The 72089-nt window shown below is 39.5% G+C and overlaps 2 protein-coding genes and 1 long non-coding RNA gene across 5 annotated transcripts; 1 reads left to right on the plus strand and 2 right to left on the minus strand.

Moving 5' to 3' along the window:
- Window positions 1-9303: 9303 nt before the first annotated feature.
- LOC111885590 (uncharacterized) lies at window positions 9304-10458 on the minus strand. The gene is made up of 3 exons (XR_002848151.2): window positions 9824-10458; window positions 9612-9682; window positions 9304-9534 (listed from the first exon to the last, which is right to left on the minus strand). It is a non-coding gene; the product is annotated as an uncharacterized LOC111885590 (long non-coding RNA).
- A 26387-nt stretch (window positions 10459-36845) lies between these two features.
- Window positions 36846-40250, minus strand: LOC111885508 (uncharacterized). The gene is made up of 4 exons (XM_023881751.3): window positions 38519-40250; window positions 37979-38448; window positions 37377-37900; window positions 36846-37309 (listed from the first exon to the last, which is right to left on the minus strand). The coding sequence occupies exons 1-4, from the start codon at window positions 39965-39967 to the stop codon at window positions 36846-36848; spliced, it is 2907 nt and encodes a 968-aa protein (XP_023737519.2). The 5' UTR covers window positions 39968-40250.
- Window positions 40251-65695: 25445 nt separating this feature from the next.
- Window positions 65696-68665, plus strand: LOC111885526 (RPM1-interacting protein 4). Of its 3 annotated transcripts, none has more exons than XM_023881777.3 (4): window positions 65696-65880; window positions 66509-67021; window positions 67521-67706; window positions 68413-68665. In XM_023881777.3, exons 1-4 carry the CDS (start codon window positions 65875-65877, stop codon window positions 68440-68442), a joined length of 735 nt encoding a protein of 244 aa, XP_023737545.1. In that variant the 5' UTR covers window positions 65696-65874; the 3' UTR covers window positions 68443-68665. The 3 variants fall into 3 exon arrangements, with proteins under 3 accessions (XP_023737545.1, XP_023737547.1, XP_023737546.1); XM_023881779.3 differs by having other exon boundaries at window positions 68416-68665; XM_023881778.3 differs by having other exon boundaries at window positions 65697-65880; window positions 66512-67021.
- The last annotated feature ends 3424 nt before the right edge of the window (window positions 68666-72089 follow it).

The following is a 72089-nucleotide window of genomic DNA, read 5'->3' on the forward strand; positions in this document are numbered from 1 at the left end:
CACGAATGGCACCCAGATCCGACCCTGAAATGTCAGAAGTCCCCGCCCATCCGTAACGAACTCTGAAATTAACCCGACGACCCGCTCCTGTTTCTGCATCCCAGACTTCACAACCTCGGCCTGTGCCCCACGTATAGTATCTAATACCGGAGTCACCACCGTCAATCTCAAACATACGTCCCGCAATGGAGTACCCTCCGCCCTACGACTCAATGCATCGGCTACCACATTAGCCTTGCCTGGGTGGTATAGGATCTCACAGTCATAATCCTTAACCACGTCTAACCATCTCCTCTGGCGCATGTTTAGGTTGGGTTGATCCATCAAATACTTCAAACTCTTATGGTCCGTGTATATGGTACAACGAACCCCGTACAGGTAGTGACGCCAAATTTTGAGGGCGAACATTACTGCCCCCAACTCTAAGTCATGCGTGGGATATCTCGCTTCGTGAGGCTTCAGCTGCCTCGATGCATAGGCTATCACATGGCCCCTCTGCATCAACACTGCACCCAGACCTGAAATCGATGCGTCGCAATATACGACGAAGTCCTCCATCCCTTCCGGAAGAGCTAATACTGGTGCTTCGCACAGTCTCTGACGAAGTGTCTCGAAGGAAGTCTGCTGCTCGGGTCCCCAGGAGAATGTAACACCCTTTCGGGTCAATTTGGTAAGTGGCACTGCGATCTTGGAGAAGTCCCTAATGAACCTTCGATAGTACCCTGCCAACCCAAGGAAACTCCTGATCTCCGAAGGTGACTTTGGTGCCTCCCATCTCATCACCGCTTCCACCTTGGCCGGATCGACCAATATCCCTGCCTGATTTACAACGTGCCCCAGAAATTGAACCTCCCGTAACCAGAAGTCACATTTGGAGAATTTTGCATATAGCTTCTCCGACCTCAGTACCTCAAGGACCTCCCTCAAATGTCCCTCATGCTGCTCCCTAGACCGCGAATACACCAGAATGTCGTCGATGAATACAATCACAGACCGATCCAGCATCGGCCTGCATACCCTGTTCATGAGATCCATGAACACTGCTGGGGCATTGGTGAGCCCAAAAGGCATCACCACGAACTCGTAATGCCCATACCGCGTCCTAAAGGCTGTCTTCTGGACGTCCTCATCCCGCACCCTTACCTGATGGTACCTTGATCTCAAATCAATCTTGGAAAACCAAGATGCCCCTTGCAACTGATCGAATAGATCATCGATTCTTGGTAACGGATAGCGGTTCTTAACTGTCACCTTGTTCAGTTCCCGGTAATCGATACACATCCGGTGTGAACCATCCTTCTTCTTGACGAACAGTATCGGTGCTCCCCACGGCGAGCTACTCGGCCGAATAAATCCCTTCCCCAACAACTCTTGAAGTTGCGAGGACAATTCTTGCATCTCTGGAGGTGCAAGACGATAAGGCACCTTCGCAATAGGCGCCGCCCCTGGAACTAGATCAATACCAAACTCCACTTGCCTCGCAGGAGGTATTCCCGGCAAATCCTCGGGAAAAACATCTGGAAACTCGCGCACCACTGGGACCTCCTTCAATGTCTTCGGTCTCTCGGAACTCTCCCGCGTATCCATCACATACGCCACAAAACCGTTACATCCCTGCTGTAGACATTGCCTCGCCCTAGCGGCCGAACAAAAAGCTGATCCCGAACGGGTACCCTCGCCGTATACCGTAAGAACTCCCCCACTAGGGTCTCGTATAGTCACCAACTGACGCTCGCAGTCGATGACAGCGCTGAATCGGCTCAACCAGTCCATGCCTACAATGACACAGACATCACCCATCGCAATAGGAATTAGGTCAATCGGAAATGCGACCCCGAAGATCTCTAGCACACATCCCCGAAAAACCTCCGTAGCACAAATCACCCTCTCAGCCGCAATGGAAACGCTCAAAGGCCGACTTAACGGCTCACGACTAATGCCGATGTGCTGACTAAAAGCTAACGATACAAACGATCTACTCGCACCCGAATCAAATAATACTAGAGCAGGCATAGAGTTCACAAGGAAAGTACCTACACATATATTAACATAAGCATAACATTTCGACCTTTAATTAAATACATGAAAGATAACATACCTGCCACAACATCGGGCGCAGCGCGGACCTCCTCCGCAGTCAGCTGAAAGGCTCTCCCGCGAGCCCTCGGGGCCTCGACCTTCACCGGTCGGGTCTCAGTAGTCCGGGTAGTAGGTGTAGCTCCCTGACGAAGTTGCGGGCACTCGGCCTTCCGATGGCCTGTCTGGTTGCAGTGAAAGCAAACCATAAACCCCTTAGGGCAATCCCTGGCAATATGTCCGTCCTTGCCACACTTGTAGCAACCACCAGTTCGACACGCCCCCTCGTGACTCTTGCCGCACTTCGCGCAAGTGCGACCCTTCGAACCTCCCATCCTCGAATCAACGAACTTAGTCCGCTTGGCTGCCGGCTGAGACTGGGCCGGCCGTCGATCCACCTGCCGAGACTCAGCCTCCTCCCTCGCTTGAGTCTCCAACTCAATCTCGCGCTTCCTGGCGTTCGCCTGAAGCTCAGTGAAAGTACGATAGGTGGAGTTTGACACAAACTCCCGGATCTCCCTCTTCAAAACACCCAAATAGCGGCTCATTCGCGACTGCTCCGTAGATACCAGCTCGGGGCAGAACATTGCCCTCTCATGAAACTTCCGTGTGATCACTGCCACGGAATCAGTACCCTGCTTAAGGGTCAAGAACTCCTGAATCAATCGCTCCCTCTCTACCGGGGGAACGTACTCATCCCTGAACATCTCTGTAAACCTCTCCCATGTCACCGCCGAAATCTCTGCCTGAGTGAAGTTCGCTGTCACGAACTTCCACCAATCCTTCGCTCCCAGACGGAGCTGGTTCAAGGCGAACCGTACCCTCAAGTGCTCCGGGCATGAGCAAGTATAGAAACACCCCTCGATGTCGGCGATCCACCTCATAGCTGCAATCGGATCCTGCGTCCCATCAAATTCAGGGGGTTTCGTGTTGCTGAATTCCCTGAATAGTAATGAATCACCCCCTTGCGGCCTGGCAGCAGCCACCGCTGCGGTAGCGGCAGCAACTGCAGCTTCAGTAAGTGCGGCGCACCGCTCCTCAAACTCCTCCATCAACGTGGTCTTAATAGACCCAAACACCTCCGGGATCTCAGCCCGGACCGCCGCAGCTACCTCTTCCTGAATAATCTGACGAATCTCCTCGTCACTCGCACCGCTCGAACTCGCCCCATTGCGTGTGATAACCATGATGTCTCTGAAATACAACATAAAATCATCAGAGACTCCACCAAGTACAATTGTACTCGATACGCGCCCTACCCAGTCTCCGATTTCCAGGGATTCTTATTTGAGTCTTCCACTGATCCGGTGCCTTCGATAGTACGGGCCCAATACTACCGACCACACCGTATCAGTATTCGTCCCAAATCTTCCTCCCCAAATCCCGAATAACGAGTACTCTACTTCTAGTATGCACTATTTACTTGCACGCTACCAAATATCTCATATAAGCAATCTCCCTAGACTAAGGCATCACAAAACAGGCAATTCCATTCCTATCATGTATACCTAGTCTTCTAGCATGCATAACAATTCATAATTCAGTGCATAACATAACATCGTAAGGTATTCTGGGGATCTTTACCGTTCGGACGCTGGCTGCTCGTACACACTGTTCCACCCTTGTTTTTACCGCCTTGCCCTTTATAAAATGTTACGTCCTTATCATTTTTAAGAAAAAGTTTTTCCTCAAATCCCCGGTCTGAGTTCAGTTGCACCCAAAAGTACCCCCGAATCCCTCAAACCAAGGCTCTGATACCAATTGTAACAGCTCTAGTTTTCAAATAAATTTTTCGTTAAAAACAAAACATCATTATTCGACAAAAGGGTTTATTTCAAGTTTGTTTCAAAATATAAATAATAAATCTCCAGGATCTTCAACAGTGGCAGTGTGTACGTGTCACGCCGGCGCCTTTCCACGGTCATCACTAGTACCTGAAAAACATAAACACAACTAGTAAGCATAAATGCTTAGTGAGTTCCCCAGTATACGACTTACCCACATACGCCTTCCGGCCCGGACCTTTCGGTCCACATAACATTGCCTTCCGGCCCGGACCTTTCGGTCCACATAACATTGCCTTCCGGCCCGGACCTTTCGGTCCACATAACATTGCCTTCCGGCCCATGATAGTATAAAACATAACACATGTAACATAATACTCATAGCACATAAATCATACATCATACCGTTCTTCCTATCACATAAAGTCTCGCCTTCCGGCCCGTATAAGCATACATCACATATAAGCACACATCACATATAAAGAATCTACCTCTCTAGACATAGCATGAATATAACACACACGACCTTCCGGTCTAACAGTCAAACCCTTCCGGGTGAAGTATAGTGAGAAGACTCACCTCGTAGTACGCAGGCTATAACCTCTTCGAGCTACTCGCACACAATCCGCTAGTCCGCAGGTTCCCTATAATACCACAGCCTTAGTTAATGATCTTATCAAACAAGACAACTGACCCCTCTAGGATATATACAGGTCAACGGTCAATCTTGACCGGACTCGTCGAGTGCAAAGGGTAACTCGACGAGTATAGACATCCTGACACCACTCGCCGAGTCTGAAGAACGACTCGACGAGTTCCAGTAGATCTTCAAGCTACTCGCCGAGTCTGAAGAACAACTCGACGAGTCCTAGTGAACCTTCAAGCTACTCGCCGAGTCTGAAGAACAACTCGGCGAGTTCTAGTAAATCTTCAAGCTACTCGCCGAGTCTGAAGAACAACTCGACGAGTCCTCGCCATGCAGTCAATCCGCTGCCTCCTGTATTTCGCATGATTTCGAAGTATATAGTTATAGGACTTCCCGGACTTTCACATATACTATTACAGGGGTTTTAACACTTATAACAACAATATAATCTAACCAACCCTTAATTGGGTTTCCTAAACCCTAAACTCGCATACAACGTAAAAGTTACAGATTTCGATCCGAAGATTACCTGGAAACGTGTTCCTTGCGTCTCCAAACCTCCAGTACTCGATTCCTTTGATCACCACCTTGCTCCTCCTTGTCTAACAATCTCTTCAAGCCTTCTCAAGTCCTCTCTCTTGCTTCAGATGCTCACACACTCCCAGGGGATCTTCAACCGGCCAAAAGACGCGACATGACGGCCATAAGATCGTTATATACGATCAGAAATGAAACGGCTAGGGTTCAGCTGAACGGCGTCGACTCGCCGAGTCCCTTATTGGACTCGTCGAGTCTAGTCGCGCGTCTGCGACCAAGACCATGGCCCTACTCGGCGAGTCGTGCACCAACTCGCCGAGTCCCCTCCTAAATGTGCCCCAAAATAATTTAAAAGAATACCTGAAATTCCGGGCTGTTACAAAGGGGAAGTAGATCAAGAGGAAGGAAAGGAATCCAGGCATCTTTGCACTCTTTCAGCAGTTCCTTTGAGGTATAATCCGTTTTCCCCTGTTTCTATGCTTATTACTTCATGTAAGTCATTATTGAGCCAAACCCCAAGTTTGTATGTGCAAATTACTTCGTAATAGGCTAATTGGCCCTTAGATCTAGGCAAGATTGAGCTCCAGGAGCTCAGATCTGTTAGCTTTATGGCCCCATGTTGCTTGTTCACCCTAGATCTACCCTTTTGAGGCATTTTGAGCCCTAAAATCCATATTGGTGAATATCCACACGTAAAGTTGGAAACTTTACGTGTGATTCGTATCCTAGAAGTCCAAATCTGTGAATGGCATGGAATGGAATCGAGCAAATCTGTGTATTTAGTGGGTGCATGGCAACGACTCGGCGAGTCGTTCATATGACTCGACGAGTCTGTTCGCGAGTTTCCGAGTTTGTCCCCTTTTCGTAGTGTCGAGTGAGCAGTGAGTCACGGGGTGTGACTCAGTGAGTCGGAAGCCTAACTCATCTATGGAGGTACTCGGCGAGTCAATGCCCTGACTCGGCGAGTTCAAGGCAATCTCCTTAGATCAAGAACAGACTCGGCGAGTTGTTCATACAACTCGGCGAGTCGCAGCATAAGTGTTCATCGGATGAAGATGAACTCGACGAGTTGTTCATACAACTCGGCGAGTAGAATGAAGGCCTTGAATATTGGTTAAAAAGGTGAACCCGTCGAGTCGTCGCCTAACTCGACGGGTAGGATCGGGATTCAGGGCAGTCGTTTGCGTAGGGACTCGGCGAGTTGGAAAGCCAACTCGGCGAGTCGGGTCAACTGAAAGTTGACTCTGACTTTGACTTAGGGCAAGGTCAGGGTAAAATGGTCATTTTACCCAAAGGTCAGTGAGCAGTGTTTGATTGAGTACATTGTGGGAATTGCAGCCGGAGGGTTTCCGGAGCAGCAGCAGCAGTAGTAGGTGATCAATTCCCACACAGCCCAACAGCTATTTCGAGGTGAGTTTCCTTTCTAGGAGGAACAGGTCTAAGGCACCAAGGCCGACCCGTGTAGGCGAGATGCTAGTACTAGAGTGTGGGCCGAGCCTGTATCTCTGGGTTTAGTCAAGTATGATATATGTGTCAATATGATAGAGTTGATTATACTTGTTGTCTGCGTGATACTTGTATGTATGGGTTAGCGGTTGAGTGTGGGCAGGGCCCGTATCTCTCCGAGGTTGGAGTGTGGGCTAGGCCCGTATCTCCCAGATAGCGAAGTGTGGGCAGGGCCCGTATCTTCTCAAGTGTGGGCGAGGCCCGTATCTCCCGGCTAGCGAAGTGTGGGCAGGGCCCGTATCTTCCCGAGTGTGGGCAAGGCCCGTAACTCCTAGTTGAACATTGGTTGTTATATGTTTGCATGGTATGGGGTATTATGGGGGAACTCACTAAGCTTTGTGCTTACAGTTTCAGTTTTGGTTTCAGGTACCTCCTCGGCTAGGGGAAAGGAGCCGGCGCGGTAGCAGCATGTCACACACACATTCCCTTGTTTCCGTAGTTACGAGCTTCACTGGGGTTGATACTCTGATACTTTGATTAGTTGTATGTTTTGGTTTTCAGACATGGTTCACTTTATGTTGTGGTTGATCAAACGATGTTTTTAGTTATTAATATTTTCTAAAGTAATGTTTTTTTTAAAACAAAATTTTTGGTCGTGAAAATTGGGTCGTTACACATGTGTTGGACAAAACTTCATATCCTAACATTTGTTTGTCTTGATGTTTGACCAATTATTTGTTTTAATTTCAAGTGGTCGCTAACCAATGGTGGTAGGCGGAGAAGATAAAGAATGGGAAAAGTCTGGTAAGGTTGGGGTAGGGGAGAGGTGGGTTGCAAGTCCCTTTCTCTTTGTGTTAATAATAAAATATTAATAAAAGTTAACCATTAAACATATATATTGAGGTAAAACAATCTTTTTAATTTTGAAGAAGATGAAAACTACAACAAAACTCAGCTAAAAAGACCATATCGTAATGTTTAAACTCTTTGGACGGTACCCAAAAAACAACAAACCACAAGGACCAATTTTGCAAATTTGTCTTATAATAAATTAAAACAAATTACAAAAAATGATTCATGTGTTACATGTGGTTATGTACTTATCTTACTCAAGTCCAAAGTTCATAATTTAGATATAAATTTCTCTTAATGTTTGTTTTTTCACGAGAATGCTCCCTAAAAGATATGAAATGACTAAATTACTCTTATTAGGTTTATTTGTTTATATTTTTTCATGTTATTTAAAAAAAATCCCCTGCCACCCAATCCTTGCCCCACACCCTCTCCATATTATCCCTAACACTTCATATTTTTCTGTTGTTTGTTTATGAACAACCTCCATTGGTGCCACTTTCTTTCTCTAAGTATCCCCCTTCGGCAGTAAACTAAACCCCTCCACACACCTTGTCCACAACAATAGGTAACCCCCTCCCCTGCCTCCTTGAAGCTCCTTAAAATTATAGAAAAGTTGAGATTATAAGCTCTAATCGATGCTCCATAGTCCCATTCATTCGTTCTGGTGAAGCTCCTTTTTTAGTATTATAATGAGTAATGATGGAAACGTTTGACAACATCTATTTTCTCCCTTACAACTTACAAGCTTATAAGTTAAATGACGATAGCTGATAGTGGACTTCATATTAGGGGTGTTGGATCAAATCAAGTGAAACCAAATTGATTTCGGTTTTCAAAACATGGATCCGAATAGTCCAAACTAAATTCAAATCCAATCCGATCCAATTACAATTCGGTTGGATCAGTTTTTATACTTCGGTTTTTAAAAACTAAAACATTTTTAAACGACATATGATTATATTATTAACAAATTTTACACAAGAAGCAAAAACAAATTATTTAGTTACGATTTGAGATTTATAAACAACTATTAAGCAGATATATTATATTTTAATATTTTATAGATAATTTTTTTTAAAGAAAATACATATTAATATTTTTTATTAGGTGAAACTTTTTGAACCTAAAAGAATAAATTATAAAATTAATAAATAATTATAGATATATAGTAAAAATAAATAAACAATAAACTGTTATTCGATTTTTTTGGACTATTCGGTTCTTATTTTATAAACCATAATCAATCCGAAATCCAAAATAATAATTCGGTTTTTTCGAAAACCAATCCAAATATCCAAACCAAATAGTTCAATTCAAATTGTCTGATTGGACAATTCAATTTATCCAAACACTGAATAGCCCTACTCCACATAGGATGGGATTCATCTCTGAAGGTAACATATGATTTCATTAGATTTGTGTTTCTTGTGTTCATGATAAGCAACTGTGTCAATCTGCAAGATTACATTAAGAGGTATTGATGTTGATTCGCATTGGAATTTCGGGAAAAGGGGTTAAGCATATTCAGTCCATGGCTGTATAACAATCACATGACACAATGTATAACTTGTTATCGACTCATGTTGCCCAACGATGCGAACGGTGAATGAAATAATGGAGTAAAGAACTATTCAGATGAAAAAGAAAATATGGTTGTGGAGACCAGTGATTAATCGGTCCAAGAAAGTGATAATGGGCCTAGAAAAACAAAAGGAGTCCGATAAAAAAGAATAATGTTAATGATGGGCCTTAAGTTGCATCACAAATACCTAATGTTAAGTTGTCTTTACAAGGAGATTTTGATTCCTAGTTTATACCAGAGGGAGTTTAGGATTGAAAATTGATATTTTGCCACAAGTAAACGTTTTTAGGTTATTTTTGCTTCTTTTTTTTTTTTGAGAAATTTGACTACCGTGAGTAATTGAGAAACAAAATCTTAATAAATATCATCTCATCATATGTACTTACATTTCATGAGCAATATATGATAGATATTTTTGTAAAAATACAATAAAATCATAGCATAACAATCCATAATTGTCATCATCGGACATAAATAAAGAGACTGATATATGATTGATGTCTTTTTCATACTAACCATAAACCTACATAAGACCATGCATGATATTTTACAAACTACTACCCTCAATCACTCTTCAATATACTCAACCTCACTTGTCAAGGAATTCCCTGCAAACATCCAAAATACATTTACAACACTAAACTCATAGATTTAATTATAAAAACAAAACAAAATAAATGGATACCTCTTGCAGAACTCACAAACATGTGCACGTCCAGAACAAGCCGGACTTGCACCTTCCACCTTTCCTTCTTCCTGTCAATAAATAAATTCACATTATATAATCATATAAACATTTGATGTTTTAACATATACAAATATAATCCAAGGTAAAACTAAAATATCACAAAAAATCTATTCATAACTTTTTCTCAATTAAAAAATGTCAAAACTAACCTTCTCCGGCGTCTTTTTGTCTTCATCATCATCACTTGTATCACTTTTACATACAGTGATCACAGAGCACACATGCAGATTGGTCAAGGGGTCAACAACACCAAACTTCAATAATAAAACAATATAAACCTAGTGATTCTAAGTTCGGAAAATATCACTATTATGTTTGAGAAAAGGATATGGATATGGATAAAAACTTGTTTGTTGAGATGTGATTGCATAAAGGTGTGAGAGAATTGGAAGTCTTTGTCAAAGATGATATCCAATGCTTTGTGGGGCCAGCTAGGAAGGTTCAGCCTTGCAGCTACAAGCTGTGTGACACCACCATGACTTTCAGAAAAACAGTCTCGTCTGTCTCAGTTCCAAGTTTAGCCTTTTTAAGCGTCACAAGTTTGCCTTCATCAACATTTACCTTTAATGTTTCACCACTAGCTTTTAACCTCATAAACTAAATTAAAAGTTCAAAACAATATGAGTTTTCCCAAAAATAAAATAAAATTATACAAACTTAGAAAAAGATAACACACAGTCCAAGCCCAAAGGAGCAACATTCGAGTTAATTTCCACGACATTAAACCATCACAGATCATAAAATTGAAAATAACATACATACGAAGAAGCATCTAATATCCAGATGAAGCATAAAATAAAAATAAATCATAGCATGTGAACAAAAACCAGGAGACGAGAACAAAAGAAAATCAAGGTAAATGAAGGGAAGATTTGTGTTATCAAAGCTAAAAGAAGGACCAAATTTCATCGAAAAAAAAAACGACATAAATGAAAAAGAAGACAGAAACAGAGGGCCTAGATACACACTGAAATAGAAATGAATAGAGATGATTCGTTACCCATTCGCGACATTGTTGCAGAGAGAGAGAGAGAGAGAGAGAGAGAGAGAGAGGGAAAATGGTGTGGAAGCTGCCGGAGATGGAGATTTAGGGGCTGAGAGCTTTTGGTGAGAGAGGAGAGTAAATGATCAGTAATAAATAAAAGCTCAGTAAAGACACGTAACCCCGATCAAATGTGTTATGTGTGTGTTGTCTCTTTCAAATCTGGATTGCAGGATTGTATTTCCATTTTAAGGTTGATCTTCTTCACTGATTTCCAAATGCATGCTTTTAACTCATGCTATAAATGTGTAACTTTCCCTCTCTCTTTATCGTATGACTGTATGTTTTCAGGTTTGCAGAAATTGATGATTCTCTAATATGTTACAGTAATTGCTTTCAAAATGCATGTCCAAACGTCGCCTCAATATAAAAGAACTCGTTTATTAGGCTAAATTACAGCCCATTCTAGTGATTACTTACAAACAATTAACCTTTATAAAAAGTTACCACTTTATAACATTTATCTTTTTATTTTTTTGACATTAGATTAAATAAAAAAATATAATTTAAAAAATAAATATTTTACATTCTTAAAACCCTATTACATAACTTAAATTTAAAACCTAAATTATTAAAAAAATATAGAAATTTAAACCTAAATTACGAAAAATAACATAGAAAATAATAATAATAATAATAATATTAATAATAGGACTAGGGTGGAATTTGCAAATTTTAAAAACCTATTTTGAGAAGGAAATTTGCAGGAAATTAGTTTTGCTTTTGACCCAAACTTACTGGACCATAGTTGACAATTGTTGAAAAATGGGCCTCTAGCTTTCACATCTTCACAATTGTTGAAAAATGTGTCTCAAGCTTTCATCTTTCTCGTTTGAATACCTGCAAATTTCACGTCTTCAAAGTTTGAATGTGAAAGTTTCTTTTATTGCTTCAACGGCTCCAAACGGTTAAAAAATAAGTCAGCCAAATAGCAAGCCCCGTCCTCGTAGAGACTTCAGCCAAATAGCAAGCTGACTTGGGCTGCCAAGTAAGCTTTTACACGTGAGTTTATACTCCACTCCGAATAGCCTTTGCACTTATTATACACTTAGTGTTTTTTTTTTTTTTTTTACATGCGATTATAATGCAAAAGATATAGTGATTAATATCAAAATTAAATAGTAGTTGATAAGCATACAACATTTTGCCAAAAAAAAAAAAATCGAACGCGAATTATGTTTATTTCAGTTTTGTAATAATTCACAGACAATATTAGTAAAAGTTCGTAGATATATGTCGAGTTTTGAAAAAAAAAAAAAAAAAAAAAGGACATCGATGATTGTTAAACAAGTTTCTTTACTCACTAAGTCCCGTTGAAACATTAACAAGATAAGCAATAACACAATACCTAAAAAGTAAGATATGTAATTTGAGCGTGTAGTTTATAAAGAAAAAAGGTTTGTTTAGGTTACTTTGTGTTGAACAATTATCTAAAATGAAAAATGATATAACCAAATTGGGTCCTCTACTAATTGGGGGTTTCCACTTTTACCAACTCAAAAACTATTTCTACGTACATTTGTTTACAAATAGTTAATTATGGCACCGGAGAAAAACTTAAATTATGATTCTTTTAGGCCATGTTTGGTACGGTGGAATAAAGGGTGGAATGGAACGAACCATTCAATTACTATTTAAAATGTGTTGTTTGGTTATCAAAAGCAAAGGAATTTTTCATTACAAAGAGAATGAGATTCCTTTGGAACATGCCTTTTTCATTCCTTTAAGGTAGGGGTGTAAGTGAGTCGAGCTACTCGTGATCAGCTCGTTAAAAGCTCGACTCGAGATCGAATTAAACGAGCCTGAGCCGAGCTCGAGCCTAAATACGAGGCTCGTTTATTAAACGAGTTCGAGCCGAGCTTCAATTCATGGGCTCGCGAGCCTAGACGAGCTTAAACGAGACTATATATATATATATATATATATATATATATATATATATATATATATATATATATATATATATATATATATATATATATATATATAAGTTCAAATAAAAACAGTAAATAGTGTGAGAACGTAAAAACACTATGTTTATGTTATTATTCTGTAATGAATTTTGTATATATGTATTGTTAAAGTAATTTTAATATAAATATTAACTTTCGATTAGTCATATATTCATTACAATGTTATTATTCTATTATAAACTTATGAATGTGCATTTTTGTAGTAAATTCTAATTTTAATTTTAACCTTTGACTATTCATTTATTCTTTGCTGAATAATGACATAAAGTTATCGATACAAAATTCATTGCAGAATAATAACATAAAAAAGTGTTCTTACGTTCTCACACACACACACACTACATATATATACACACACACACACATAGAGGCTCGCGAGCCCACTAAATTGTTAACGAGCCGAACTCGAGCTTGGTCAGGCTCGGGCTCGGCTCGGCTTGTTTACACCCCTACTTGGGGGTACCTTATTTTTCTTCCATTCCTTTCCTGCCTGTGAAAGAAAATGACAAATATATGCAGCCTACCTCAATCGTAGCTTTCTAATTAGTTCTTGCGATAATTGATTTTTGGCAAATCAAAGAAAACCCCATTGAAACTAGAATTATTATCTACTTTTCAAGAATTGCTCTTGACAATCTAAAGAGCTTTTGCTTCATCGCTTAAGTTACATTTATATATTGCTTACTTCTTCATTTTTATATGTCGTTAAACATGCACATGAACTTTCTGATGAAATGTCTCAATAATTTTTTTCATTGAAATGCTTATGATGTTGCTTATAAATATATAGAGAAATTAAATTGTCTTAATTTTTAATTGGTTCTAACTAAAGACATCCACGATTGGATGATACATGCATACTTCTTTTTTTGGGTTTTGCATTTTTCATGTTTTGATAAACGATTGTTATTTTGATTATATAGAATGTTACTTAAACTATAAATCATATGTATTGTGATTTATGAGGGCACTTTTGTAATTATCAATTAATTTCATTCTATTCATTTGTTCCTTTGTATCTACCAAACAACATGTATGAATAATGCACATTCCATTCAAGGAGACTGACCAAACATGACCATGGAATGATAATGATCCATTCTATTACATTGTCCATTCCATTACATCATTCATTCCATTCCATCCAACCAAACTTACCCTTAGGAAATGAAGTGTATCACAACCCATAAGCCCAACCCTACCAAACCCAATTACTAATAGCATCACCATATTACCCCTTAATACACTATAGGGGAAGGATAAGGATACAATTCATAATTCATACTCTTTTCTTTTATCACTTTCTTATACCTTTGATTGATGAAATTACTACATTATCACTCATGGCATTTCGGGGGAGGCATTGGGTATGTAATGCCCCGTTCCTGGTACGTAATTATTTTGATTAAATGTTCTTTTGGGAAGTGCTACTCGGCGAGTTGTAGCCCTAACTCGCCGAGTAGATGTCGAGTGGATGCGGGCTTTAAGTGATTTACTCGGCGAGTCCACGCCTGGACTCGGCGAGTAGGCCAATCAGGAGGAGACCCTAATCCTTAGGGTTTGCACTCTATTTAAATGTCCTTAAAGCCCCATCTCAGCCCCCATCACCCACAGAGCATTCCTTATCGAAAACCCTAGCCTCCATTGATAAGTTTGAGTGATTGTTGCCTTGTGAAGGGACTTTTGGTGCACCTTGGAGCAAGTGGAAGAAGGGAGAAGTTGAAGAGGTCAAGGAGGGGGACTTAGATCCATAACACATTCATTTGTGGTCATCCATTCTGGTAATAAAGTTTCCATCTTGGTTATTGATCTATTAGATCTTGTTTGTCCCTAAATTGTTGCTTTTAAGCCCTAAAACCCCAAATCCTTGAAGAGAAACCTTAGGGTCGGGTTATACTACAGATATGGACTCTCATTACCTTCTTGAAGTGTTACGTTTCAGTCATATTAGTGATTAAGGTCCCTCTTGAGCTTAGAACCCCATTAAGAGCTTAGTTTGGACATTTGAAGCCCCTAAAGCTATGCATGCACGTAAAGTTTGCAACTTTACGTGATAAGCATGCCCTAGAAGCCTAGATCTGTGGTTTGGAGCCACTGCATGGCTCAAATCAGGTTTGTATAGAAAAAGGACTGAATGAACTCGGCGAGTCCTATGAAGTTAGCCGTGGACTCGGCGAGTTGGATGAGCGACTTGGCGAGTCCGATGAAGATTGCCTTAGACTCGACGAGTTGTTCTTCAACTCGACGAGTTAGATGAACTTGGACTTAGTATGTATGCATCGAGGAAGAACGGGTCGAGTGTTCGCTAAGCTCGACGAGTAGAAATGGGTGTAGATCTAGAACAGATGGAAGGGACTCGGCGAGTCCGGTCAACCAGGAAGTTGACTTTGACCGGGGGTAAAATAGTCATTTTACCCTAAGATTAGTTATCAATATCTGACTTAGTGATTTTGGAAATTTTAGCTGGGGAGCTCCGGTTCAGCAGTCAGGCGCTCAGCAAGCAGACTTTCAGCAGCTATTTCGAGGTGAGTTACCTTCCAGTAGCGGTGGGTCTAAGGCCACAATGCCGACCCACCAGTAGGAGACGTATGATAGATGATTGTCTTTGTGATATCATCTAGGTTTGCTACTACCTGATATGTTAAATGCTAGCATAATATGTTATATGTGACAGTAGTAAAGTTCGGTTGTTAGGACCGGAGGGTAGTCAGACACCCCAGATACGTCTGACAGTATGTGATGTTATGTTTATATGCTAGCATGATCTGTTATATGAGTTAGAGGTAGGAGGAGGGGAGCAGTCCCCGAGTTCGGTTGTTAGGACCGAAGGGTAGTTCAAACACCCCAGATATGTCTGATAATATGTTATGTTATGATATGTGATAGTAGTAGTAGTAGGGGTGAAATAGTCCCCGAGGTTCGGTCGTTAGGACCGAAGGGTAGTCAGCACCCCAGAACGGCTTGACATGGGTAGTCAGCACCCCAGAATGGCTTGACACGGGTAGACGGCACCCCAGAATGGCCGCACGGGTAGTCGGCACCCCAGAATGGCCGTACTGGGTAGTCAGGCACCCTAGAATAGCCTGGCAGTATGTATGATATGTGTTGTATGGTATGTGGTACGATGGGGGAACTCATTAAGCTTTGTGCTTACGTTTTTCAGTTGTTGTTTCAGGTACCTCTTCAACTAAGGGAAAGGAGCCGGCGCGGTAGCCGCATATCACACACACTCTTGTTTCCGCAGTTATGAGTTTATTCTGGGATTGACGCTCTGATATTTTGGTTGTTGACATGTTGTGGATTTCAAATTTGGTTTCCGATGTGAAATGGTTTAATTAAACAATGTTTTTAATTATTAATGTTTTCTAAGTAATGTTTTAAAAACGAAATTTTTGGACGTGAAAATTGGGTCGTTACAAGTTGGTATCAGAGCCCTGGTTTGAGGGATTCGGACACGCCTTCGGGGGTGTCTGAACTCAAATCGAGGGATTAAAAGATTTTCCAAAAAGAAAATGTTTTCTAAAAATTGAGAAAAGAGTTTTGAGAAAAAACGAAGTGTGTGATGTGCGCGACCGGTCGAGCTCAAGTAAGTATTCCCCAAAGTACCCATACAAGTTTATGTTATGTTTATCAGCTTTTGTGGAACAGCATGCTAGAATAGGACTAAGGGTCTAGGAGTGATGCCTTATGTGCCTACTTTATATGTTTCAACTATATGAGAATTGCATGCTAGTGTTGAGTAGACAGCAAGTAGGATAGCATGATTAGGTTATGCCTGATAGTATGAACTTAGCATTGTATGCTAGTGCAGTTCCTATAAGCAGATATAATTGATTGAGCTTGTTACCCTTGTCTGAATGTTGCTTGCTTCTTGCTTTGTGGGACTCTGAATAATGGGAGTTAGCCATTAGGTGAATACGTCACGTCACATGTGATCAGGGTTGAATAATCTTAGAGTGCTGGATTTGATCCTATTGCACAGCTCTTGTTTGAGTCCAACCGTTGTAGGGACGAGTCTGTTACTCGAAGGATTATCTGAGCCTCATCACATGTGATGGTATTCAGGTAATGGCTAATTGGCATTACAGGCTGAGGACTGGGTATAGTAGAGTCAGAGATTTCCCTAGGGCAAGCCTAGGATGAGTATAGCAGTGATCAGCAATAGTGAAAGGGGTCTGGTAAAGTCAAGGCATTCATTGAAGAAGGTACGGATAGATGTGGAAGGTAGTATGGGCCCGTACTACTGAAAGCAGAGGATCCGTACCCGAACTAAGGAAGGCTGAGATAAGACCAGGGGACTTGTAGTAGTTGTGATCCTTCAAGAAGTAGCAGTATCACTAACAATTGTTATGTATGTATTGCAGAATGGTGGTACTTCGATCGAGGCCGATAGATGGCGGTTCAGGAGAGGGATCAGGTTCGGGATCAGGTTCTGAGCCGGTAGATGAGGGACTACGCGAGTTCATCGCGTCAGAGATCACCAGGGGTATCCTTGAGTCGACCCCCATCATCTTCGGGTCGATCAAGGAAGGGATAGTTGAGCTGATGGAGGATCGCCTCAGGGCGTTCAAGAGCGACATGGCATCTGGCCAGTCAGGATCTCGCACGCTGTCCTTTAAGGACTTCAGGGGCAGTGGTGTGCCAGATTTCCACGGGGTGAAAGACCCCATTGCTGCCAGGCGATGGATTGCAGACATCGAGTCTGCACAGTTGACTAGCTTCTGCCCCGAGGGGTCGAAGGTGAGGTATGCAGCAGGGTGTTTACGAGACCGAGCTCGAGATTGGTGGGAGTCAGTGGGTGACTCGTTGGGAGCCTCAGCGGTCGAGGCTATGACTTGGTCGGACTTTGTGACCATATTCAGGGCGGAGTTTGCGCCGGCTGTCGAGCTTCAGCAGCTGGCCAGGGAGTTTTTGGATATGAGACAGACGACGAAGACTGTGGCGGAGATCACCGCCAAGTTCCGGGAGAGGGCACTGTTGGTGCCCTAGTACGCTGGTGATGAGGACATGAGGAGGACCCGCTATCATGATATGCTCCGAGCTGACATTCGGGAGCACGTTAGTTTTTCAGCTTTCCCCACCTTGGACTCTATGATTGTCAGGGCGAGGGAGAGGGAGATAGATTTGGAGCATATCTGGAAACGGAAGTCAGAGGAGGGACAGGCGGGAGGGGCTTCGGGGAAGAAGCCCAAGGGATCAGATGGTAGGCCGAAAGGCCAGTCAGGACCGGGCTGCTGCAGGAAATGCGGCAGGCCTCATGAGGGGGCGTGTAGACTGGGATCGTCAGGCTACTATAAGTTCGGCAAGACGGGGCATTTTAGCAGGGATTATACCGCCCCTGCACCTGTGTTACAGACATCAGAGTTGTTGTGTTTCCACTGCAACCAGAGGGGCCACAAGAAGGCCAATTGTCCCCAGTTGACAGCCACAACACCAGTGAAGGCGCCAGCACCAGCGACCCTACGGATTACTGATGGCCGGCAGGGCAAGGCAGAGACTCCAGTGGTGAGGAGTCGGGCATTTCAGCTGACTACCGAGGAGGCACGCGCCGCACCCGATGTGGTGACGGGTATGATTCTTTCCCTCTATTTTATTTTTATGATGTTATGATATTGATATGTGCTCGGTGTGTACATGTATTCATTAGGATCGTTCCATGTGAACGACATCCCAGTTCAAGTATTGTTCGACTCGGGTGCCTCCCGATAATTTGTTTCCCTTGCACTTACAAGAAGTTTCCTGAGTCTTCGGGCGTGTTAGATTGCCCATTAGAGGTAGAAATTGCTGATGATCGATCGGTGCGAGCATCGATGGTGTTTCGGGATTGCGTATTGCGTTTGTTGGAGGAGCGCTACCTGGTAGACTTGGTTCCCATTCCGTTGCGTGGGAACAAGGTGATTATAGGCATGGATTGGTTGAGCCCTAATGGGGGCGGTGATAGATTGCGCGCAGCAGCTAGTGCGAGTCAGGACCCCAGGTGGGGGAGAATTAGTGATTCATGGCGAGAGGCCACAGTGTGGACCCTCAGTCTGTTCAGTAGCGAGGGCTAGACGATACCTCCAGCAGGGATGCGCAGGTTATGTCGCGTACGTGATGGATACCCGGGAGGCGGGTAAGGCGACGGTGAGCGAGGTTCCGGTGGTGCGAGATTTCGCAGATGTTTTTCCAGAGGAGCTTCCTGGGATACCTCCGGAGCGACAGGTGGAGTTCAGGATTGACCTCGTTCCTGGTGCGGCTCCGATAGCCAAGGCACCGTATCGGTTGGCTCCTCCTGAGATGCAGGAGTTGTCTACACAGCTGCAGGAGCTGTTAGACAAGGGATTCATTCGACCGAGCAGTTCACCCTGGGGAGCCTCGATTCTGTTCGTGAAAAAGAAGGACGGGTCACATCGGATGTGTATAGATTACCGGGAGCTGAACAAGGTAACGGTGAAGAACCGTTACCCACTCCCGAGGATTGATGATCTCTTTGACCTGCTTCAGGGAGCGTCTTGGTTTTCCAAGTTCGATTTGCGTTCGGGTTATCATCAGATTAGGGTCAGAGAAGAGGATGTGCAGAAGACCGCGTTTCGGACGCGCTATGGCCATTATGAGTTCGTGGTGATGCCGTTTGAGCTCACCAATGCTCCTGCCGCGTTCATGGACCTCATGAACCGCGTATACAGACCGATGCTGGATCGGTCTGTGATAGTTTTCATTGACGACATCTTGGTCTATTCCAAGACACAGGAGGAGCATGAGGAGCATCTGAGAGAGGTTTTGGAGACCCTGAGGAGGTAGAGCTTGTATGTCAAGTTCTCTAAGTGTGAGTTTTGGTTGCGCGAGGTGCAATTTCTCGGACACCTTGTCAACCAGAACGGGATTCTAGTCGACCCGGCCAAGGTCGAGGCCATGATGAGATGGGAGGTTCCTAAGTCTCCATCCGAGATTCGAAGCTTCCTGGGATTAGCAGTGAAACGACCCAAAAATACGACCCAAAAATTTTTGTTTTTAATATAATCAAAACTGTAGTCAGAGCATCATATAATAAAACCATACGTGATGTATTCCAAAACATAATAACATACTGTGCGGAAAACTGTATCATACTACATCAGATCAAAACATCTAAATCAATCCCAGGCTAAAGCTGAGGCGGTAGTGTGTGCGATGCCATCATCCCGAGCTCTTCCCTTTGCCTGCGGAAGTACCTGAAACCAAAACTGAAACTGTAAGCACGAAGCTTAGTGAGCTCCCCCAAAATACCACATACCATACAATAGCATATAACACATATTGGGCCTTGCCCACTGCATCGGGCCGAAACCCGGAAACTGCATCGGACCGAAATCCGGAACTGACTGGGACCTTGTCCCCTGCATCGGACCCAAGTCCGGAACTAACTGCATCGGACCGAAGTCCGGAACTGACTGGGACCTTGTCCCCTGCATCGGACCCAAGTCCGGAACTAACTGCATCGGACCGAAGTCCGGAACTGACTGCATCGGACCGAAGTCCGGAACTATCTGGGACCTTGTCCCCTGCATCGGACCGGAGTCCGGAACTAACTGACTGAACATATCATAACATATCAACTAGCATGAACACATATACTGCATACTGCATCGAGCCGTAGCCCGGAACACATAACACGTAACACATAAAACATAGCACATAAATCCTGTCTGAGCCACGAAGGCATCAAACATTCTAGCTGCTGCGTCGGACCGAAGTCCGGAAACTACTGCTAACTGGACGGGCCGGCATTGTGGCCTTAGACCCGTCCCTACTTGAAGGAAACTCACCTCGTAAACTGGCGGCTGAGTGTGTGTCTCTGAAAGCTACCGGCTGCTGCTCCTGAATCTCCTCGGCTACAAGCCCATAAACACACTCAATCAAATACTAAACACTGCACTTGGGGTAAAATGACTCTTCTACCCTTGGTCAAAGTCAACTTACTGTTGGGGCTGACTCGCCGAGTTGGGTCACCCAACTCGCCGAGTCCTATTCTCACTTCTCAGTTCTACCCGCTGCTACTCGTCGAGTGTGGCATCGACTCGACGAGTACCCTCTTGATCCAAGAACTCAGACAATCTTCATCCGACTCGCCGAGCCGTATGAACAAACTCGACGAGTTGTTCATGATCCTAAGAAGATTGCCTTGGACTCGCCGAGTTGTATGAACAACTCGCCGAGTCCCTTCATCACTGAGTCTACCCTCAACTCGCTGAGTCCACTCTCTAACTCACTGGATTCACTCGACACTGGTCAAAATGAAGGACTCGGGAACTCGTGACCCAACTCGCCGAGTCGTTCTTCCCGACTCGCCGAGTTGCCGCCATGCAACTGATTTTTACTCGATTTTGTTTGAATCCAACGCATACAATAGATAGATCTGAGTCCAATAAGCTGATTTACCACGTAAAGTTTCCAACTTTACGTGCACAACCTCATGAATAAGGGAAATAAGGCTAAAAGATGCATAAAATGGGTAGATCTATGATTATTATGCAAAGTAACTCCAAAAAGACAGAAGATATGGGCTCTACAACACCCCAACATTCAGATCCAAAGGTATTTCGACTTATTAAGACATTCATGCAAACATAAGGCTTGGAACAAACATCAATTAGCTCTTAGAAGAGCTCCAATGGAAGTTTAGGGCATATAACAAGAGGGAACTCCGAAAATACCTCAAATAACTCAGATTTGCCCTTGGATCTTTGCACTCCAACTCTTCTCCTTGCTTCTTTCTTCTTATCCTTCTTCACACCTTCACAAAATGGCACAAAACACTTAGCTCACACAAGGGAGGATTAGGGTTCTTTCTTACAGTGTTCACAGGGTGAGGGAGGCGAGAATGGGGCTATAAGGTGGTTTAAATAGTGGGCAACCCGGGGATTTAGGGTTTCACCCAGACGGATAGACTCGCCGAGTCCAGAATATGGACTCGTCGAGTCCCCGGCTCACGCGTGCTCGCAGCCGCGACCCTACTCGGCGAGTCAGGCTATGAACTCGCCGAGTTCCTCTTGCAAACTCATAACAAAACCCAATAAATTAACATACCGGGAACGGGTCGTTACAATTCTCCCCCACTTGACTCAGACTTCGTCCTCGAAGTCTGCTACGGCTGGATCTGCAAATAACTCTGGGTAGTGCTCTCTCATCTCCTCCTCAGCCTCCCACGTCCACTCAGACCCCTTCCGGTGCTGCCACTGCACCCTTACTAACTGAATTTCCTTGTTCCTCAAGGTCTTGGTCTTCTGGTCCAGAATCGCGACCGGTCTCTCAATATAATTCAGGCTACTATCAACCTGAATATCCTCTAGGGGAACGACTGCTGATTCATCCACCAAACACTTCCTCAACTGAGACACATGGAAAGTGTTGTGGATCTGACTAAGCTCTTCAGGAAGATCTAACCGATAAGCAACCCGACCCACCCGGGCCAAAACCCTGAAAGGACCAATAAATCTGGGGCCCAACTTGCCCCTCTTCCGGAACCTGATGACACCCTTCCAAGGTGAGACCTTCAGAAGGACCATATCTCCCACCTGGAACTCCAAGTCCGAACGCCTCCTATCGGCGTAGCTCTTCTGCCGACTCTGAGCAGTTTGCAGTCTACTACGGACCTGCTGGATCAACTCAGTCGTCTTGAGCACCACCTCTGTGCTCCCAATGACTCGCTGACCGACCTCGCCCCAACAAATCGGGGTCATACACTTCCTCCCATACAACATCTCAAAGGGAGGTCGGTCAATGCTCGCATGGTAACTGTTGTTATACGAGAATTCCGCTAACGGAAGATACGTATCCCAACTGCCACCGAAATCTAGGACACATGCCCTGAGCATATCCTCTAGGGTCTGAATCGTCCTCTCGCTCTGCCCGTCGGTCTGAGGGTGGAAAGCGGTGCTGAAATGGAGACGAGTACCCATCTCGTCGTGGAACCGCTTCCAAAATCTGGATGTGAAACGGACATCTCGGTCAGACACCACTGATACCGGCACTCCATGACGTGCCACGATCTCACGCACATAGATATCGGCTAACCTTTCCGCCGATATACTCTCCTGGATCGGGATAAAATGGGCACTCTTCGTCAACCGATCCACTACTACCCATATCGAGTCCACTCCTCGTGCGGTCCGGGGAAGCTTGGTGACAAAATCCATGGTAATGTCCTCCCATTTCCACACGGGAATGTCTAACGGCTGCATCCTGCCGTGAGGTCTCTGGTGCTCCGCCTTGACCTTCCGGCAGGTCAGGCATCTCTCGACGTACCAGGCGACGTCCCGCTTCATGCAGGGCCACCAATAATCGGGTCGGAGATCTCGGTACATCTTTGTCGCTCCTGGGTGGATAGAAAATCGAGACTTATGAGCCTCGTCCATCAATACCTGCCGTACCCCACCCCAGTACGGTACCCATACCCTACCATGAAGCGTCAACAAACCCCGACTGTCGTACTCAAATGAAGCTACTCGGCCTACTATCCTTTCACACTTCTGCCTCTCCTCCTTGAGGCCCTCCATCTGAGCCTCCTTGATCCGCTCCAATAGTGGAGTGATCACTGTCATCCTCATACACAGATCTCTGATCGGGGCCGCCGTCACCTTGCGGCTTAGGGCGTCGGCCACCACGTTGGCCTTCCCTGGATGATAAAGGATCTCACAGTCATAGTCCTTCAGCACGTCCAACCACCTCCTTTGCCTCATATTCAAACTCGGCTGATCCATAAGATACCTCAAACTCTTATGATTCGTGTATATAGTACAACGGACCCCATAAAGGTAATGTCTCCAAATCTTGAGGGCAAACACAACTGCCCCCAGCTCCAAATCATGGGTAGGATAATTAGCCTCGTGAGGCTTCAACTGTCTCGAGGCATAAGCTATCACATGGCCTCGCTGCATCAGAACTGCTCCCAAACCTGTGATTGAGGCATCACAATAGACTACAAAATCCTCTACTCCCTCTGGCAAGGTAAGGATCGGAGCCTCGCACAATCTCTGCCTGAGGGTCTCGAATGCTGTCTGCTGCTCCGGACCCCAACGAAATACCACTGATTTCTTGGTCAGTCGGGTGAGCGGCACTGCTATCTTGGAGAAATCCTGAATAAATCTCCGATAATACCCTGCCAATCCTAGGAAGCTCCGAATCTCAGATGGAGACTTCGGGACCTCCCACTGCATCACGGCCTCTATCTTGGCCGGATCTACCAGAATACCCTTCTGGTTGACGAGGTGACCAAGGAACTGCACCTCGCGCAACCAGAACTCACATTTGGAGAACTTTGCGAAAAGTCTCTCCCTCCTCAAAACCTCTAGCACCTCCCGCAGGTGCTCCTCGTGCTGCTCCTGCGTCTTGGAATACACCAAGATGTCATCTATGAACACTATCACTGACCGATCCAGCATCGGCCTACACACGCGGTTCATGAGATCCATGAACGCGGCTGGGGCATTGGTGAGCCCAAATGGCATCACCACAAACTCGTAATGACCATACCTGGTCCTGAAAGCAGTCTTCTGCACATCCTCATCTCTAACCCGCATCTGATGATATCCGGAGCGTAGATCTATCTTGGAGAACCAAGACGCTCCCTGAAGCTGATCAAACAAATCATCTATCCTCGGGAGTGGGTAATGGTTCTTCACCGTTACCTTATTCAGCTCCCGATAATCAATACACATACGATGCGACCCATCCTTCTTTCTCACAAACAGGATTGGCGCTCCCCAAGGCGAACTGCTTGGCCGAATGAAACCCTTGTCTAACAGCTCCTGCAGCTGTGTAGACAACTCCTGCATCTCAGGGGGAGCTAGTCGATACGGTGCCTTGGCTATCGGAGCCGCACCAGGGACGAGGTCGATCCGGAACTCGACCTGTCTCTCAGGAGGTATCCCCGGCAAATCCTCAGGAAACACATCCGGGTAGCCTCGAACAATAGGAACATCATCCACTGTCGACTTGCCCTTCTCTCGGGCATCCAAAACGTAGGCTACAAAACCGGCGCAACCCTGCTGAACATAGCGCCTCGCCCTTGCGGCGGAACAAAAGGTCGGTCCTCGCTGTGGCCTCTCACCCTGAATCACCAACTCTCCCCCACTGGGAGTGCGAACCCTCACTAACTGAAGCTCGCAATCAATCACCGCCCCATTGGGGCTTAGCCAATCCATACCCACAATAACCTTATTCCCTCGCAGGGGAATAGGTACCAAATCCACGGAAAACTGCTCATCAAATAACTGAAGAGAACATCCTCTGTGCACTCTGCCGACCCTCACGGTCCTATCATCCGCTATCTCAACCTCTAATGGACAATCCAGCTCCCCTGGAGCTCTACTGAACCTCTTGCTAAGCGCAAGAGATACGAATGATCGGGTAGCCCCCGAATCGAATAATACCAAAGCAGAAATGTCGTTCACAGAGAACGACCCTGAATAAAACATACAACCATAAGCAACATTTAATCAATAATAATAAAGAGATAAGAGGAAGATACATACCCGTCACCACATCAGGAGTCGCTCGCGCCTCCTCTGCTGTCATCTGAAACGCCCTACTCTTCGCCACTGGCGCATCAGCTCGGCCCTGCCGGCCATCTGTAATCCTCAAGGTAGCAGGGGCAGGTGCAGCCACCTTCCCTGCTGAAGCTAAACTCGGACACTGGGACTTTTTATGTCCCCTCTGATTGCACTGAAAGCAAATCAGATCTGATGCTGCGACGACAGTAGCAGGGGCCGTACAATCCCTACTCAAATGCCCAATCCGACCGCACTTGTAGCAGCCGGAACTCCCTGCCTTGCACGCTCCCTCGTGCAATCTCCCACACTTGCCACATCGACCGTGGCTCTGCTGACTCCTAGATCTGTGATCCGAAACCTTGGGCTTTTTGCCCGAACTGCCTGAACCCGAAACCGCCTCCGGTTTCCTCTTCTTCTCCATCTCAAGATCAATCTCCCTCTCCCGAGCTCTAGCAATCATATCTTCCAGCGTTTTACAGCTGGACCGGCTCACAAACTGGCGGATATCGCTCCGCAACATCTCATGATAACGGGCCTTCTTCATTTCCTCATCAGCTACATACTGAGGAACGAGAAGAGCCCTCTCCCTGAACTTGGCGGTGATCTCCGCCACTGTCTCTGTAGTCTGGGTGAGGTCCTGAAACTCCCTAGCTAGCTGTTGCACCTCAATGACCGGTGCAAACTCCGCCCTGAACCTGGTAGAGAAATCAGCCCAAGTCATGGCGTCCAATGCTGCATCATCCCCAATGGCATGCCCGACCTCCTCCCACCAATCTCGTGCCCTGTCCTTCAGAAGACAGGACGCCAATCTGACCTTGTCCCCCTCGGGACATCTGCTAGTACGGAAAGCGTTGGCCACATCTGCCAACCATCTGGTGCTCGCTATGGGGTCCCGCGCCCCATGATAGTCCGGGGCTCCACATGCCCTGAACTCCCTGAAGGTAAGGGTGCGCGACCCCATCATGGCCGCCACCTCGGCACGGAAGGTGCCCAGCCTCTCATCCATCAGCTCTAGAATCCCCTCCTTGATCGAGCCGAAGATCACAGGAGTCTGCTCTATAATGATGTGCGTAATCTCCGAAGAAAGAAACTCTCGGGTCTGCTCATCCATGCGCTCATCCCCCGAGCCTGAACCTGATCCCTCCCCGGCACCTCCGCTGCCGGCTGCTGGTCTCGAACGCAAAACCACCATTCTGAAACACATCACAATCACATCAGAAAACAGAAATATCTTGAGGGATCATTGATACTACAACTAGCTTCCTGGTCTTGTCTCAGCCTTTCTTGATTCGAGTACGGATCCTCTGCTTCCAGTAGTACGAGCCCATACTACCTTCCACATCTATCCGTACTTTCTTCAAGAACTGCCCTGACTCCACCAAGTCACTTCTACTACTACTGATCTCTGCTACTCTCATCCTAGGCTTGCCCCAGGGAAACCTCAGACTTAGCTCAACTAGTCCTCAGCTGCTGCAGGTCTCCTTATAATGCTAATTAACCATCACCTGAACACCATCACATGTGACGAAGATTAGATAATCCTTCAAGTAAAAGACCCGTCCCTATAACGGTTGGACTCAAACAAGAGCTGCGCAATAGGGTCAGTTCCAGCACTCTGGGATTATTCAACCCTGCTCACATGTGGTGTATCGTGTTCACCTAATGGCTAACTTCCATCACTCAGAATTCCCACAAAGCACGAAGCAGGCAGCATTCGGATAAAGGAAACATACTCAGGCAAAACTATTCTCAAAATGAGAAACTGATCTAGCATACAGTGCTAAGCTCATACTATCAGGCATAACCTAAACAGGCTATCCTACTGCTGTCTACTCATTACTAGCATGCAATACTCATAAAGTTGTAACACATAAGGCAGACACATAAGGCATCCTCCTAGATCCTTAGTCCTATACTAGCATGCTATTCAACTGAAACTGAAACTGAACAATAACTTGTATGGATAATTTGGGAGTACTTACTTGAGCTCGGCTGATCGCATGCACCACACCCTTATCTTGTTTAAAAATTTCTTTCTTTCTAAGTGCTTTCAAAAATTCTTTTAGAAAACATTTTACTTTTAGAAATCTTTTTATTTCCCCTTAGTTTGAGTTCAGATACACCCGGAAGTGTATCCAAATCCCTCAAACCAGGGCTCTGATACCAACTTGAAACGACCCAAAAATACGACCCAAAAATTTTTGTTTTTAATATAATCAAAATTGTAGTCAGAGCATCATATAATAAAACCATACGTGATGTATTCCAAAACATAATAACATACTGTGCGGAAAACTGTATCATACTACATCATATCAAAACATCTAAATCAATCCCAGGCTAAAGCTGAGGCGGTAGTGTGTGCGATGCCATCATCCCGAGCTCTTCCCTTTGCCTGCGGAAGTACCTGAAACCAAAACTGAAACTGTAAGCACGAAGCTTAGTGAGCTCCCCCAAAATACCACATACCATACAATAGCATATAACACATATTGGGCCTTGCCCACTGCATCGGGCCGAAACCCGGAAACTGCATCGGACCGAAATCCGGAACTGACTGGGACCTTGTCCCCTGCATCGGACCCAAGTCCGGAACTAACTGCATCGGACCGAAGTCCGGAACTGACTGGGACCTTGTCCCCTGCATCGGACCCAAGTCCGGAACTAACTGCATCGGACCGAAGTCCGGAACTGACTGCATCGGACCGAAGTCCGGAACTATCTGGGACCTTGTCCCCTGCATCGGACCGGAGTCCGGAACTAACTGACTGAACATATCATAACATATCAACTAGCATGAACACATATACTGCATACTGCATCGAGCCGTAGCCCGGAACACATAACACGTAACACATAAAACATAGCACATAAATCCTGTCTGAGCCACGAAGGCATCAAACATTCTAGCTGCTGCGTCGGACCGAAGTCCGGAAACTACTGCTAACTGGACGGGCCGGCATTGTGGCCTTAGACCCGTCCCTACTTGAAGGAAACTCACCTCGTAAACTGGCGGCTGAGTGTGTGTCTCTGAAAGCTACCGGCTGCTGCTCCTGAATCTCCTCGGCTACAAGCCCGTAAACACACTCAATCAAATACTAAACACTGCACTTGGGGTAAAATGACTCTTCTACCCTTGGTCAAAGTCAACTTACTGTTGGGGCTGACTCGCCGAGTTGGGTCACCCAACTCGCCGAGTCCTATTCTCACTTCTCAGTTCTACCCGCTGCTACTCGTCGAGTGTGGCATCGACTCGACGAGTACCCTCTTGATCCAAGAACTCAGACAATCTTCATCCGACTCGCCGAGCCGTATGAACAAACTCGACGAGTTGTTCATGATCCTAAGAAGATTGCCTTGGACTCGCCGAGTTGTATGAACAACTCGCCGAGTCCCTTCATCACTGAGTCTACCCTCAACTCGCTGAGTCCACTCTCTAACTCACTGGATTCACTCGACACTGGTCAAAATGAAGGACTCGGGAACTCGCGACCCAACTCGCCGAGTCGTTCTTCCCGACTCGCCGAGTTGCCGCCATGCAACTGATTTTTACTCGATTTTGTTTGAATCCAACGCATACAATAGATAGATCTGAGTCCAATAAGCTGATTTACCACGTAAAGTTTCCAACTTTACGTGCACAACCTCATGAATAAGGGAAATAAGGCTAAAAGATGCATAAAATGGGTAGATCTATGATTATTATGCAAAGTAACTCCAAAAAGACAGAAGATATGGGCTCTACAACACCCCAACATTCAGATCCAAAGGTATTTCGACTTATTAAGACATTCATGCAAACATAAGGCTTGGAACAAACATCAATTAGCTCTTAGAAGAGCTCCAATGGAAGTTTAGGGCATATAACAAGAGGGAACTCCGGAAATACCTCAAATAACTCAGATTTGCCCTTGAATCTTTGCACTCCAACTCTTCTCCTTGCTTCTTTCTTCTTATCCTTCTTCACACCTTCACAAAATGGCACAAAACACTTAGCTCACACAAGGGAGGATTAGGGTTCTTTCTTACAGTGTTCACAGGGTGAGGGAGGCGAGAATGGGGCTATAAGGTGGTTTAAATAGTGGGCAACCCGGGGATTTAGGGTTTCACCCAGACGGATAGACTCGCCGAGTCCAGAATATGGACTCGCCGAGTCCCCGGCTCACGCGTGCTCGCAGCCGCGACCCTACTCGGCGAGTCAGGCTATGAACTCGCCGAGTTCCTCTTGCAAACTCATAACAAAACCCAATAAATTAACATACCGGGAACGGGTCGTTACAAGCAGGCTACTATCAGAGATTCATTCAGGATTTCTCCAAGATAGCCGTACCCTTGACGCGGCTGACGAAGAAAGTCGTAGTCTCTCGGTGGGGACCCGAGCAGTAGGCTGCGTTTGAGACACTGAGACAGAGATTGTGCGAGGCACCAATTTTAGCCCTGCCAGAGGGCGTAGAGGATTTTGTGGTTTACTGTGACGCGTCCATTTCAGTGTTGGGCGCGGTACTGATGCAGAGGGGGCATGTCATTGCCTACGCTTCGAGGCAGCTCAAGCCTCACGAGGCGAACTACCCGACGCATGATTTGGAGTTGGGGGCGGTGGTTTTTGCCCTCAAGATTTGGCGGCATTACCTCTACGGGGTTCGATGTACCATCTACACGGACCACAAGAGTTTGAGGTACCTCATAGATCATCCGAATCTGAACATGAGGCAGCGTCGGTGGTTGGACGTGGTGAAAGATTATGATTGTGAGATCCTCTACCACCCAGGGAAGGCCAACGTGGTGGCCGATGCGCTTAGCCGCAAGGCGGCACCGATCAGGGATATTTGCATGAGGATGACCGTAGTGACTCCCCTGTTGGAGCAAATTTGGGAGGCTCAACAGGAGGAGCATCGGAAAAGCGAGCGTGTGGTGGGTCAGGTTTCCTCCTTCGATTATGATAGCTGAGGACTATTGACACTACACCGTAGGGTGTGGGTGTCGTATCACGGAGGCGTGCGCCAGATCTTGATGGAGGAGGCGCATAAATCCCGATTCTCTATTCATCCAGGGGCGACGAAGATGTATACGGATTTTCGTCTAGATTATTGGTGGCCCTGCATGAAGCGGGATGTGGCTTTGTACGTCGAGCGGTGCTTGACCTGCAGGAAGGTCAAGGGCGAACATCAGAGACCGCATGGCAAGATGCAGCCGTTGGACATCCCATTGTGGAAATGGGAAGATATCACGATGGATTTTATCACGAAGCTTCCCAGGACCACGCGTGGAGTAGATTCAATTTGGTTCATCGTGGATCGATTGACCAAGAGTGCTCATTTTATTCCGATTCAGGAGAGCATATCGGCCGAGAAATTGGCCGACATCTATATTAGGGAGATTGTGGCGAGGCACGAGGTGCCGGTATCGGTTATCTCGGACAGGGATGTGTGTTTTACTTCCAGGTTTTGGAAGAGGTTTCATGACGAGTTGGGCACTCGTTTGCATTTTAGCACCGCCTTTCACCCGCAGACAGATGGTCAGAGCGAGCGGACCATCCAGACTCTGGAGGATATGTTGCGGGCGTACGTGCTAGACTTCGGTGGTAGCTGGGATACCTATTGATCTATTAGATCCATAACACATTCATTTGGGGAGATTGAGGGGACTTTTGGTGCACCTTGGAGCAAGTGGAAGAAAGGAGAAGTTGAAGAGGTCAAGGAGGGGGACTTAGATCCATAACACATTCATTTGTGGTCATCCATTCTGGTAATAAAGTTTCCATATTGGTTATTGATCTATTAGATCTTGTTTGTCCCTAAATTGTTGCTTTTAAGCCCTAAAACCCCAAATCCTTGAAGAGAAACCTTAGGGTCGGGTTATACTTCAGATTTGGACTCTCATTACCTTCTTGAAATGTTACGTTTCAGTCATATTAGTGATTAAGGTCCCTCTTGAGCTTAGAACCCCATTAAGAGCTTAGTTTGGACATTTGAAGCCCCTAAAGCTATGCATGCACGTAAAGTTTACAACTTTACGTGATAAGCATGCCCTAGAAGCCTAGATCTGTGGTTTGGAGCCGCTGCATGGCTCAAATCAGGTCTGTATAGAAAAAGGACTGAATGAACTCGGCGAGTCCTATGAAGTTAGCCGTGGACTCGGCGAGTTGGATGAGCGACTTGGCGAGTCCGATGAAGATTGCCTTAGACTCGACGAGTTGTTCTTCAACTCGACGAGTTAGATGAACTTGGACTTAGTATGTATGCATCGAGGAAGAACGGGTCGAGTGTTCGCTAAGCTCGACGAGTAGAAATGGGTGTAGATCTAGAACAGATGGAAGGGACTCGGCGAGTCCGGTCAACCAGGAAGTTGACTTTGACCGGGGGTAAAATAGTCATTTTACCCTAAGATTAGTTATCAATATCTGACTTAGTGATTTTGGAAATTTTAGCTGGGGAGCTCCGGTTCAGCAGTCAGGCGCTCAGCAAGCAGACTTTCAGCAGCTATTTCGAGGTGAGTTACCTTCCAGTAGCGGTGGGTCTAAGGCCACAATGCCGACCCACCAGTAGGAGACGTATGATAGATGATTGTCTTTGTGATATCATCTAGGTTTGCTACTACCTGATATGTTAAATGCTAGCATAATATGTTATATGTGACAGTAGTAAAGTTCGGTTGTTAGGACCGGAGGGTAGTCAGACACCCCAGATACGTCTGACAGTATGTGATGTTATGTTTATATGCTAGCATGATCTGTTATATGAGTTAGAGGTAGGAGGAGGGGAGCAGTCCCCGAGTTCGGTTGTTAGGACCGAAGGGTAGTTCAAACACCCCAGATATGTCTGATAATATGTTATGTTATGATATGTGATAGTAGTAGTAGTAGGGGTGAAATAGTCCCCGAGGTTCGGTCGTTAGGACCGAAGGGTAGTCAGCACCCCAGAACGGCTTGACATGGGTAGTCAGCACCCCAGAATGGCTTGACACGGGTAGACGGCACCCCAGAATGGCCGCACGGGTAGTCGGCACCCCAGAATGGCCGTATTGGGTAGTCAGGCACCCTAGAATAGCCTGGCAGTATGTATGATATGTGTTGTATGGTATGTGGTACGATGGGGGAACTCATTAAGCTTTGTGCTTACGTTTTTCAGTTGTTGTTTCAGGTACCTCTTCAACTAAGGGAAAGGAGCCGGCGCGGTAGCCGCATATCACACACACTCTTGTTTCCGCAGTTATGAGTTTATTCTGGGATTGACGCTCTGATATTTTGGTTGTTGACATGTTGTGGATTTCAAATTTGGTTTCCGATGTGAAATGGTTTAATTAAACAATGTTTTTAATTATTAATGTTTTCTAAGTAATGTTTTAAAAACGAAATTTTTGGACGTGAAAATTGGGTCGTTACAGGGTATCTCGTCATAATTTTTATGATTTCTTTCGCATTGTCGTTAGCTCTGAATTGATAAACTATTTCATATGATTTTTTCACATTGTCATTAGCTCTTAATTGATAAACTCTTTAATATCTCGAAAATGGATGTTAAACGATACATGTGACCAATTGACCTTGAATTTACCACCATGGGTGGCCCAATTAGATCTATCTCATAAGCTTACAACCACTTGCATTGCCTTATGAGGAAACCCTATACCATTCATCATGTGGTTTTTGTATAAACTTATTGGAGCACATTCCAAAAAAATCCAGGAAAAAATAATAATCCGTAGGCCTTATTTAACAATGTTTTTTTAATATTAAGAATTAGTTGTTAATCAGAGATATCTTTATTTTCAACGACCAGGTCACCCTATTGAAACTTGTGAGACTTAATAAACGTGGAGCCTCTCCATTTTAGAATGTTTACCACTTAACCATCTCGATGATGGTTGTAAATTTGATATATTTGACTAGAGTATATGCTATCGTAATATTTTTTCATGTGATATTATCTACAATAATACGTTTTTAGTAGTATTTCACACAAAAAAAAACTTGAGAAAGAAATATAAAAGTTAGGTTTACTTAAGAACAATTTGTTTGTGTTAAATGCAAAGAATAACAATTACTCTATGTTGATCCTTAATTTAGAAAATGTTCATTATTATACATATAGCAATATACGTTAACAATTGTCTTGTTCCTAAGACCACCTATAAAAAATGAGTGACCATTAGAAGGATAAAAGATTCAAACACATAGCAATGGAAGAATATTTCATATGCTAACATGTTTCTTTCCAAGTTTAAATTCGAGATGTATGCCAAATTATGGGCTTAAATTTTGAGTTTCATCCCCGTTGTTTTTTTTAGGATTTTATTGCTTTTTCGAAGAGAGAAGGGGTACATTTCTAAGGTTTAATCATATACAATTTGAATATATATATATATATATATATATATATATATATATATATATATATATATATATATATATATATATATATATATATATATATATATATATATATATATAAAGAACTAAGAGTAAATAACAAAAATCATATGAACGTTTGTGAACCAAGTAGAGCCAGGAGTGGGCTTGATTTTTTTTCAGCTATAGCCCAATTCTCCCAACTTTCAAAGTGGAATAGCCTTAGCCCAAATTTGATTGAGAGCATGTGCCCGGTTGTATTAATAAGAAAAACATCAAATTTAATCCTATTCCAATGTGAAAATTCTCAAATTGTTGACTCGTTGAGGGAACCTCCCCTCCTCTTGTTGTTGCATCATATCATGCTCTTAGAGTCTTCTTATTTGAATTTGTTCAAGAAATTGCATGACATTTGTGTTTAATTTATTTGAATCTGATGAATTTATTTATCTCGATGTTCAACCAATTCTTTATTTCAATTTCAAGTGACCCAGTGGTCATGGACAAATGATGGTCGGCAGAGAAGATAAAGAGGGGGAGAATGTGAGTTGTCGATTATGGTGGGGTGGGAGAGAGGGGTTGCAAGTCCCTTTCTCTTTTGTGTTAATAATAGTAAAACATTAAGAAATTAACAACTAAAACATATACATTAAGGTAAATTGTCATTTTAATTTTGACTTAGACAAAACCTATAATAAACACGGACTGTTTTAAGGGGTTCTTGGTGTGGCACCGACAACCCCTAACTTTTTTGTCCGCAATGGAAAAAATTTCGATTTTTCAATTTTTTTTACCTACATTTCATATATCGGCAACACCTATGATGTATTCTTGCGCCCGTCACTGATAATAAAACTAGGCTATAAACACAATATCCGTAATTTTTAAACTCTTTGGACGACACCTAAAAACAGCAAACCTCAAGGATCATTTTTACAGGTTTGTCTTATAATAAATTAAAGTAAATTACAGAAAAAGAATCTATGTGGTTATGTACTTTTCTTAGTCAAGTCTCGAGTTAAGAATTTAAACATAATTTGGCCTTAATGTTTGTTTTGTCACATTGTGGTCCCTAAAAGACATAAAATGATTAATTGATTTGTTTATTTTTTTTGTGTTATCAAAGAAAAAATAGGGCCACCACTCAACCTCACCATTGAAATTTCGAGAAAAGGGGTTAAGCATATTGATTATTGGGTGCGTGGTTGTATCAATATTAGATGCAATACTGATACAACTTACAATTGTATATTTGTTATAGACTCGTATTGTTTACGGATATAAATCTTAATTAGTGGAATATGTAATTGATTAGGAACAGGGTTTTTGTAAAGAAGACGAGCTTCAAAAAAAGACAAGCTCGCTAGAGAAGGTGTTGGTTGACGTATGCAAAGAAAGGGAGGGGCGAAGGGGTTGGAATTGGATGGTTGGCTCATCCTTTTTTAATAGTAAATAAAAATATAATTTTTATTCAACGGCAAATTAAAATATAGTTAAATATTAAATAAATATAGCTGTTCATAAATATATATATATATATATATATATATATATATATATATATATATATATATATATATATATATATATATATATATATATAGATTAAATAAATATAATATGATTACTAGACTAATTCAATCATTTTATATCTCTCAAAGGCCATTCTGATTTATATATATATTTTTTTAAAAAAAAGGCATTAAGAACGGTTTTCAAATTGAAAACTCAACAATTGATAAATAAAAAATATAAGGGAAAATGACCTTTGAGGGTAATAAAGTATTCGTCTTGTATTCATTAGGTCCCTTATCTTTTTTTTTGTCTTTATTATACCATTGAACTTATAATCCCTGTTCACCAAAACCCTTGATACCGGTTGTTGTAGGTTACTACTTATGTGGATATTACGTGGCATTATGTGCCATAAACTGGGCTTATTAATTGCAAAGTTACAGTACTGCATCGTTCTTGCCCGTTCTTGCCCTAGATCGACATGTCTTCTTCTTCTTCTTCTATTTCTTCCAAACGAAATTTTGAATTTCAACCTGAAAACCCTTGTTACTGTGGGTTGCCATCTCGTGTACGAACTTCACGAACTAAAGACAATCCAGGAAAAAAATTCAGATTGTGCCCAAACTCCATGGTAAAGCAATTGTTTTTTACTTTTCGTTTAATCTTCTTTCTTTAACCAATTTGTTACTTTTTTCAAGAATGAAGGACCAAAATGCAAGTTCTGGGAATGGTTGGAGCCTGAAACCCCTAAAAATGAAGTCAATTCTGGGAAGGACAAAAAAGAACCGTGCAATTTAACCCTCAAAGTTTCTATATTGGAAAACGAGATCAGCATATGTAAGATGAAGATGGAACAAGAAAATTTGGTTGTTAGACAAGAGTTTGAAAAACTCAAATGGAAGCTATTTACTCATAAAGTTGTGATGATTGTGTTGTTTCTGCTGTTTGTGTTTAAGAAGTAGTTTAGCCCTTAATTTAACCCTTAGTTTAGCTGTATTCAAAGACTAAATGTAATCCTTAATGTTGTAATTTGTTTGATGTATTATGACTAAATCTTTTTGATTAATGATAGTTTGATGTTTTGAGTGCTTTCCAAGAAGTATTAATTTGTTTAAAAGGTTAATGAATTGGACATGATGCATGGGTAAAATGGTCCAGATTAAATTTGGCAGTGAATTGTTATTGTGTTGATGTGATGCATGGGTAAAATGGTCCAGATTAAATTTGGCAGTGAATTGTTATTGTGTTGATGTGATCCAAGGGTAAAATGGTCCAGATTAAATTTGGCAGTCAATTGTTATTGTGTTGATGTGATCCAAGGGTAAAATGGTCCAGATTAACCACATTGGATACATCAAACATTTCTTAATGTATTAAGACCAAATCTTGGCATTAATCAATTGTTAATGTCTTGATGTGATCCAAGGGTAAAATGGTCCATATTAAATTTGGCAGTAATCAATTGTCAATGTGTTGATGTGATCCAAGGGTAATATGGTCCAGATTAACAACAACAACAACACCAAACTTTGCTTAATGTAGTAATACTAAATTTACTTGATTTATGATAGATAATATAAGATTAAACAATCTATATGCAAATAACCGTACACCAAAGCATATAGATAAAAGACAAAGTTGTAATATTCCATCAGCATGTGCACTATTACAAAAGCTGTGCCCACAGTTGTCCTAATATGTCAAAAGATGTGCCATGTGCCATGATTCTTAAATTTTTCCCAATTACATATTTATAAGACTAAAAGTTTGTCTTTCCAAATAAAATCATTCCAACACCATTGGGTTGTGTCCAGTGCTTCCTTCTTTCTTCAAAACCTTCCTTCTCAACCCTATCTTGGTAATTCTTTCTGAGTATTTTCGTATCCTCTGTCTAGTTGCAACTGGTTGAGCAGGGACATCAACATCTGGATGTGGATCATCTACTTGAACTGGATCCACTGGAGGAGCTGGTACATCAACTGGATCCATTGGATCTGCTTGAACTGGTTCAACATGTGGAGCTGGTACTTGAAGTGGATCCACTGGATCTTCTTGAACTGGTTCAACATGTGGAGCTTGTACTTGAAGTTGATCCACTGGATCTTCTTGAACTGGTTCAACATGTGGAGCTGGTACTTGAATTGGATCTACCGGATCTGCTTGAACTGGATCAACCTGTGGAGCTGGTACTTGAACTGGATCCACTGGATTTGCTTGAACTGGATCCACTTGAACTGGTTCCACTTTACCTGCTATACAAATATGTAGCTAATGAGTTGGATGTTCCATTTAAATTATATTGTTTTAATAGCATACCTTTCTCTTTTTTACATTTTTTAGGTTTCTTGTTTTTTGGCCTTGAAGTGGATGCTACATCTGCTGGTCTAGTAGGACATGTTGATCTATTGTGGCCCCTTTCTCTACAAATAGTGCATCTATTAACTGAACCTGCTTTTGAGATAGTATGCCTTGTTTTCCCCTTGCTTTCCATCTCAGATTGATCTTTTTTCCTTTTAAGGGTTGGCCTTCCTGGTAACCTTCTTTTTTGAGGAGGCAATGGCTTCATGTAGGGAGCTTCAGGCCACATGGAACTACCATTAAGTGGGTTAATGGTATGGTTGTAACAAGTCAAGAACATGGATGTATGGAACCATGGTGCAACATAATCCTCTGCATTCCTGTTAAGGTATGAAATGGCTGCCACTGCATGCACACATGGGAGACCTGATACTTGCCAAGATCTACATCCACATGTGTTGTTGTTAAGGTCCACAGCATATCCATCATTTCCAATCCTAACTTCATATTGTTGTATCCCAGATGGTATAACACCCCAAAATCTGCCCAAAAAAATAAGAAGTTCTATTAATCTTATATATGAGACATATAATATTAATATAATAGAAGTTATATCATACCTTTGCTGTTTCTTTAGCTTTGATATCTTCAACCTTATAGATGGACATATTTTTAAATTACCCCAACTTTGTCCCTCTTGCAACATTTTATACATCCTCTCCATTGCATAAATCCTTATCTCTTCCAACATGGTGATGAGTGGCCTTTTCCTAGCAAGATCAATAATGGAGTTGAAACTTTCTGATATGCCATTCTCATAAGCATCACAAGCCCTGTCCACTTCAAAGAATGCCCTGCACCAAATTTTAGGGTCCCTTTCCATGAGGTGTTCATAAGCCAAAGGGTCAATTTTTTTTATGGAATTCATTTCTGCCTCAAATTTTGGTTGAGTAGTACTAGCAGCTGCTGCCCAAAACAACTTCCTATATTGTTCACCTTTGAATCTTTTCTTGAAGTTAGCATATATGTGCCTAGCACATTGTCTATGCTCTGCTGCTGGAACCCTTTCTTTGACAGCCTCTATTAATCCCTGAAAGAAAGCATGAAATAGATGACATAACAAAAACATTCAACTTAAACAAAACAAAACAGAAATATACCTTGTGTTGGTCTGATATGAGGGTCAATCCATGACCAATTCCCATTTCAATGTCATCCAGAAGGAGGTCAAGAAACCACTTCCATGTTTCCTTATTTTCAACTTCCACCACAGCCCATGCAATAGGGAAGATGTGGTTGTTTGCATCCCTACCCATAGCTGCTAACAGTTGGCCTCTACATATACCCTTTAAAAAACAACCATCTACCCCTATTACCCTCCTACATGCTGCAATCCAACCATCCTTCACACCCTTAAAACAAACATACATTTTAGAAAAGTAGGTTGTGGAATCAGGCATGACATTCACATCTATCTTTACTGTTGAACCAGGATTTGTCCTCATTATTTCTTCTCCATAACTCCATACTTTACCATAATGTTCCATCAAACTACCCTCTATCTCATCCAAAGCATATCTCTTAGCATTTCTACATTGAGTGACACTAACAATCAAGTTAAACTTTGTACTCACTTTGGCCTTCATTTTCCTTATGCTCATTTTAGGGTTCTTCACAAGTTGATTCTTAAAATGCATTCCAATCCATTTATATGTTACAATGGAACCAAGTTTGAAGACTCTTGAACAGTTATGTTCATCAACTAATGACTTAATTTGGAAAGACCTTTCACTGCTCATCCAGGAAGCCCACAGTCTAAAAGGACAAGAGGGGTTCTTGTTCTCTTTACAACATCTCACTAATAACCTCTGACTATCATTTTTCTCAAAATAAAGGTTGTACCCATTCTTCACTGCATAGTTAGTCAAACAATTTTTCAATTCCATGGGGTTAGAGAATCTCATACCTAGAATTGGCACCATTTTGTCCCATTTCTGGTTCTCATTATGGATAGGGTACACTGGTTTGTCATCTCCATTCTTGGTTTCAACCTCATCAGTTTCAGCCTCATCATCTATATCCTTACACATACCTGACACCCGATGTAAGAATTCATCACCAATAGTCTTGTCAAGAGAAGGAATGTAATCATCTGCTTCATGCTCATATGGAACATCATCAGAAAGTTGTGAATCTATATCATCATCCAGGTCTTCCTCAGAATAATGCCCTTCATCATCTTCCATTACTTCCATATCAGCCCAATCAAGTACAGGTTCATTTTCGTGGTCTATATACACATTCATTCTTAGACCGGCTTCATCACTATAACCCGTTTCAATAAACTCAAAGTAGTCAGCATCATTCCTAATTCTCCTAATACCCTCTGCCAATGGTTCATTTCTAGTGCAATAATATACATTATCACAACTGCCTTCAATCAACTTTGCAATGAACAAGTTAAAGTCTTTGAAATCCATTGCACCAAAATCGACATCACGGATTGAAACAACAACAGCGTTCAAGTACACTAATGGTTTTCGTGCGAATAAACCATTATAATGTATATAAACTGTTAAATACTTACTTTGTTTGGAATCGGAGGCCATCTTCTTCACTATAACACTCGCATTCACCAGTTCTCTTCAATTTCCTAACCGTATGCTTCGATTGAACTTTTTCTTCCCTCAATTAAAACGAACCCTAACTGTAGGGTGAAAGAGAAACGGTAATTAAATGTGTTCTAATTCCACGTAATAAGACATGTCATCTCTAATTAAATGTGGTAACCGGTAAAACAGGTGATAACCGGTATCAAGGGTTTTGGTGAACAGGGATTATAAGTTCAATGGTATAATAAAGACAAAAAAAAGATAAGGGACCTAATGAATACATGACGAATACTTTATTACCCTCAAATGTCATTTTCCCAAAATATAAAGCCAATTAAACACATGGACCATTTTGTAATTCACTCAAATAATTAAAAACGTTTATTTGCGTTTCAATTGGAACATATTGTAATTGTTATATTCAAATAAATCATATTCACATCCAGATCTTCACCCACGTTTTAAATTGGTTTATCCAGTAATCCAAAGTCCAAACCCAGATTGGATGAACAGATTTATAAATAACCGTATACAATAAAAACATTTTGAGTTGAAAATATCATTTATCCACCATATGAAAAAAAAAAAAAGTAATGTTGAGTTTTCACACGATTTAGTCTGTATGTTGATGTGGATTTTTAGTATTTTTTTTTCACGTTATTTTTTTATTACGAATCCTGAAGCAGATTCACACCATTATTGGTCCCTCTAGAGCCTATCGTCGCCGAAATCGCCATATGAGAAAGTCACATTAATATAAATAACTAACTATCTTATTACACGTCAGTAAAATACATGCATATGGCGTATGCATTCACATGTAAGGATACTAGTCATTTCATATAAATTAAGCCGAAAACCTAAGTTGTGGACTTTACCTGAAAATATATATTACGAGAGACTAGAATGACTATTTCAAGTAATTGATTATCTTAAGATAACATATTTTTGAGTGGCAACAAAATATTTTACTAGAGAAAGTCTAGTTAGAAACTAACCAATAAAAAATTACATGGTTTAGGAATTAAAGCAAAAGTGGGATTCCTAAGGACCTAAACCAAATAAAAGTAATCGTAAGCGATTGCAACCGTATAATATCCCATCCTCCAAGAATTTTCCTCCATTACTCCTTGACAAAATTGCAACTGATGAAAATGTAATCAATCATCTCAATATCAGCATCACAAATAACAAATGGACTTTCAATCTCAATGCAACCCTTTACTTTGAAAGGTAAAACGGATCCCATTTGATCCAATAGTTTTTCCTGTAGCCAATCCCCCCCTCTCACTCACAAACACAAGTGTACTCCTAGCATTTTCAAGCTTCCCAATTTTGATGTTGTAGGTATAAGATCACCGTCAATCGATAATGAATCACATTTCCAAAGCGTTAGTTTTCATTTAAATTTGGTATGAATCGGATCCAAGCTTGCATCTTTGTCGTATTTTGACCAAATAGAAATCCTAGATCCAAAAACCGTAATTTTTCCGCTTTGCATCACAATAGATCCCTACATTTAGTCACCTCTTTCAAACTAACAGACACTCCATATATATTACTTTTAGCATTAGGAGACTAGAAACCAAGTAGAAAAGTCTCAATATCCGAACAATTATATTGCATTATTAATCAGCCAACTTTCACAACAATAAGAGCATTCTAAACCCACCAAAAATTGTGGTTTCTCATAAGTTTCTTTAATTATTGCATTAAAACCTTCCATAATAATTAGTAAAAAAAACATGAGAAAACCAGTCATATTTTTAGACATTCTAAATTTTATTAATGAGAGAAATAGACTAGCATAACGGCTAGTAAAAAACAAACAAAAACAACAAGTAGATGTCGGTTTTGAAGCCATCCAAACCGGTTGATATTTTCTGTATACCTAGTTTTACACCGTCAAAAAGACTATGTGACAAACTTATCAAAAAGATCCGTCGCTCTCGGCTTAGAATTATTAACAATTAGAATACCATCAAAATTATTGATGGTTTTTAAGAAACGCGGAATGACGGAATGAAAATGAACGATATAAGGTAACATTACTAAATAAGTAATATTATTAAATAACTGCATATTGTTATTGTCAATAAGCAAAGTCATTTTCATAAGAAAGAAAATAACAATCGGTATCCTACTTAATAAATGAAGGTTTTTTTTTTGTCACATGTCAATATTTTATGAGTTTTGATATTTGTCATTTTGTGGTATTTTTAAATAAATGTTTTTTTCTATTTGTCATTTTCTCATTTTTTTTATTTTTCTTAATTAACAGATCATATTTACACTTTAATTAATAATTGTCTTAATTAAAAATAATCAATAAATTACAATATTACAACTCATATACTATTTAATGTGTTTCCTTTTAAATTTCAAATTTAAATAAATTTTTGCATAAACATTTATATATATTTTTTTGTTTTATCCAACCCGTATAACATACGGGTCTCACAACTAGTATAATATATATTATTAGTATTAAATAAATAATATTATTTTAAGAGGAAAATGCGGGTTTGTCCTAAAATAACATCGCTTATTTTATAATATAGATAATTGGGATTTTAAACGAAAATAAAATATAAAAAGGAGTACACTTTTTATAGTGGTCCAATGCGAAAGTCAATGTCATGAAAAACACAAAGATGACAAATTTTCATTATATTCCAGTTCAGTAAAATATTCAATCGCTATAAACAAATATGTATGTGCTATATGAACCAAATTTGAAAATATAAATAATCATACATTTTTAAATCCAAGTTGTGACAAAAATTGAATATATTGTAATTTGTATATGTTTGAGAAAAGGGGCAAACTTGTCCACGGATATGTCGCGTAATGGATTGTGAAGTTTGTTTAACAAAAAAACAACTAAGCTCTTTTAAGTCCTCACCAACTTTTTAGCATTTTTATTCCTTTTATGTATGATAAAAATTTGGATTATAGCCGGTCACTAATAAGCCTTGGGGAAATAATATATAAACTAAAGGGGTGTGTGGGATTGTTTGTTTAAAACAACCTATATTTATCTTTATGGGAAAGAAGTTTTTATATACTTCTATTAAACATCAAAATGTCATATTTATCTAACTTAATCTATAAATATCTTATTTGCCTTTCATAAAACTTTAAAATATCGAATACACTCTTCTTTTATATATATATATATATATATATATATATATATATATATATATATATATATATATATCATTTTTAAATATCAAAATATTAATAGTAATATCTACAATATCATCGATCTACAACATAACAATATTCAACAACAAAAACTAAGTAATTAATGAATACATTCTAAGGAGATGGCCGAAGATGAAGCATTTTGTTTGTTAAAAGAGCGATATACCAACAATTTAGAAGTAGACGTTCCATTTATAAACGTAAGAATAATATGGTTAAAAATTTTAATTATTTTAATAACTCTAAAATATAAAAAATTATTATAAACTATTAGAAACGCTGTAAAAAAATATTTTGGCAAATATGATATTTTAAAGGTTTATAAAGGGTAAATATGATATTAAGAAATTAAGTTGGTCAGATATGATATTTTGATGTTTAAGAATAACATATATGAAGTTCTCCTATATTTATTTGTAAATGTGTTATTAGCTTATCCAGCATCAAAACGGAGTTTTAGAAAACATGTTTGGATTAGTTTATTTGATATTAAAACGAAATAAGTCGATAAGTTATTTTTAGTGTTTGACAAACTCTTATTTTACGTATAATAATAAAACAACTTATTAAAAACTCATTTAATAAGTCAATAAGTAAGTAAGAAGTTACTTATCAAAAACTTGTTATTTAAGTCAATAAGTGATTATGAAATCTTTTCATTTAAACATTAAAAACTCCTTATTAACGATGATAAGTCGAAATAAGTCAATAAGAACTTCAAATAAGCAAAATCTCAAACAACCCGAAATTAGATAGTTCATTTATATAATTGGGGTGATATGGAGTATTCTTTTATTATGGTTTTCGTTTTTAATATATATAAAGATCGCTTATCGGAAGCAGCTTTATTTCTGATAGTTCTAGTATCTATGTTATTCTCTGATCATTGTTAAACTCATTTATTAATCCAACACCCAGGTAAACAGATATGGTGGAGCGCATGATTCATTCAGTAAATTTTGTTGTATGAAAATCACTCATACTAATATAAAAAGTAGAACACTTACGTCTGGTTCCCGAGTTGTAGTAGAGAAAACAAAAGAAGAGAAAAGAAAGTAAGGAGAGAAAATAAGAGAAATGAAAGGAAAATAAATTATCTTTTGTGTTCCCGAGTCGGAGAGAAGTGGAACGAAAATTAAACATTTGGTTCTTTTTTTCCAAATTCTTCTGAATCGGAAGGAAAGTTAGGAGGAAAAGTGATCCTTCCATTTCCTTCCACTTCTTTCCTTTAATGAAACTCGGGAATACCAATTTCTTTTACTTTATTGTAACACTTGAATTTCTGGTATGATATTTATGGTCCTTGTGTATTTATTAATTTTCAATTTGGTCCTTATGTTTTACGCGAGGCGTACCACAAGGTACGCTTAGCGTACAAGCTGTAAAGCGAGTACACAGGGCGTACCAAGTGGTATGCTTAGCATACTCATGCGAAGGCTTGGTCGGGGTTCCGGATGCGTACGCGGGGCGTACAGCCTTGTATGCGAAGCGTACGTAAGGTTTAATGAAAACCCTAATTTTCAAGTGTGGTCACTATATAAGCATCCTTATGGCTTTTGAAACCCTCATTTCTCAACTTCCTCAGACCCTTAAGCATCATATTTGAAACCCTAAGCCTCTCTCTTGCATTTTGCACTTATAGTGTCCATTTTGGTGTGTTTGTCCAACTTTCAAGGAGGAGCTTGTAGATCCGGATTATCTGGTCCATTTCTAGCTTGTTTGAGGTGTAAAGTTTTACTCTTTCTCTTTAAAAGTTTAGATCTCCTTTGTTTGAGTTTTGGACCCTTTTTGGTCCCATAAATGAGATCTTGTGGTTTAATATCACTTCTGAAGCTTAGAGTTGTCACTCTTGGTGTTCTTTTGGTCCTAAATTCATAAAATTGTCATCTTTGAAGCTTATATACATCCATGCATGAGTTAAGGCCATTTTTTTGAAAGTAGAATGTTATAAATCGAAGTTGGGATCTTTTGGGGCATGCAAAGTCACCAAGTCAGTGACTTTATGGTTCTATATACTCTTTGGGACTCAGATTTGTGTTTTGGACCGTTGGACTTAAGCATTAAGAGCTTAATAGAAAAGTTGGCTTAATGGAGGAGTATGTTGGGCATACAAGCCATACAGCGAGTACGCTTAGCGTACAACTAAGTACGCCCTGCTTACTCAGTCGGATTGGGCTTCGTATCTTTTGGGCCTCGGTTGGGCCACTTCTTTGGACCTTGTTGCTTTGGGCCTTATTGGGCCATCTGAAATCAAGCTTTTGGACTAAGGAAAATTATTGGGCTTTATGGTAAGGCATGGATGGGGTATTTGGGCCAAATTTTGAATATTGGTCCATAAGTGGGCCTTGGAGGAACAACTCATTTTGGGCCTTTTTGGTTTGTGGATTTGGGCCTTAGTTTTGGTTCAAACTAGGCTTGGGGTAAGATGGTCATTTTACCCTAAGTATGGATTATTGGTTATAGACTGGAACCCAAGTGTTAATTGGGTGTTGTTTGGATTGTTTAGCTCGGAGAGTCGTCTGGGCAGCAACTAGGGATTTCTTTTAGTGAGATTCAACATTCGAGGTGAGTTTCCTCACTGGGTTTAGCGGGTCTAGGGAACCAATGTTGGCCCTTATTGATTATGCTAGGATGTTAGGATGTTGCGTGACCCTTGCATGTGTTATGTGTTGCAATGTATATCAGACGGGGCTCGATGTCAGGCGGGGCCTGAGGACAGGAACATATGCTAGTGTTTATGATCATTATATGTGTTAGAATGATTATGTGATATAGATTGTATGTGTATAGTGGGCGAGGCCCAGTGACAGGCGAGGCCTGAGAATAATAGATTTGTAAACCAAGCAGGCCCCGATGCCGAGCGAGACCTGATGTAGGGCGGGGGCCCAGTATGTGATTTATTATGTATGGTATGAGGCAGTTTGGGAACTCACTAAGCTTTGTGCTTACGGTTTTCAGTTTATGTTTCAGGTACTTCTGGTTCTAAGGGAAAAAGCTCACCACATGGATTCCACTTTTGAGAAATCACTCTAATTGTTATGTTATTGAGATACTTATTTTTATTTGAGATGTATGAATAATGTTTTTGGAATATTATTTTATTTAAATTAAAAATAAAATTTTTGGATCATATTTTTAGGACGTTACATTTCTTCTCAATTCCACCCATTTTATTTCTTTTCTTTTCACATAACGGGGATACATTTCTAACTATTTGAATACAAATCATTAGAAAAAATATTGAAACAGACCTAGTTCACAAAATGTGTAACACATAGTTTTCAGGTATGAGTTTTATGCTCGATCATGTGAATTTTTGGTGGCCATAACTGTTGGATTAGTGTCTAATTCCATAACTATTTTGGTATGTACTTGACCCGATTATGAGCATGGTCCTTTTGGGTTGCCTTCACCATAGCAATATGTAGGATGAATTAAGGAGAGAAAGGTTTAATTATTATTTATTAATATATTATAAGAATAATATATTAAAGGAGAAATCATAATGTTTAATTAATATTAGTCAAGAATTAATTAAGAATTAATTTTGTGGCTAAAGAGATTAATTAAACTTAAGGGACTTATTGTGTAATTATAAGATAATTACATAGATGGGCTTATGGACTCCATAGAAGGTGGAGTGGACGAATTCTATGGGGGAAACCCATTAGAAGTCGTCCAAGGCTTCTAAAGAAGGAGTCCATGGGTTGCTTAGGGCTTAAGCAGTCAAATTAAGGTTTCCTTGTTAGATAACCCTAATTGCCTAAGTATATAAGGAGCCCTTAGGCACCAAAAACGGGGCTTACACTTGGATTAGGGTTTCCAACCGGTTTTGGTGCTTCCCCTTTCTTCTCTTCTTCATCTTGTTGCTTAGTGGTGTTTGTGACTCCATTAGAGGTGCAACACTTGAGGCACTAAGCTTTCTGAAGCCAATGATTGATTGTTATTGCTATATAACAATCAAATGTTAGATCTAAACCCTATTTTATGTTAATATGATTACTTGTATGCTAGATCTAGGGTTTATAGCTTTGGATATTCAATTGCATGTTCATTAGACAAACTAGATCCAAAAGCTATTAGAGTTTGCATGTACACCATAGGAATGATGTTTTGCTCGAAACCCATCAGTGGTATCAGAGACAATGCTGTTTGGTTGATATATTTGATGCTATAATGGATTATTTTTGCTTACAACTCAAAAATTAGGGGTTTTGGGTGTTGGACTCGCCGAGTCCATGGCTGAACTCACCGAGTCCATGGTGAAGTCGACGATTCCATGCTTGACTCGACGAGTCAGCTGGTTAGAAAAGAGGTAATTTCGGGATTTTGTGCATCTTCGGTTGTGAGATAGTTACCAAAACGTTTTTTATTGATAAAAATCAGATTTTTATAATATTGTGTGATTATCCTTGCCAAAATAAAAAGATAACTTCATATTAATTAAATAATTACTTCCTTATATGATTAAATTTAATTATTTAAATTATTTGGTGAATTATCTTGCATGAAATTGGACTAGGTCAAAATTAGATAATCACCAATTAGTTGTTAATTGCCTTATTTGAATTTTTTGATCTAGTATGTTCTTGATAAAGTTTGAAATAGTTTCAAATTACTCCCTTTTGGTTTTATATTTTAAATTTGAACTTAAAAGTTTTGTTTATTGAATTTAAATAAGTTAAACCCTAATGTTTTGAAAAGTTTCAAAACTTGCCCTCAAGTTTTGGATTTTAAAATTGATTAAAAGTCTTAATTTGAAATTTTAAATTCTAAAACCCTAGTAATTTGAAAAGTTCAAATCACACCCTTATGGTTTTATTAATTAATTAAAATGTATAATTAAATGAGATTTAATAAAACCATAAAGTTTTGGTTTACATTTAATTAAATTAAAAGTATAATTTACTAAATTGAACCACCTAGTATTTTAAAAGTGTAAAATACATCCTATACTATATATAGCATTAAAAGTCTAATATTATATATATATATATATATATATATATATATATATATATATATATATATATATATATATATATATATATGTATGAGTAAACAGTCAGTCTTACCGTTAGTAGACCTCATTTACGAAGCTGGTCTAGAAGGGGTGTTTAAGGAAATTGCCTATAAAATGACGATTGAATGGGTATCCACTCTTACCCACCACACTCTTGACTAGTGGAAGGTCGTTAGCCGAACGGGTAGGATAGGACAGGAACCTTCCATTATAAGTATAATGAAGTACAAAGTAACTAAATGCTTTTACAAATTCCCAAATCATAGTTACTTTAGGCAAAATGTGAAATTGTATGTTAATCCATGGAATTACACTTCATACCCTTATCAAACGTTAGTGGAGCGTGTGTGGTTAACTGGCACACTAATTTGGGGATGACATTGGTAGTGAAGGGTGGCTCGATGCTTATCATAGATCAATGGAGCGTGTGTGGCTAACCGGCACATTGATTAGGTGATAGTAGCATTGGGTGCACCACGTGATTCGTATGGTTATTCACACCTTATTTGTGATCCTCGGCATCCCAGTAAAAAATTGTAGGGCATAATCGAGATTTAAACATGCCATTGAAAAGTTCAATGAATCTCAAAAGATCTAAGAGTTTCAATTCATTTAAAACTTAAATTTCCTTTTCATTTTTCATGGTGGAAATTGGTAAATCATCATTTACCTACCTTCAAATATTCTGCGACTAGATTACGACATCCCTCTTCTAGGTTGTAGAGTATTGTGTTGGATCCTAGACTTGATGTTTCATTTGGGTGTTACATCAAGAATTCTAATCAACTTAACTTGAATTTTCTCCCGTTTTTGTAGATGTCTAGTTCTGACAATCATGGTCTTCCCAAATCCCATGGAACAAGCTTTCCAAATGAAGATGATGTTCCACGATATGATCGAGGAACAAGAGATCATGCTTCACTTCCGCCACCTCCTCCAATTGTTCTCCCTAACCCACAAGTTCGAAGGCTTGAAAAGTTCAAGCTCACTCAAGCCCTATTGGCAATTAAGCATGAAGATGGAAAGTCTGTGTGTGCACACGTCTTAGAGATGAAGTCATACATTGATAGGTTAAGGATGTTGGGTGTCAATATCTCAGAGATATTGGTTGTTGACTGGGTTCTTCAGTCACTTTCTGAATCATATAGTGAGTTCGTAAGAGAGTACTATATGATGGACCACAACGTGACCCTCATTGATCTCACCTATTTGCTTATAGCTGTTGAATCAACAATGATTTGGCGTGTTGGTCAAGCAAATTTGTCAGGTGAATCAAACTCCCAAACTTCAATGGACATTGAAAATGGTGACGTTGGAGATCCAGAAAAGGTAAACTCTGAGATAGTTCCTTATGTCATTCCAAAAGAGTCCATTATTGCCAAGAGAAGGGGCATTGGAGACGAAGCTGCCTTATTTACCTAAGAGATCTAAGAGATGGGAGAGTCAAGACGTATGGCTCTACTTCAGGTAAAATCCATTATCTAACTCTTTTAAGTTCCTATTCTAGATTCTTAATACTTGATGTGATAAGATTACATTTTGATGTTTTGTAGGATCGAAGAAAAGAGAGGAAACTGTGACATCCCCAAAATCTCGGCCAGAAAAGACCGATTTTCATTTGTGCTTTTAAATATTTTCAGAGTAAATCCTTTTGATTTGAAAGAGTTGCGGAATTTGTTCCCAAAAACAAAACATGATAAAACAATGTTTACCGAAGCATTTCATAAAAGAAATGTATTTTCATTATAATCAAAACTCGGGGTGTCATGTTCCGATACAGACCAATAAGCATAAATGAATACATTACAAGTCATATAACAAATATAAACATATGCAGACTTGTAAACAAAACAACTTGATGGTTCCTCCATCTCATGCCCTTCCGCCACTACCTGTAATACAATTTAAAACTGAGTGGGTCAGGCTTGGGAGCCTGGTGAGCATATAGGGTTTTCAACCCACAATAAATATCATATTTAATTTTCACCAACCAACAATAACCCAATTACCCATTCCCGTTATTCTCACTTTAATATCCCTAAAACAACTAACATAAGGGACCTAGTCTAAGAATATTTCATCGGGGCGACAACACATGCTTCGGGGGTACCTCAGCAATATAAGTCAAATAAGGCAACCATGAGGGGGATGGAGTACAGCGAATGAACACCCAAGTTCATTAACACCTACAGGTGGCGAACCTGCTAATGTTTCCACAAGACTATCTAGAAAAGTATGTGGTCGTCATCTAAACTCCGCTAGATGACTAAATCAAACAACAACGAGGCCTCTCATCTGTTTATTACACACCAACTATCTACCCATGTTCTACCCAACATATTAGTAGATAAAAATATACATTTTTATACATAGTTTAAAAACCTGTATAGCATGCTTTAATCAACACATAATCCACATAACAGATGAGGCACACACACACATAGCACATATCTCATAGAGAATAAATCATATCTATGAGATAGAAGAGAGTGAATACACATTCACACATAACACAACCAAATATATACACATAGCACGTATTTTATTTAAAATACTTCATATTATTGTATTTGGAAGAAAATAACTACACACTCACTTGATCAGAAGATGATCGGACAGCACTACGACTTGCAAAAGTAGTACTCCTCAACAGATCTGGAAGATCTCTTCAAAAATCGAACTTCTCGCGGGCAGAGCTTCGGCTCGGGAACCGCACTTCTCGGGATCTTCAGGATCTCGGGACTTGCTTCGGGACTTGGGAATATTACCGGGGCTTCGGGGTACTTCTGGCATGCAAATCGATGCAAAACGGGAGAGAGAAGAGAGAAAATAGCAACCCTAAACGACTGGCCCTTCAAATCTATTTATAGGGCAAATTTGGCCCTTGCCACGTCGTGGCAACCTTGTTCCACGTCGTGGGCTTGGTCGTCACTGCATGCGTCATCCCAAGTTGCATATGGGGGCCTTCCGGAGGTGACAGGACACTTGCCACGTCGTGGCAACCTTGTTCCACGTCGTGGGCTCTGACAATTTTGGGGTTTCGCGCCCCGAACTTCAAAAATTCATAACTTTCGCATACGAACTCCGTTTTCGACGTTCTTTATATCGCCGCGAAGGTGAGATTATGCTCTACAACTCTCGTTTAGACTCCATTGGCTAATTTTGACTTTATTTTTAATATATTATAAGTATATTACTTATATATTATCTTTAGTAGGCCGGGACAGGAAAACTCCGTTCGAAATTCATAACTCCTTCATCTGAACTCCGATTCCGTCTGTCTTTCCGTCGTTGCACTACTATCAATGAGATCTTCAATTCTCATTTAGATCACTAAGGATAGATATCTATCTACCTTAAATTCACTATTTACGTCGCGCTGGATCGCGCTGGGTCGTGCCGGTTCTGTCGCGAAACTTCGACAGGTCATAACTTCTTCGTTATAACTCGGATTTTGGCATTCCTTATATCTCCGGAATCCTTGTTTCGACCACTACAACTTTATGAAAAGATATCGGGCTTATCTCACACTTTAATTTTGATGCTTATTTTTATTCTTAACTAACCAAACCACATAATTAAGCAATTAAGCACAAAACACATAATTTTCAAATAATACATTTTTATTATTTCAAAACGGGTTACAAAGGTTAACCTAGACTATTACATTGCTAAAAATGGAAAGCCCGGAAACACAGTCGTTACAGAAACTTAAGGGAAGAAGTGAGCTGAATCTAATCGTGAAGAAATGGATTTCGATCGCATTGCTTGAAGATTGGATTCTTGAGCTACTACTTGGAGTTAGAATAGATTGCTAAGAGATATGTAATAACATAGTTTTTCAATTGAATTGCACTGTAAGGACAAATTCTTCCGCAATAAAATGAATTTTTGATTTTATCTTGTTTATTTATCCTTGCAGTGGCGTGTATGAAAAATTGATGTTTGAAAATTTCTATTATTAGCAATAATGGATTTGATTCTTAATTATGTTATTTGTGGAAATGTCGAGAATTTACCAAATAGGGAGAGTTTCTCATCGCCCAAGTTTCAATTGGACAGAAACTTGGAATCATACAACTTGGTTGCATGATGAATGTGAAATTTCACATTTGGAAATTACACTAATTCGTTGACAAAGAGTCAAGTGAAGGACTAGGAGATCAAGTTCGCAATGTTGTGCATCAATCAAGTCCACCACAAGAGTGATAAAGATATTCGTCATGATTTACTAAAGTTTAGTAAATATGATTATACTTATAAGATTAAGTGTAACTCTGAGTTGATTGAAAGAGTTTCAATGAATAGTAGAACGAATAAAGAAGGATCAAGTAGGCAGAAAGATAAAAGTTTCTCTATACTAAGAAGAAGGATGAGTACCTTTTATTGTGTATTATGATAAAGTCTTAATGATTAAGAACCATATCTCAATTGATCCTCTAAGCGAGTCTTAGTACATTTGTATGTCTAAGAAGAGGAATCAGGAATTGTGGAAATGGTTAAATCAAGAAGTCAATCATACTTCGTTCCAATATCGAATCTTATGGTCATACTCCAAGATTGCGAATTGAGTGACAAGTCTTTAGTAGATTTATAACACTCAACAAATATGGAATTGGAAAAAGTCTTCTTATTCATGCACATTTGAAATTGGTAAGTTGTGTTCTCTTGTACAAGACAAAGACCAACTAGAACCAATTATGTGAAGTGTTTTGTCTTAATAAGAACTACGCTAACTCTTGAATATTTGTTTTGTCTAGGAAAGTTTCCTGACAAGAGAATCATATATGTCAAGAGGTCAGTGGGAGTTTTAATGATCTTGAAAAAGGTTTCAAGAACAAATCAAGAATAAACCTTATCGATCATCACTAGCACACGACTTGAGGTTTACAACCTATCGTGTTGACATTATTTTGTTTCTATGCCATTCCAATTGAGTTAATTATGTATGTGAGTTCTATGAGTTCTCATTTGAATGCATAAAAGCGCCTTGGTCGATGGAAAGTACATTGATATGTAAGGATAAGTTGCTAAACTACTTTGAAGACATGGTGGGCACTCGTGTTACCATAAGGCTAGAAATCAAGAAAGTTCAATCCATATGAGTTTGGATTTTTCACAAACTTGGTTTTGGCAAATTTACATGGATAGGAAATCATACACCATAAAAATCTAAGTGTCATAAGATTCCCTCCTTCATGAAAATGACTGTGAGGAAATGCTTTCACCAAGAGAGATTTTAAGAAGATAGCAATTGTGAAAATTGTATTCTCAAATTCGATTATGGTTACGGCATCCCTTTCCATAGTTCGAATTGTGAGATTTGGCAATTAGTCTAACATTTGGGACTTATCGATATAAGTTCTGAATTGTTTAGACACACATATGAGCTATCTAAGGCAAAAGTGTATAAGTTTAAGAAGCTTAGATAAAGGCTTATCGAATCATTTGGTATTAGAAATATGAACTTCAGAAATTCAATAGGCATTGTTTTCTGGAAGTCCACCTGTTTTCTGAATACATGTTAAAGCTAGTGGGAGCATAAGTGTTATGCTTATATGATAATAATCATCATGATAGTGGGAGCATAAGTGTTATGCTTGTATGATTATTATGGCAAATATTGCAAGTTAGCAATATTAATTATAGAAAAACAAAGATTCAATTTGCAAAGTTGCATGGGTTGAAAAGATGTTTTGCTATAATTAACGGAGAGAATATTATACTTCGTTTCAAAATCTAAAGCTTAGATTGAAAATTTTTAATAAATTTAGTCAAAGGATACATAGTGTGTTCTTAAATTTCGATTATGATTACGACATCCCTCTTCATAGTTCGAATTGTTAGAATGTGACACATAAAATATTATGGCAAAAGATTGGTAAAGTATCATATCTTTATGTAAGACATTATGCATCGTGTCCCATACGCTTCGGGTATAGGATCGATTGCAAATGTTATAATATTTGACCATTCTTAAATTTTCCAAATGTCTAGCGCATTAAGAGGGAAAAAGGAATAGAATCGGTTTTGACTAAAATAATTAAACAACTATCAAAGGACGATCCAAAGATCGCTGAGGATTGGTCGCTTGTGAGTAGTTGGAAGTATGATATTGGATGGACCATATCGACATTATTATGAATAGATAAGAATGTATTAAGAATGAGTTGCCATATGGCAAATAAGGAAATGTTTCCATATTGGGAGTTGGATATTGAGAGTCTATGTCTAGATTAGAAAATTTTATGCAAGAAGGATGTTTAAAGGAATGTACTTTGAATGTGAGACTTTACGTCTATGGAATTGTCTTGTAACAATTTCCGATAAGTACTTTGTAATTTCATTGGCCAAGTCTTGGTAACTTTTGTGCTATGACTTTGCGAAATGATCGTTGCATAAAATGTTAGAATCTAGCATATTCTAGTAGTGGCAAGAACCTTGTGTTCTAGCACTAATGATAAGGATTGGGAATTATGAAATGAGCATCATTGGAAAAAGTTTTTCAATTGATCTATCTCACAAAGTAAGGACCATAGGAAACATAGTGTGCATGCTTTGTGCATGGGATAGCTATCGTTGTAATTTGAGTAGTAAGTTGATTTTCTGAAACAGTAAACGATGAATAATGAGTAATCAAAATGGTGTTTAAATAGAAGTGTTTTATTTACTCTCACATGTTTGGGGCCATATAGGATTAAGTATTATTGTTGTGTTTCAGTTTGCATGTTTTGACTTCCAGAATAACTGGGTTATTCGAACCTCCACAGTCGGTCATACGTTGGAAGTAAGTATGAAGGAAGACTGTCATGAAAAGTCTGTAGATTGTCTGAAGAGTTTAGACATAGCACAAGTCTGCTGCAGAGTTCATGAGTGCTTTAATAAGATTAGAGTATTGGATGAAACCCACGCTCACTTGGATCACTTCATGGATTTATCACGGGTGATTAGTGAGTCGATAGTATTGTATATTCTTGAAACCAAGACATGTGAGTTGTTATTTGTTGGTCGGTTGCACATTGATAATAAGAAAATGCACCAGTAACTTGGTGTTATAAAACTTATTGTTGTGTGTAATCCGATCAGTAAATGCAAGCGAGAATTTGAGTCGAAGTTTATCCATTCCTTTTACACAAAGTGGGATAAAATCGATATATGTGGGCCCCTAGATGACTTAGTGATGACACCTAAGCACTTGGCCAAGCCGGGACTAAGTTGATGTGTTCAATTATAGTCTGTTGTCAATCGTCATAAATCGAAAGTCGGGAAACAGTATAGAGAGAATGATCGAAATTCATGTCATGTATCTATACGATATCTTGAGAATGGAGGAATATATGATCCCTTATCTAAAGGGCGCGCTATCTGATAAGATCAGAGTTGACAGCGGCTTTTGAAAGCTACGATTGTTGATCAGGTTCTGAAGTCATACAGAAAATAGTTATTAGACTTATCCAAGTGGGAGACTGTTGCATTAGTGTCTAAGTCCATAACTATTTTGGTATGTACTTGACCCGATTATGAGCATGGTCCTTTTGGGTTGCCTTCACCATAGCAATATGTAGGATGAATTAAGGAGAGAAAGGTTTAATTATGATTTATTAATATAGTATAAGAATAATATATTAAAGGAGAAATCATAATGTTTAATTAATATTAGTCAAGAATTAATTAAGAGTTAATTTTGTGGCTAAAAGAGATTAATTAAAATTAAGGGACTTATTGTGTAATTATAAGATAATTAAACTTAAGGGACTTATTGTGTAATTAGAAGATAATTAGATAGATGGGCTTATGGACTCCATAGAAGGTGGAGTGGACTAATTCTATGGGGGAAACCCATTATAAGTCATCCAAGGCTTCTAAATAAGGAGTCAATGGGCTGCTTAGGGCTTAAGCAGTCAAATTAGGGTTTCCTTGTTAGATAACCCTAATTGCCTAAGTATATAAGGAGCCCTTAGGCACCAAAAACGGGGCTTACACTTGGATTAGGGTTTCCAGCCGATTTTGGTGCCTCCCCTTTCTTCTCTTCTTCATCTTGTTGCTTAGTGGTGTTTGTGACTCCATTAGAGGTGCAACACTTGAGGCACTAAGCTTTCTGAAGCCAAGGATTGATTGTTATTGCTATATAACAATCAAAGGTTAGATCTAAACCCTATTTTATGTTAATATGATTAATTTTATGCTAGATCTAGGGTTTATAGCTTTGGATATTCAATTACATGTTCATTAGACAAACTAGATCCAAAATCTATTAGGGTTTGCATGTACACCATAGGAATGATGTTTTGCTCGAAACCCATCAACAACATGGTTGGGAGGATCACCACGACGTGGAAATGCCTTTTGAGCTACAATCATTTTAAGTTTCATCGATGTGGTCATGTATTGTCCACGACGTGGTGACGTCTAAGGCTCAAAACCCTAGATTTCGGGCCCTGGGCCCTATTTAATGGAAATGATGGCTAGGTTTCATCCACCCTCAACCTCCATCACCTCTAAGTGCCTTGAAGCAAGCCCTAATCCCCTCTCTTCCACTTTAAGCCTTTCGTCGTGTTCTTGTGGTTTTTGAAGAAAGAAAAAGGTGCTCTAGTGCAAGGATTCATCAAGCGAGCTTATCTCCATCCCTTGGTGCATATTCTGGACTTTTGTAAGTCCACAAGCTCTTATCTTTTTTATGCAATCTTCTAGGTCTAGGTTTTTATGCACATTTCTTCATGTCTATGTTGTTTGAGTGGATGGATCCAATAAAGTTGGCAACTTTATTGATCATTGAGGTCCTAAGAAAGTTAGATGCTCCATATATGAAGTGTTATGTAGTTTTGAGCTCATACATGGGGCTTTGACTCCATTTCTTTCATTTTGACCTAAGTTGAGTAAAAGACATACATTGGAAATGCATGTCCTTAAATCAAGGATTTTTATGATGCATATGAGTGTAAGGAAGCTTTTTGGAAGAAATGAGTATGGGACTTAATGGATTAAGGGCTTAATCCATTAAGTTGTTTTGAACAGAAACCATGACATGGTGGCATGCTTGCTACGACGTGGTGGCAGAGCTTGTCGCGGTTGTTTTGTTATGGGATAGCCATGACGTGGACAGTAGTTGGACACGGTGTGGTGACCTACTAGGTTAACTTTGACCTTGATCGTTGACTTGTAACGCCCCATTTCTGGAATGTGATTTAAATAAAGTAACTTTCGATTCTAAAGGGGTACTCGACGAGTTTGTAGCCCAACTCGTCGAGTAGAGACGGGTTCTGTCCGCATTTTAAGCTAGCTACTTGACGAGTCCATATTCTTGGACTCGGTGAGTCCGTCAGTCTGGATGAAACCCTAATTTCAAGGGTTTGCACCCTATTTAAACATTATTATGTGCCCCAAACTAGCCTCCATCACCCTCATAACGTCCCTTACTAAACCCTAGTGTAGTTACTATAACTCAAAAGTTATAGTAACTGTGTCAAAACAAAATTATATCAACCATATCAAAGTATCTGAATAGAGAGAAGAGGGGTTCTCAAGAGAGCAAAGAGGATCTGAGTTTATTGTTTCATTCCATCTTCCATTAAGGTATAAAGCTCGAATCTTGGCTTGTCATCATGTAGATCTCCTTAAAAGCTTGCTAGTGTAGTTTTTGAGCCTTTTCTAGACTTTGAGGTCGATTTATGGGTAGTTAAGACGAATGGGTTTCAGATCTAAGCATTTCAGGACTCCTTAAGCTCAAGGTTGCCACCTTTATTGAGCTAAGCACCCATTCCAAACCTAGATCTCCTCTTTTAGCTCCTTATTAGGCATTTTAGCTTATTATGAGCATGCATGAACGTAAAGTTAGAAACTTTACGTGTGAAATTAGTCCTAGGAACCAAGATCTATGATTTGGATGCATTGGAATTGAGAAAAATCGACTGTATAGTTATGTCATGCTTGGGACTCGGCGAGTCGAGTCATGAGTCCTCGGTTTTTATTCGATTTGAGAGTTTAGGGTGAATCATTGAGTAGAGTAAGGACTCTGTGAGTTAAGACTTGGATCTGGAAGCAGTCGGACTCGACGAGTTGTTCATATGACTCGGCAAGTCAAAGACTGGGTGTGTTCTTTTGTTGAAAGGGAACTCGACGAGTTGTTCATACAACTCGGCGAGTCGGATGAAGATTAGACTCGATGTTAGTATCGAAGAAGAACCCTTCGAGTCTTTGCCAAACTCGACGAGTAGAAGCGAGTAGAGGATTAGAATGGATGATGGGGACTCGGCGAGTTGGCGGTCCAACTCGGCGAGTCTGGTCAACTGAAAGTTGACTTTGACCTGGAAGTTGACTTGTACAGGGATAAATAGTCATTTTACCCTGAGATTAGTTATCAGTATTTGATTTAGTGTTTATGGGATTTGTAGTCGGGGAGTTCCGAAGCAGCAGTCATACAATTTCAGATCTAGCATCTCAGCAGCCAACATTGCGAGGTGAGTTTTCCTTCCAGTAGGAACGGGTCTACGGCCACAATGTCGGCCCGCCTAGTTAGCAGTAGTACCGGACTTCGGTACAATGCAGTAGTTCAGTGTGCTTGACGTCTTTGTGATTCAAGCATGTCCTTGTGTTATGTGTTCCGGACTTCGGTCCGATGCAATATGGAGTATGTATGTTCATGTTAGTTGATATGTTTATGATATGCTATGTTTAGTAAGTTTCCGGACTTCGGTCCGATGCAGGGGACAAGGTCCCAGTCAGTTTCGGACTTCAGTCCGATGCAGTTAGTTCTGGACTTCAGTCCGAAGCAGGGGACGCAGTCCAGTCAGTTCCGAACTTCGATCCGATGCAGTTTCCGGACTTCGGCCCGATGCAGAGGGCAAGGCCCTGGTTAGTTTCGGACTTCGGTCCGATGCAGTTTCCGGACTTCGGTACGATGCAGTGGGCAAGGCCTAATAGTTGTTTATATGTTGTTGTATGGTATGTGGTAGTTTGGGGGAGCTCACTAAGCTTCGTGCTTACAGTTTCAGTTTTGGTTTCAGATACTTCCGCTAGCAAAGGGAAGAGCTCAGGTTAATGGCATAGCACACACCAACTTCATTGTTATCCTGGGAGTTTTATTCAGATACTTTGATATGGTTGATATAATTTTGTTTTGACACAGTTACTATAACTTTTGAGTTACCCATTCCATGGTTCTTATTATATATGACATTCGATGATGTGATTTTTAGTAATATTAAGACAAAAAATTTTGGGCCGTATTTTTGGGATGTTTCATGACTTTTGACCAGTTTGACTTTTAGTCAAACTTGGAGAGGTTTTAAGTGGTAGCCTGAGGTTTGGTTTGTGATTGGTTAGGAGGTCCGTGTAGCTAATTTTGTGGGATTTTCAAGTAGAGGATTACAACTCTTTAATCAGGTAAGTTTCCTCACTATACAATGTAAGACACTAGATGTCATGTAATCTAAATTGTCTGTGTGACTTTTGCATGAAAGATTGTGGTGATATCACAACACTTGTATGAAAGATTGTGGTTGGATCACAATAGTAGCATGGAAGACCATGATGGGACCATGACGAGAAAGATTGTAGTGGGGCTGTAGCAATGGAAGTGCCTGTGAGAGTATGATGGGATCATAGCATGCATATGGGTTGAAATATACCCACAGGGCGGGGCTCACTGCTATGTATGGTATGTGGTATTTTAGGAAACTCAATATGAAACATCCCAAAAATATGATCCAAAAATTTCATTTTAAAATCAATATTAAAACCATAAATCATCCATCATCATAATAAAAAAAATCAAGAACCAAATATCTCAAGAACATCATGTCAAAAACTGTACCAAAACTGAAAAGAGTAAGCACAAAGTTTAGTGAGTCTCCCCAAGCTACCACATACTATACACATAATCACATATTGGGCCTAGCCCATTATATTGGGCCCCGCCTGGCATCGGACCGAGGTCCGGCATAACTTGGGCCTATCCCCTGCATCGGGCCTCGCCCGACATCAGACCAAAGTCTGGTATACATATCATGAGCATAACATAAACATAAACATAGACATAAGCATAACAAGAAAGATAACATTACTCGGGCTTGCCCCAAAATCGGACCAAAGTCCAGAACACATAATCATACACATGTAAGAATCACGAATACATCAAGCATACTAACTACATCGGGCCCCGCCCGACATCAAACTGAAGTCCAGAACATAAAACCTATATCGGGCTAACCCCGGCACATACAATCACGCATAAACGGGCCGACCTTGGTGCCTTAGACCCATTCCTATAGGAGAAGACTCACCTCTCAAACTGAATGTTGAACTCGTGGGTGAGGAATCTCTGTTGGCTACTCCCATGACTCCCCGGCTAACTCTATACAACAATACTTAGTCAGACAAACTGAGAATCCTTTTGAGGGTAAAATGACCATTTTACCCCTGCTCTGATTTGGACCATAAAAATGGCCCAATTCCATATAATCTTTCTAAGTCCACTAATGGCCCATTAAAGGCCCACTAATGGTCTGATTTTCTAAATTGGGGCCAACCTGTCAAATGGGCCTTCCTTAAGCCCAAATATATTCTTAGCCCAAATTATCTGACTTCTGATAGCCAACTAAGGCCCAAAGTCCAAAGTATGGGCCAAATCGAGGCCCAAAACACCAATCCCATGTCTGTTGAGTACGCATGACGTACTCCTATGTATGCTAAGTGTAATGGCTAAATGGTGTGTACGCTGCACATACCTCCATGTACACCCATCATACTTCCATGTAAGTCACTTTTCCCATTAAGTTCTTAATACTCTAATCCAAAGACTAAAAACACAGATCCAAGTCCTCTTCAATGTCTTGAGCCATAAATTCGATCACTTGGTGGCGTGCACCCCACCAAATGAACCCAACTTGGAAAAATATCAATGAACTTCCATGGAAATGGCTAGATCTCATGCATGGTTACATAAAGGCCTTAAAGGTTGAAACTTTACTGCTAAAGGGATACTTTGAGCTCCAAGGGTGGCAACCCTAAGCTCAAAAATGAAGTTGCATGCAAAAAATCCATCCTTGGACCTAAAAAGGTCCAAAGCTCCATAATCCTAGACCTAAGCTTCTAAGAGGAAATATAGAAGCTTTATACCTCCTTTGAGTGTCAAAAGATGATATGGTTCCAGATCCTTGAGCTCAAGATACTCAAGTTCTTCTTCTTTAACTCCTCTTCTCTTCTTCCAAGCTTTTCTTCACCAAAATGAGCTCAAAAGGTCAAACACACACAACAATGGAGTATGAGGGCATATTAGGGTTTAGTGAGGGTGAGAGACCGGTAAGGAGGCTAGGGTTTGAGCCATTATGGGGTATTTATATGGCTTAAACCTTAAAAATTAGGGTTTTGAGTCTGCTCACATACGTTGCGCGTACATGCATCCCCCCCCCCCCCCCCCCCGAATCCTAGGCGCCTCTACGCCCCACGTACACCAGGTTACGCCCATCATACGACTTATGGGCAGCCCAACTATTAGGCCCATTTTGCTAAGGTCCACTCCATAAGTCCATTTGTCCCATTGTTAGTCCAAACTAATATTAATTACTTAAATTAAATAATACCTCGAGAGACGGGTGTTACACATTGAGCTTTGTGATTACAATTTAAGTTTAAATGTTTCGGGTACTTCAAGTAGCAGAGGAAAAAAGCCAACTTGATTGCATTGCATCTACTGATGATTTATGCACTACGAGATTTTGGGATTTACTTTGATATTTTTATGAAAACAATATACTCATGTTTTGGATCACTTGACTTGTGATGTTTATGGAATGGTTTTATTACTTAAAAATTGAAAAATTTTCTGGGTATTTTTGGGATGTTATAAAATGCATATCTTTTCTCTTTGAAAAAAAAACTTTAAATGTTGTCTCTTCAAACTTTTTTTAAGGTTTTTTTTTCTTTTTGAAATGAGTCTAAAATAATGTTCCAGATTGTGGTTGGTATCACATATCGAACTCCCTTCATATTGACTATGACCATAAAAATATAAATTAGAGCTGACAATGGGTCGACCTCAGTTGGGTTCGAGTTCAAACCATTTATTAATTAGGTTGATGATTTTAGATAAATGGGTTGTCAGTGGGTTGACATGTTTATGTAGTTTTCAACACAATCTACTAAATAAATAGTTTAAACTTTGGTTGACTCATTTAAAATAAATATAAATTAATTAATTAACTAAAGATTACGTCTCTTAAATAGTTATAGACTTAAATAAAATTTAAAAGTATAACAAAAGCACAATCTCAATTCATATATACAAAGAAATTGTTCAAATAACATTAAATATATGTAATTTCTAAGTGATTTTGGAGAGTGACTAGTGTTGTCGATGCCAAGAAAAAAAATATAGGAATTAGAATTCCATTTTTTAAAACATAAATAATAATACCAACATTGTGATTTATAACTAATACTTAGATTAATAAATGATAATATTTAAGTAATTATTAAATTTAACTTAAATGGGTTGGACAGGTTGACTCATTTAACTTAAATGGGTTGAAAATCTCAACCCAACCTGTTAATTTTAGATTTGATTGGTGGGTTTAATCGATTTTTACCAGCTCTAACATAAATAAGCGTCAATCCATCAGGTCTAGATCCTTAACATCGCATTTCAAACCATTTTTTTATTTTTTAAATACCAAAAAAGGTTTGGTTCTTTTGTTAATACTAACCGAATGGAGTGGTTGTTTTGTTAATATCCACTAAAATAAACTATTTATTATTTAAATCATAATCTAAGTTTATTTATAAAATATTCCGATATAATTTGAATTATTTTTATGTATTTTTGATCAATATTGTTTTTATCCTAAACGCCAAACATTCATTTCTAAATTCCATATCTTAAAATAAAATCAATTCAAATTTACTAATCTTTACAAAACGGAAAAACTTTGATATAATGGCGAACGATACGACTGGAAGAACCAATCACAATACAAGCGGTTGGTAGGTAGCTGGGTTTCTCTTAATTTAATTTCTTAAAGGCCTCTACTAACAAAAATATATATAAAGACAAATAACATAATGGTCCATGTGGTTTGATATAATAGACTATTTTGGTCCAACTTTTTTTGTTATACCGCCGGTCCATGTGGTTCTTGTTTATTATAGTGCCCATCCCTCGAGCAAACTTTGTTTGAACGTTGTCTTTTTCTCCTTATCACGTGTACAACATGTAAGGGAAAAGTTGTCCTTTTACATTCATATCTCTTATCTAATTGAATTGGCGTCATAATTACATGTAAGTATAGCATACATTATCACAGCATATCCATAGTTGTCGGTTAACATCACCTAAGATACACTTTGTCTTTATTTTTCCTTCCATGCTCGGTGATTAAAAAAATTTCAGTGCATCTTCAAAGAAAACCCTTTTGATTACTACATGGTTTCTAGAATTCTTCCAACAATGTGGAGTGTTCTTGCAACGTCAAGCCAAACCGATGTCTACTAAGTTTACGGTAAGTTTGAAATGGGTTTTAATGATCTTTACCCTAGTATGCTTTTTATATGCTTGATAACAACTTAACTTCTTTGAATGTTTTTATAGACATACAACCGACACTGATAACCACACTACCCTTCGGATTCACCATAGTGGGAAGTTCACTGAAGCTCCACGACGTAGATACATGTGTGGTTGGTTCCTAAATAGAAATTATCTACTACTAATTTCTTGCCATCGAAAGTGATTTAGATTACGACCTTCACCCTCTAGGTAACGACCAAGATTTGATCATCATGTCAAGGTATGTCGGTAAGCACAAGGCAATACACATATATAGTCAACATGGTATGATCACATATACACACAAGATTTGAGTCTCAATCTAATTAGTTTTTATTGAGGAAATTGTTTATGTGGCTTCACCATAACTCAATAGAACCATACAACACAGTATGAAAATATGATAATGTGGCAGAAAAATGGAACTAGATATGAATGTACCAAGTGGACAAGGTTCTATTGGGATTGACTCGTTTGACACATCTTTGACCATCGTTCCATTTAGCCAAGCCACCTAAACTTCTATATGAGTACATGAAACTTTGGTCCAAGTTGTTGGTTTAGAACAAGATAAAGTTAATCGCTACAACCAAAAACTGTATCGTATTTATATTAAAACTCATTCTTTATTCATAGTTGAATAAATAGTAAATAACACATAGTCAATTCATATATAATTAGTTGTAATATAAATCTAGTACATAGTTTATTCATATGTAACAACAAATATGGCAAAATAGGGATGTCAAAAAAGTATAGAAATTTGTATTTAACATGAACAAATATATCAATCATGAAGTAAAGTTGGAATACCGACTAGCTCTTGATATAAACTTACAAGGAGAACATGCAACTCAAATTTGATAACCTAACAAACCCATTATTTGAATTTTAGTAGAGAGATGAGAAAATTATACCGCAAATGTCTTGATGATCTCTAGCCACAACTTTCTTCTTAATCTTCAAAACCTAGCGTTAGATATCCTTGAAAAAAGATTTGAATCACCATTGGAGTTGTTATTATCCCTCTCAAACACGTATCACATATGGATCCAAATGACGAATAAAACATTTAGTTCTCCCATTTTGAGGATGTTACAAATATATATGAGAGAATCCATGGTTGAATGCCTAAAAAATACATATAGTTTACTAACGTCAAACTAACATCCTAAATCTTATCCCAAGTACCTGTAAACATCATCACCCCTTTCTTGATCTTGTAATTAGTAACTATAAATATGTGTAATATTCCCTCCTTAATCCCAATTCATTTAACATTTATAAACATGGCTTAAGCCTTCAGGAAACATAGTAAGTTTTGAAGTTCATTCCTTCCAAAATCAACCTCAAAACCCGCCTCAATCATCAACACATAGGGTTGATTTAGTGAGTAAATCTATTTCACAATACGTTTCCAATCTAGAAAAAAAAACATTGAATGCAAATGCTATAAAAACGATTAGTTTTAGCACCATGACCCGTTTGTAGTTTAAAAAAAAATCATTCTTAATAATCAGACAATGGTAGGATGAGAGCGGAGATTTCTTCTTAAATTAAAATTAAAATTGAATACAAATAAAAGAAAGATATATTAAAGGAGGTTAAATAGTTATTTTATATAGACCAGATGGAAAAAAAGTTGGACTAAAAGCGTGAACTCGAGTAAACCTTGAGGATCATTTCTGTATGCAACTCTAGTACGAATATACCATTTGAACTATATCATAGTACCTTTTACCAATTATTTGTCGACACTGAATTTGATAAATAATCTATACAGTAAATTATGGTAATAATATTTTCTAGAAAAAGAATAACGGTCAAAGATGACCGGTGGCGCCGGTCAACGGTTGATAAACAACTCTTCTTCTTTGAAGACGGTTTCTTCTTCATTCCTCCATTTTATTTCATCTCTCTCTCTCTCTCTCTCTCTCTCTCTCTCTCTCTCTCTCTCTCTCTCTCTCTCTCTCTCTCTCTCTCCTGAGGGAGCCGACGAACTCGCGAGGTGGGGGTAGTTTCAGGTCCTGTATTACTAAATTGAGGTTTCAAAATCGTTAATATTTTTCTGTCAACTGCTGAAGAATTATTTCTGTTTCGGATTTCTTTCAAGCTTCTTCTTAAATAGACATGGCGGTAAGCTTCTCTCCTTCCACATGAATCGTTCTTCTTCTAATCTCTCTATGTTTTCTCATAGTAATTGCGTTTTTGGTGAAATTTTGAATTAATATCTATGGATTCTTTGTATTGACCTGATTATGATGTCTACATAATACTCTTAATTAATCAACTACCCTGCTTCTAGATTTGGCAATATTGAGGTAGTTAGAGAAACAATTCGATTTGGCTTCAATGCGTAATCAGGTTTTGATTTTGATTTTGAAAAATACCAATTGAGTCATGAAAAGTCAAGAGTTGACTTTACTTCTGCGACGGGTGTTTTGTCAATGTCGCTGAAGAAATTTGTCGTTGATATCATTTTTTGAATCTAATGTTGAAGGGCTTATGATATGATTGAGAATTACTTAGAAATTTTACTTAGATCCTTGTTGATATTGATGATTTCCAAAATATATTGTTGCTGGGTTGACTTTCGTTGACGAACAGTAGTTCATGAGATATGTTAACGGTCGAACTTAAGAACAAGATTGAGGTTTATTGGCGTTAAACTGATGAAATTTTAGTGACAAATGGCTGATTGCTTATGAGAAATTTCAACATTTGAATGTTATTTCAAGTAAAAACTGATGTGAAATTTCAACAGCAGCGTCCAACTGTACCAAAATTCGGCAACTGGGAAAGCGAAGATAATGTTCCTTATACGGTTTACTTTGACAAAGCTCGGAAGGGTAAAACCGGTGGGAAGATGATCAATCCAAACGATCCACAAGAAAACCCTGAAATGTTCGCCGATAAAACCCCTCCGACGCCTCCTCGCTCCAGACCTCAACCGGAAGAACCTGTCGGCAGGCGTGCGGTTCGGCCGAGCAGGGAAGAGAATGAGTATCAACCACCTAATGATAACGCCGGCCGGAGAACCTCTGGTGGATCCGCCTATCAGCGCGGTGGTCAAGGGACGGCGGCAGGTCGTCCGGTGAAACATAGTGCTGGCTCTGAAAATAGCTTTGACCGGTCACCACTTCATCCCCATTATCAGGCGAAGGTCGCCGCCGGAAAAGGTAGCGGATCTCCGGCGTATGAAGGAAAGAATTCTTATGATAGTAGCCATGGGACTCCCTCTAGGTCAAGAATGAAACCTGCTCGTGGCGATGACTCTGTAAGCCTTTTGACTTTTGTTTCGCTTTAAATTTTTAAATAATTTGTTTTAAATTTACAATTTCATATCAAATTGATGTTGAAAACCTGAAATATTAGTTGGTTTGACATCAAAAGTCAAAATATTTTACCTACAATATGTATAATTGTATATTCTACTTCTACCTATTACTATTACTTTTTATAGAAAAAGTATGTAATATGGATCTAGTGGGTAAACGTCATTTTCTTACATGACATAACTATTTCATGTAATGCAAGATTTGTGTGGGAGTTGCTAAATTTTAAATGCAAATTCTATAACATAGTATTTTTTTTTTTTTATTTATTTATTGGAACGCTATATTTAAGAGGATCTACCTATAAAAATGCTTTATGTTAAAAAGACATTGTTGTAATTGAATAAAAAAAGAGCATGAACTAAGCTAATGTTGAAAATTAATCAATGAAAGTGGATGATATTCTTAACCTAATAATAGCAATTTATGATTGAGTCTCAGCCGGATAGAGGAGCTGCAGTTCCTAGGTTTGGTGAGTGGGATGAAAACAACCCTTCATCTGCAGACAACTACACTCATATCTTCAACAAGGTACGCGAGGAACGTGTAACTGGATCACCCATGACTTCTGGTTCAGATGCAAGACCAAATTACAACATTCCACGTGACCAAAAACCCAATAATAAGGTATGATATTTTCTTAATCATCTTTGCTTAATTTCTTTTATATGTTCCAACAATACATGGTTACAATGATTGTTGAAAACCTTGGGTTAAGGGGTGCATCCGTGCATGCATATTTTAAACTTAAAGCAATAGTTGTATATTTATGTCTTCATCTACTACTAAAGTTACATATACACATCTTTCATTTATGCAACATAAATATTCGGTTAATGTTGATCCTAATTCTTCAACGCTTGTTTCGAAAGTTGCTCTAGTTTTCCCCTTTATGAGGAAAATTATTGTGTAAAACAAAAATGATCTAATTCATAGTTTTATACTCAAGTTTCTAAAAAAAAAAATTGTTAAATACAACACTTGGCAGAGTGAATGCATATGGCCCATGAATTCTCGGCTGTTGCAAAGTCTTTATCCAATTTAAGTCCAACCAAGCCCTCATATCTAATATAGATTTTTTAATAATAAATAATTTGCCAACTTTACTTCTCTTTTTTTGAATAGACCAAATTGCCGTCCATGATAAAAGAAATCGCAATTTGGGTTTTTATTTTGAGACAGCTAAAATTATTTAATGTGTTAGTATTTTAATATTTATATACGTCTATTAACGATCAAAATTGAAAGGGGCAACTCTTAATCTCTTCTTATTCATGCCGGTTTCCATTTGGTTTGCTTATTTGTGATGCATTGTTTTGGGTTTCTTTTGTAGCAGTGCTTCTGCTTCCCATGGTCGAAGTGAGTAAAGATTTTGGAAGATTTGTTGTGAATAGCTCTAAAGGGCTAGATCTGTATATTCAGAGTTAGCTTCATATATGCATACATCACCACGTATTCTTTTCTTTCATATTCGCAAGTGTGATTTTGTTTTTCTTTTGGGTGCAATTGTTTTTGCGACATGAGGATTTAATTTAATTTTATATGTTTGGTTGTAACGAAACAAGTATATATTCTTTCATTTTGAATTTTGATGTTGGTTGGCCATTTTTGCATAGTAGTAAGGATGGAAACGGGCCGATTTTTTCCGGCCCCGCTTCATCTTATTTCCCACAGGGCAGGTACAAAGTGTTACAAACGGGTGTGATAATGATTGGATGTGTCATGTGTATGGCTCAAAACCTCGTTTCATTTCACTAGACTATAATGTTCCTTTCAATGTTTTTCCACCAGTTTACGTTGTGTATAAAATTTAATCAATGTTTATTTGCAAAAAGTGAAAGATGTACCAAAATGACAATTTTAATCACTTTATCTGAAATTTAACCACACTCGAAAGCTTATCTTGAATGGGTTATGAAAAGAATAAGTATCTTGCACTAAGCCCTTCAATTAAGCATATAGATAAGTTAAAAATTCATGAAATCTTTAGATGTTGGAGTTGGGTTAAATGCTTGTGGATATGATGCTGGATATAATCCAAAGTGCATAAAAACAAAACTTGGATTTGTACCCGTCCTTAACTGTTCCCATGCGTAAGGTTATGTATAGTAATAGATCCAAGAGTTGTTGTTCTGGCTTCCATGCCATAAGTGTCGGGGGTGTGGGTAGATCTGTAACAACTGCAAAATTGGCATATAAGTTTTTGTCTTTTTTAGCGAAAAATAAAATAAAATTAATATAATAAAATATATGAAAAATATAAGGATACTAATAAACTAGAAGTTTAATAGAGTCAAAATGGCTAACAAAATGAATTAGGGATAATGACTTGAAAGGGTAATGAACTTTTGACTTTTTTCACATTTAGTCACTAAACTTTTTTTCGTTATCTATTTGCCATTGAACTATTGAAACTGTTCATATTTTACCCTTATGACCGGCTGTTACCGGTCATAAGGGTAAAATGTGAACAGTTTCAATAGTTTAGTGGCAAATAGATAACGAAAAAAAGTTTAGTGACTAAATATGAACAAAATCGAAAGTTTGTTTCCCTCTAAAAAGTTTAATGACTAAATGTGAACAAACTTCCTCTTGTATTATGTTTTAGCAAATTATTTATTTTTGTTAAATTGTAGCAACATTTGTTGATGAAGAAATCTATGAAATAAAAAAAAAAACCCATGAAAATATATTTAAAAAAAACAAAAAACCGAAATCGAAATAAAAAACCAATGGTTTGACATTTTCCAAAATAAAAAATCAAAATTTCCAATATGATTTTGGTTTTACAAAAAAAAATGAACCATTCTCACTGATGTGAATTATGACCATTGGTTTGGCATGCGGAATTTGTGACATCCCATGAATACATAGTTACAACATCGTTTGAACTCGTAATTCATAGTAAGGGGTTAGAGTATCATCGCATGAATACGTAGTTACAACATCACCTGAACTCGTAATTCATCACCTATAGGTTATGGGCCTGCTGGTGTTTCCACTTGGTTGTCTAGAATAGTCCGTGGTCCCCATCTATACTCTGGTAGATGACTACATCGCCACATTGCCGGTTAAGGTTATGATATCTCCTTTCATCCTACATCACCTATTCATCATCATGTATTTACCTAATTATCATCATCTATCTCTCATCATTTCATTTCATCACACACCAACTATTTCATCTACCCATGTTTCATCCGCAACATATTTGTAGATATAAAATAAATATATCGTTTAAATCTTTTAAAACATGTATAAAATCGTTCATCCAACATAAACAGCAAGTATTCAAATAATATGCACACATAGCACGTAATTTATATAAAATACTTCATATCTATGTCTAAGATGAAAGTAACTATATATACCATAAAAATCCCATAAATGGTTCCTAACTTCAAACCCCAAGGTTTACTCTACTAAAGCTTCATATTCTCGGCTCTCTGGACCTAGAAGGGTCCAGATTCCTAACTTCAAACCCAAGGTTTACTCTACTAGAGCTTCATATTCTCGGCTCTCTGGACATAGAAGGGTCCAGATCTATAACACAAACTTGCAAGAGGGGTTTGAGGCATTCAAAACCCCAAAGATGAAGTGATTCAAGCCCTAACCCCAAAATGGAATCTACACAATAGGGAAGGAAAGGGGTTCATTTTTGTACCTCAGAATGAAGCTCCTTGCTTGAATAACTCAGAACAATAACCTTCCTTGGTCCCTCTTGCTGGAACTCTTCTCCTTTCTTGCAAAATCACACCAAAAAGCTCAAGATAGCTCTTCCTCTCATTCTACACACTCAAGCTCGCTAGGGTTCTCACTTATGGGAAAGGTAGTCGCAATTGAAGGCCATAAGTGCCTTTAAATATGGCTCGGGCCCAAAGATTCAGGGTTTCTGCCAACAGTGCGGACTCGTCGAGTCGCCTCACCGACTCGTCGAGTCCATTCATTAATCCTAGTCATCAGTCGCAACCTTACTCGATGAGTTGAGGCGTCAACTCGTCGAGTCTCTCTTCTTAACTCAAAAGCAAAATACTTAAATTATGATACTTAGAAATCCAGATGTTACATTTTGTTTTTATTATTTCATAGATTTCTTCATCAACAAATGTTGCTACAATTAAACAAAAATAAATAATTTGCTAAAACATAATACAATAGGAAGTTTGTTCATATTTAATCATTGAACTTTTTAGAGGGAAACGAACTTTCGATTTTGTTCACATTTAGTCACTAAACTTTTTCTCGTTATCTATTTGCCACTAAACTATTGAAATTGTTCACATTTTACCCTTATGACCGGTAACAGCCGGTCATAAGGGTAAAATGTGAACAGTTTCAATAGTTCAATGGCAAATACATAACGAAAAAAAGTTTAGTGACTAAATGTGAACAAAGTCAAAAGTTCGTTACCCTTTCAAGTCATTTTCCCAATGAATTACTATAAAATGGCCAACATTCATTGTACCATCTCAGTCCTACTCAATCCCCCAACCAACACCTCATCCACATTTATTTATTTATTTATTTTGCATTTTCCGATCACCCAAACATTTAACCACCATTTGAATACACTTGTCAAAGAGGGTTGAATTCAATTCCTCAAATTTAGCTTGACTTGGTTTAGTCGAAAAATCAATTCCTTTAATGTAAGCAATAGATCTCGATTAAAGGTAGAGTTGTTGAGGAAAAATTACACTTTTACTTTTTCACAAGCAATTTTCAACCTGGACAAGGCTCTAGGGTTCCCACACACAATGTTTTAAAAACCGGTTTCGAACCGTTTGGACCGGGAATCGGAGAAGGGAGCGGTTCAATTATCACCGGTTTTTAAGTCTACTTTTGAATTGGATCGAACCGACCGGTTTTTACAAAAATCCGGTTGAACCGGTTAAACTGAATAAAAAAATATGGAATCGAAACCTTTTGCATGATAAACTTTTGTAGTTTTTTTTCACATTTATTAAAAAATTTCTGAATAAAAGCACATGATAAATTTTATGAAGTTTTTTG

The sequence above is a fragment of the Lactuca sativa genome, chromosome 9 (genome assembly GCF_002870075.4).
Source record: "Lactuca sativa cultivar Salinas chromosome 9, Lsat_Salinas_v11, whole genome shotgun sequence".
Lineage (NCBI taxonomy): Eukaryota > Viridiplantae > Streptophyta > Magnoliopsida > Asterales > Asteraceae > Lactuca > Lactuca sativa.

Coding starts and splice junctions, on each gene's coding strand:
- LOC111885508 (XM_023881751.3), bottom strand. CDS start 39,967: ATGGCCTCCGATTCCAAACAAAGTAAGTATTTAACAGTTTATATACAT. Junction 38,449..38,518: donor TCATATCAGACCAACACAAG/GTATATTTCTGT, acceptor GCTTTCTTTCAG/GGATTAATAGAGGCTGTCAA. Junction 37,901..37,978: donor AAGCTAAAGAAACAGCAAAG/GTATGATATAAC, acceptor TTTTTTGGGCAG/ATTTTGGGGTGTTATACCAT.
- LOC111885526 (XM_023881777.3), top strand. Junction 67,022..67,520: donor CTGCTCGTGGCGATGACTCT/GTAAGCCTTTTG, acceptor ATTGAGTCTCAG/CCGGATAGAGGAGCTGCAGT. Junction 67,707..68,412: donor ACCAAAAACCCAATAATAAG/GTATGATATTTT, acceptor TTTCTTTTGTAG/CAGTGCTTCTGCTTCCCATG.